The sequence below is a fragment of the Panthera pardus genome, unplaced genomic scaffold (assembly GCF_024362965.1).
Source record: "Panthera pardus isolate Hobbes unplaced genomic scaffold, ASM2436296v1 HiC_scaffold_1, whole genome shotgun sequence".
Taxonomy (NCBI): domain Eukaryota; kingdom Metazoa; phylum Chordata; class Mammalia; order Carnivora; family Felidae; genus Panthera; species Panthera pardus.
Window position 1 is genome coordinate 70,569,355 of NW_026526654.1, and position 72,089 is coordinate 70,641,443.

Below are 72,089 nucleotides of genomic sequence, written 5' to 3' on the forward strand. Positions count from 1 at the left end.
AGATGGCTGACTCTCCTCTTCTTCATGGACACAGCATGTTAGAAAATGTATTGATCTTTGCCAATCTGAGATGAAATGTAATATTATTTTTGTTTTTTTTTTTTTAAAGTAAACTCTTGTGGTGGTGTCTGGGTGGCTCAGTCAGTTAAGTGTCTGACTTCAGCTCAGGTCATGATCTTACAGTTCACGAGTTTGAGCCCTGCATCAGGCTCTGTGCTGATGGCTCAGAGCCGGGAGCCTGCTTTGGATTCTGTGTCTCCCTCTCTCTCTGCCCCTCCCCCATTCATGCACGCGCACATGCTCTCTGTCTCTCTCTCTCAAAAATAAACATTAAAAAATTTTTTTTAATTAAAAGCAAAAAATAAAGTAAACCGTTATGCCCAATGTGGGGCTCAAACATACAACCTGAGATTAAGAGTTGCATGCTCTACTGACATAGCCAGCCAGATGCCCCTGGAATATTATTTTCTTACAGTATTTTAACTTGGAATTCTCTAATTTTTAGCAAATTAATAATGTTTTGGGGCACCTGGGTGGCTCAGTTGGTTAAGCAGCCAATTCTTAGTTTTGGCTCAGGTCATGATCTCCTTGTTGGTTTCATGAGTTCTAGCCCTGCATCGGGTTCTGCAACGTCAGCATGGAACCTGCTTGGGATTCTCTCTCCCTCTCTCTCTGCCCCTCCCCCACTCACACTGTTTCTGTCTCTCTCAAATAAAATTTAAAAAATTAAAAAAATATTAATAATGTTTTGTCCTTTTTTGTTAGATTTTCTTACAGATTTATGAGAACTCTATGCTAAGATATTCTATGATAAGGAGATTAACTCATTAAAGTGTCAAATATGATCACCAACTGCTACATGTTGCTGTTGAGCACCTGACCAGTGGCTTATCCATATTGTGATGAACAATAAGTTATAAAATATACAGCAGGTATATTACTACAAAAATAAAAAGATTGGAAACATCTCATTTATAGTATTTTCTTATTGATTACCTGTTGAAATGAAAATACTTTGGATATGTCAAGTTAAATATAATAAATCATTTAAATTGATTTTGTCCATTTCTTTTTACTTTTTTGATGTCACTAGAAAATTTAGACTTGCAAATGTATTTTGCATTATATCTTGATTGGATGGTGCTAGTTATGAGCTGCAAAGTTTTGCCCCGTTATATTTTTATGTGGTCAGATGTATTAGTCTTTTTTTTTTTTTTTATGACTTCTGAGTTTTGTGATATTCCATTTCCCCTGGAAAGTCCTAGTAATTTTATATTTTTATTCTTTACATAAAAATCTTTGATTCTTCAGAAAATTATTTTGATGGAGGGTGTGAGGTAAGAATCCAATATTACTTTGTCCAGGAGGCAACCCAATAGAATAACTGAGTCAGAATAAGCAACATTTATTGTTTAATCTCAACGTTTTTTCCCACTGATTTGAAATGTCACGCTTATTACATCCTATATATGGTAATGTGTGGTAGGGCTATAGTACTACATTCTTTCTCCTTTTTGCTGAATTTTTCTGGTTATTCTTGCTTGTTTATTTTTCTGTATGAGCTTTAGAATCATATATAGATCCAGAATTCCATTGTTATAGTAACTATATTAATGTTTACATTAATTTGGAGAGAAATGAAAGCTGCACGATATTGAGTTTCCCTTGCCAAGAACATCATATATCTTTACATTTATGCTAGTGCTTTTTTGTGTCCATGAGTAGCATTGTAAAAATTTCTTCATACAGCTCTTCCACAGCCGATAAATTTATTTCTAAATATTTTCTAGTCAAATTGTTATTAAAAATGAAGTCTTGGGGCGCCTGGGTGGCTCAGTCGGTTGGGCGTCCGACTTCAGCTCAGGTCACGATCTCACAGTCCGTGAGTTCGAGCCCCGCGTTGGGCTCTGGGCTGATGGCTCAGAGCCTGGAGCCTGCTTCCGATTCTGTCTCCCTCTCTCTCTGCCCCTCCCCCGTTCATGCTCTGTCTCTCTCTGTCTCAAAAATAAATTTAAAAAATGTTAAAAAAAATTTTTTTAAAAAAAGTGAAGTCTTTTCTTCTATTAATCCTTCTTTTTTTAATATATGAAGGATGATGACTTTATATATTAATTTTGGAACCAAGGGCCTAACTACATTTCACTTTGTTTTTAAAGTTTATTTATTTATTGGGAGAGAGACAGAGACGGTGTGAGCAGGGGAGGGTCAGAGAAAGAGGGAGAATCTCAAGCAGGCTCTACACTGTCAGCGCGGAGCTCATGTGGGGCTCGAACTCATGAAACCATGAGATCATGACTTGAGCAGAAATCAAGAGTTGGACGCTTACCCAACTCAACCACCCAGGCCCCCCTATTTTGTTAATATGTTTTTAGTTGGATTACTTTTTATTGTAATTCAATATTAAATCATATGATCTATGAACAAGGATGATTTGTCTTCTTCTTTTCTAAATTGTATACATTTTATTTCCTTATTTTATGTAGTTGAATTGGCCAGGATCTCCAGGTCAGTGTTTATTAGTAGTAATAATAGATATCCTTGCCTTGTTCCTGATTTTAAGATGAATAGTTCTGAGGTTCCCCACTCAGCATGATGCTAGGTTTTAGATTGAGATAAATGCATTTAATTATATTAAGGCAGTGTCAATTGCCATTTTATTGATAGGAATTTTTTCAATTAAATTAAAAATTTAAATCTTAATTCCAGTAGAGTTAACATACAGTGTAATATTAGTTTCAGGTATACAATGGAGTGATTTAACACTTCTGTCCAACACCCAGTGCTCACGGGGACTAGTGCACTCCTTAATCCCCATCACCTATTTAACTCGTCCCCCGCCCCGCACACGCACCACGCCTCTAATAACCATCACTTTGTTCTCTATAGTTAAGAGTCTGTTTCTTGATTTGTCTCCCTCCGTCTCTCTTCTTCCTTTGTTCAATTGTTTGGTTTCTTAAATTCCACATAGGTATAAAATCATACGTCATTTGGCTTTCTCTGAGGGATTTACCTCACTTGGTATTAGATAGGGTTTTTAAAAAAAAGACCAGACGTTGGGTTTTATCAAATGCCTCTCAACATATAGGCAAATGACTTTTAATCCATTAGTGTGGTGAAAAGAACAGATTTCCTAAATTGAACCACCCTTGCATCCCTGGACTAAATCACACTTGGTCATGGTGTATTAGTTTTCTAATGTGCTACTGGGTTTTGTTTAACGATGTTTTGTATTGATTATTTTTGTGTAATATTTCTCAGATTGGTGTCTGTTATTGCAGTTTGCTTCTTTAGGGACACCAATTATGTATGCATTTAATTTATTTTGTATGTATTCCATATCTATAACATCATCCCTTTAACGTCTTGTGTGTTGATTCTTTATATTCCCTTTTTCCATTCCTGTCTTCCACATCCCCAGCTGTGCTTTCATCAGTACCCAGTCTTTATGCAGCTTCCAAGCTGCATTTGACCTTCATTTCTGTGATTTTTTTTTTTTCAGATCTTCCCTTAATCCTGTCAGCATATGTGCAGTCTACTTCTGTTGCTTTGTCATTGTTTCCTGTGAAATTGCATATAGGTGATTACTCATTTATTTTTAAAAATTCAGGAATATATTTAGCCACAATTTTCATCTACCTCATTGAACATTTTTCCAGTAAATGTTTTCCTTTTTTTCCTGCTTTTTTTTCTTCCCTTAATATATTTTTATAGATCCTGAGTTGATTCCTTTTTGATTAATCACCCTGGAATAAGGCAAGTTTTTCTGAATCAGCTCTTTTCAAAAGACTTCTGTGAAAGAGAGGTGTGGGCCATATTCTAGCTAGCAAGAGTTGTTCTACTGAAAAAGTGGGTTATTTCAGCCTTTAACTTTGTCCAGCCAATTGATTATCAGCAGATTTGGGCCATTCCATAAGGCAAAGTAACTTTCTTCCTCACCGGCAAACCAACAGATTGTTTCCAGCAAGTATGGCTTTTTTGTACAACTTTTCATTCAACTCCATCTCTTCTCCTTTTTCTAGAAACCTCACCAGCTTGAGATCCAAACCAGAGCAGCTCACACTCAAGCTGGTATACTTTTATTAGTATAAAACAAGGGTCAGCAAACTGCAGCCCACGGACAGCTGCCTGTTTTTATCAATAAAGTTTTGTTGAAACACAGCCATGCCCATGTGTTTGTCTATGGCTGCTCGGGCTCTACAGTGGCAGGGCTGAGTAGTTGAGACAGAGACCATATGTCTACAAAGCCTAAAATATTTACTATTTGGCTGTTTAAGAAAAAGTTCACTGGCCTCTGTTGTAAAAAGCTGGGTTTACATTTCAATATGTATCACTTATAACTCTTAAGACTTTTTCTGAATTCAGCATCCATGGACACCTTCACTCTGGAGCTTGCTATGTTTCAGTTTGACCTTCACTGATTTTGCAAGTCTTTTATTTTATTTTTTGTTTTGGGGTCTCTGTTGTTTCCTAGATTTATAAAGGGTAGGCTTTGCATTACTGTTTTTCTTGTTTTCCTTTCTGCTTTTGGGTGGTTTTTCTGAGATGTGAATGAGGAATTGCTGAGTTTACTCTGTATATTAAAATTAGAAATTCTCAGGGTGCCTGGGTGGCTCGGTTAAGCCTCTGACTTCAGCTCAGGTCATGATCTCACAGCTTGTGAGTTTGAGCCCTGTGTCAGGCTCTGTGCTGACAGCCAGTATCCCTCTCTCTCTGCCCCTCTCATCCCTCTCTCTCAAAAATAAACATTTTTAAAAAATTAGAAATTCTCAAATGATATTCCAAAGAATTGGTTTTTTGTTTGCTTCTTTGGTTGGTTGGTATTTGGTCATTGAAGAGAGATCCCAGCATACGAAATGTCTTTGTCCTAGATACATGTAGATTTTTTTCTCTTTAATTTATCATGACACATATTATGATATAAGCATTTTCTCTTTAAATACATACATTTATATGAGGTCAGGGGTTAGTCCATGAAAGGTGAGCATATTTCTGGAAGAAATGTACCTGAATGTAGTTGCTATAAGAACAGGGATCCACATCTGTCTTGTCCGTGACTTTATCTCCAGTACTGAAAGCAGAGTCTGGCACATAGTAGGCACCCAGTATGCATGTGCAGAGTGAAGGGGTGGAAAGGAAACCCTCTGGCTACAAGGTCTTGCTGTTGAGTAGGCAGGGATGCCTAAAGATAAGATAAGAACTCCAGAAGAGGAGTCAGTCTGGGATGGGTAGAAGTGAAGAGGAGGATTGGTTTACAAACTGGGTTTGGGAGTCAAAAATTAAGCTCTAGCAACTAGGAATAACATAAGGTATTCTAATGAGAAACTGTTGATATTCTTGCAAACTGAGTTTCTTTTAATCAAATCGCGAAATTAAATTCTTTCTTCATCTCAAAACAAAACAAAACAAAAATTAGAAAAGTCAATAGGAATAACAAGGGAAGTAAAAAAAAAAAACACAAAAAGAAACTACTATGGTGTCTTTGAGGTGTATTTCAAATTAGAAGGCACTTAAGCGAAATGTCTTTTCTGTGAGGACATTTTTAAAAATAAGATCAATTTCCAGTTTCCCAGGCAATTCCACATGTCAGGAAGCTTATCTACCTATTTGACTGACTCAAGTATGAAAATGATAGTAACAACTTGATGGACAGTCAGATAAAGCTTGGTAACTTTTCCTCACCAACCACTGGCCCCATAGGAGATATTAATCACTCCGGTTTTTATTTTGTATCTGATGTTTTAAAAGTAAAACCTAAGAAATTCATTTCCATGTGTTTAGGTTGAAAGAGAGAGAGAGAGAGAGAGGTTTCACTCAATCTATTTCAGAAAATATAGGCACCTTGAGACCGAACATTTCTTTCAGTCTTGGCCCAAAGGCAATCACATTAGGGACATTGCATGCATTTGGGGTGATAAAAATTGAGCTGTGGTCTATCCTATTGCATAATTTTCATTCTAAAATTACTTGCACTGGACATAATGACCCCATCAGTCAACCTATCATCTGGTTAGTTAAATGAAGTAAAATAATCTCAGCTGGTCTCGGAGGAGTGGGGCTGAGATTTCCTGTGGGTTTGTTCTAGATCTCTGTCAGCCAGCCAGCATTGGCTCTTACCTTCCGTCTCTACGGCAAAGACTACTCAGGCCAAAGGAGAAGCCGCTTTAGATGAGGTCTGTAACCCAAGATGGAAGCACTTAACTAAGCCAAGTTTTTTTTTTTTTTGTCCCCATCCCCCCCCCCCCCTTCTGGTAGATCTAATGCACAGTGATTGTTCCTAATTAGGCGGTCTTACTTGAAAAGTACCCCCCCACCACCACCACCAAATGCCAAGAGGGAGCTCTCTTTAAGTGTCTTTGAAACAAAGATACATTGGGGGTAGAAAGTCAGTTTTCACTTAAGAAATCACAGCTGCATAAACAATGTTTGTTCACTACAAGAAGAAAATTTATAGTATTTGTCAGGAAAAAATAAACACATTGGGACTGTTTGTGACAGTGTCACACTTTGTGATCCTTTGAGCCAGGCAACACAAGAAACAGATCAACAATGGAGGCAACTTTCTCATAATGTTTTGGAGCAGCTTTTTGTTTCCTTACCCATTTTCTATTTCACTTTTCAAGAGGACCTATATTTCTATGAATGTTGGGGAAAAAAGAATAGAGTAGTAATGGATCCTTTACTATCCTCATTGTCTATGTTTTCCGGAAGAGAAGTTCTCCTTAAAAACAAAACAAAACAAAACAAAACAAAACGCAAAACAAAAAAATAAAAAGATAAATTCTCTTATGAATTTTAGCGGTTGTAGGCATTCATTCCTGGTCTTGGGATTTGACCCAGCCTTAGAGCAATGTTTTCCAGACTAAATTTCATGGAGAGTTAAAATTGGTTTTAAAACCAATACAGAGTTTTCATCTTTTAATTTTATAAAGAAAGGTCATTTAAACAAAACAGAATATTTCTATCATCTACTATAACCCTCATTTTTTATAAGAAATGAATATTTTGAGGCACCTGGGTGGCTCAGTTTGTTGAGCGACCGACTTCGGCTCAGGTCATGATCTCATAGCTCGTGGGTTCGAGCCCCACATCGGGCTCTGTGCTGGCAGCTTGGAGCCTGGAGCCTGCTTCGGATTCTGTGTCTCCTTCTCCCTCTGCCCCTAACCCACTCACTTTCCATCTCTGTCTGTCTCAAAAAAAAGTAAACATTGAAAAAAATTTTAAAAAAAGAAATGAATATTTTAATACCAGAAGAGAAAGGACAGAAAAGCAAGTGTAAAAACCTCAAAACAAAAGACAGAGCCTTTCACGGAATACATTTAACTCTACGAGACAACTGAATCTATTTTCCCGAATTTCTCATTCCACTCCTGAAAGTTGAAGACCATGTCAACAGCTGGCCCCGAGGCACGACTGGCATTTGGAATTCACTAGATTAGGGCAAGGCCACAGAGAACTTCTGGTGCCAAGGGCTATAGAAAGGGGAGGCGTTTTGTTGAGTGCTGCCCATCCCCTTTCGTGGTCATCCATCATTACCCCATAGCTCAGCAATCTGTAAGTGTTTTTAAGGGACCTTGGGGGAATTCAACTGTTGTGGATTTTTCAGTTTATTTAAAGGTTTGGCAAAATTTTCATTAAACACCCCAAAAGTTTTAAATCTTTAAGCCTCAGTGGAATTTCAAAGAGCTTAATGATATATTTTTTTTAATGACTGGACCCTAGAAAATTATTTTTAAAAGTAGGGTTACTATAAAAAGGGTTCTGAACGTTTTTAGGACAGCTTATGGTACCAGTGAAAGCACATAGACTTCTTGGTGGTTTCATGCAGGAAGGTGTGCGTATGCATGTGTGTGCGTGCACATGTGTGTCTGTGTGCACGTATGTGTGGCACGTATGTGTGGCACCAAGGAGTGCCCTGCTTTTATTTGTCAAGGCCACAGAAACTTGTTGCCATGACCCTAATAGATAAACTCCATGCTTTGGAGCCTTTATAGGGGGCGCGTAAACAGAAAAGGAAAGGCAGATCAGAAGAGCGTAGGCAGAAAGTAAATGTTGAGGACCCAGAGAAAGCAGTGAGAAGGGGACGTATCCAGAGATGCACAAGAAGGAAAGATACCAAGGAGAAGTAGGGCCCATATCAGACTTCATACAATGAGTCCTCGGGTCTCCATGGATATATGGCTATACCGAGTGGAGCCTCATGAGTTTGGTCCTTTACATAGAACTCCTATCTGTTTAACAGAAATGCTGATAATTGGCTGGAACCTTCTGTCCCTAAAAAGATTGTAACGATTGGCATTTCTGAGAGGGAAATCTGCTCATCTACAAAAATTACCCAGCGGGGACTTCTGTGGTTAGGCCCAGGGAGAAAATGGACCCATTCAACAGGTTTAGCATTAATGCTCCCTTCTGCCTATCACCAGCCAAGCTGAGTAGGCAAAGACTAGCTATACCGGCAGCTTGATGTGTTTGAGTTTTGGGGTCTACCAGAGGGAAGCCTGAATCAGAAGTCAGAAGAACTGAATTGGTCTCTATAATCTTAAATATATTTAATTTTGTTTTGAATGTTTATTTTTGAGAGAGAGAGAGAGACAGACAGAGAACGAGTGGGAAAGGAGCAGAGAGAGAGAGAGGGAGACACAGAAGCAGGTTCCAGGCTCTGAGCCGTCAGCACAGAGCCTGACGTGGGGCTTGAACTCATGACCTGTAAGATCATGACCTGAGCCAAAGTTGGACGCTCAACCGACTGAGCCACCCAGGCGCCCCGGTCTCTATAATCTTGAAAAAGTTACCTAAATTTTCTAGCCTTATACTTAAAAATCTAGAAGAAAAAGAAGGTTGGTGTTTGTCAGTTTTTGGGTTTTGTTTTTATTACAGTATTTACTTTGTGCTTTTTTTTCAGTAGCAGAATCCTGTTTTCACAAGAAATGCTATTTGAAATTGATATAAATAAATAACCATGAAGCCAACCTGATATTGTGGAAAATACCATGGGGATGGGTTCTGGAAGCCAGACCTGAGGCACCCCTGTGGGCTTGGCCCATCTTATCTTTTCTGAGACACTTTTGGTGAAATTGTGGGGTAGATGGGATTTGACATCCTTCCAGCCCCCACAGCAGCTGACTCTATGCTCCAGCTACAGAAAATCTATTTGGGTGTGTATGTGTGTGGTTAACGTTTCAAAGATGAGTGTTAGTCTGTACCTGGAGATATAGGGTAAAGGGCAAGAAAGACCATGGCAAGATAAACAGCTTACTCCTAAATACACCCAAGAAAAATAGCTATGAAGGTCCTGAGGTCTAGCACAGGGCAATACCATAAGTTACATCAGCAGAAAGGCATAAACTTTCATCTACTGAATAAAAACAAGTGTCTTTCAATCAACCGCAGTTGGGATTCAGGGCTAACTTGTTGATATATGCGAAGTTATATATAGTTTTACGTGCATAAATCTACTTCGTAGATAAATATATTTAAAACAATGGAGAAAATCTTGATATGAATGTAGCAAAAGCTATGGAATTAATGCAAAAACAGTATGTCTTAAAATTAAGACTTCTTTTCCAAGTTTAATATGACTTGTTGCCTATGAAAAACAAATGCTCTGAAGGGATAAAAATGAAATAAATTATTCCTTTCCCAGAGTAATCTACAGATACAAGAACTCTTCAGTACGGTGGTATGTGTCTGGCGAAAAACACACTTAAATTTATGCATCTGAGGGGCGCCTGGGTAGCTCAGTCGGTTAAGCGTCTGACTTCAGCTCAGGTCACGATCTCACAATTTGTGAGTTCTAGCCCCGAGTCGGGCTCTGTGCTGATAGCTCAGAGCCTGGAGCCTGCTTCAGATTCTGTGTCTCCCCCTCTTTATGTCCCTCCCATGCTCATGCTCTGTCTCTCTCTATCTCTCAATAATAAAAACGTTAAAAAAATTTTTTTTAAAAATAAACAAATTTATGCATCTGAGTTTTACCAAAAGTGTTGTTAACCTTGAGAAGAAGGATTTAAAGAAGAGTTTAAATATTCTTTCTTGATTAACTAAAAAGTCTCCATAATTTCTTTGAAATTTTTGATATCAAATACATAAACACTTTAAGGTAAATAATAGAGATCTTTGGGTTAAATATTAAAGTGATGATTCTGGAATAATATGGTAAAATAAACCAGTGCTATGTTTTATGACTCGCCATCTGAGGAGACAAAATGCATTATTTATAAATCTAGTATTTATAAATAAGTTCTATTTACTCTCCATGATACACTTACCTTATATAAATTATACCAAATCTCCCACTGATTAGATTGAAAAAAATTTTTTTTTCTCATTTGTGTTTTTATTTATTTTTTTAATATAATTTTTGTGAAGTTGGCTAACATACAGTGTGTAAAGTGTGCCCTTGGTTTTTGGGGTAGATTCCCGTGGTTCATCGCTTACATACAACACCCAGTGCTCATCCCAGCAGGTGCCCTCCTCCATGCCCATCACCCACTTTCCCCTCTCCTCCACCCCTCCATCCACCCTCAGATTGTTCTCTGTATTTAAGAGTCTCTTGTGGTTTGCCTCCCTCCCTCTCTGACTGCGGGTGAAATAGATTTTTTAAGAGATATTTCTGTCCATAAAGGCATTCTTATTATCTATTTTACAATGAAATAGTAAATGCCATATTTTGATCTTTGAAATAACCAATTTATATTAAAGAGATTGAGCTTTTCTATTTCATGGCTAGAATAACAAAAAAAAAAAAACACAAAAGATGGCATTTTAAGTAATGTGTGTTTTTAAATTGAATTGAGCTTCAGCATGGAAAGTGTTTAAATTAGCAAAGTATTATCAGCCATACCTGGTAAGATCAAACAGGCAGTTTTTTACAATCTAATTTAAACTCCAGAAAAATGTATTAGAAATGTAAAAGGCTGGCTCTTCACCTATTTGAACAAGGTCATTGTCACCACTATAATATTTTAAGAGGCCTCTTGTGAAGTGAAAATATGGGAAATCACTTAAAAGGAAGAGTCACACTTGGAAATATTTAGTTCATAATATGTGTTATATGGGTTGGGAGAGAGTAATACACATATGGAAATTCATTCTACCAGCCCAAGAAAAGAAAATACTTTCACTCTAATGATTTTGATGAGGATTGTGATGGCAGTCATTTTCATTAACTAGAATTTACCAACTTAGCAGAATTTCCAGTTATGAACATTGTATAAATTTTACAAAACTCCTTCATTTAGGAAATGAATTTTGAAAACAAGAAAGTGGAACAAATAGAAGCTGACTTCATGAGTCCTTAGCTCTCTTCTTCAACCCAACTTAGTCTCAGTCTAGAAAAAAACAGGCCCAACATTGATAGAACGCCAAATAACACAGGCTGTCCATCCACGCAACCACCCATCCATCCATCTATCCAACCAACTATCCAGCCATCCAGCCAGCCATCCAACCATTCAGTCATCCACTCATACTTTTGAGAGAACTAATTTCGTGACTGAATTGAGTTTTAAATTATGTGGTTTATTCATTAATACTCAATGAATGAGTATTTATTGATATGTTGTTTATTCCCATAAATTATGTTGTTTCTACAACAAACTAATAATAAACAATTATACCTAACATATGTAAATAAATCACAACTCTTCCTTTTGTCCTGGTCATCTCAGCTAATCCATGCTTCGTAACAGTGGGATCTAGAATGGAGTAATTATCATTCCCTTACAAGATTGAAAAGCCAGAAGCTAAGGGACATACAGAGCAGTCACTCTATAAGTTAGCCCTAGAGCCAGAGCTAGAACTCACATTTTCTGACACATGAAGCTGTCTACTTTTTATTTTGATTCTCTGGTTCCATCTTTACTTCAGGGAGACAAAAGAAGCCATACTATCTCTCCCATGTCCCCTTGTGAAGAGGGGAGAAAAACCAGCCATGAGCCACAATGAGCAAAACAATGTGACATTGGGGAAGACCACAAGCATTGGAATCAGGCAGAAACAGCTTTATATCTTGGTGTCCACACTGCTTTCTGCAGGAGTTTGGGCAGGTTCCTATACCTCTCTGAGCCTCAGTTTTCCCAGCTTTATGTTTTTTAATATAATTTATTGTCAAATTGGTTCACATACAGTGTGTACAGCGTGCTCTTGGTTTTGGGGGTAGATTCCCGTGGTTCATCGGTTACATAAAACACCCAGTGCTCATCCCAACAAGTGCTCTCCTCAATGCCCTTCGCTCATTTTCCCCTCTTCCCACTCCTCCCCATCTACCCTCAGCTTGTTCTCTATATTTAAGAGTCTCTTATGTTTTGCCTCTTCCCTCTCTGTTTGTAACTATTTTTTTCCATTCCCTTCCCCCATGGTCTTCTGTTAAATTTCTCAGGTTCCACATATGAGTGGAAACATGATATCTGTCTTTCTCTGACTTACTTATTTCACTTAGCGTAATACCTTCCAGTTCCATCCACATTGCTGCAAATGGCAAGATTTCATTCTTTCTTGTTGCCAAGTAGTATTCCATTGTCTATATAAACCACATCTTTATCCATTCATCAGTTGATGGACATTTAGGCTCTTTCCATAATTTGGCTATTGTTGAAAGCACTGCTATAAACATTGGGGTACATGTACCCCTATGAATCAGCACTCCCGTATCCTTTAGATAAATTTCCAGTAGTGTTATTGCTGGGTCATAGGGTAGTTCTATTTTTAATTTTTTTGAGGAACCTCCACACTTTTCCAGAGTGGCTGCACCAGTTTGCATTCCCACCAACAGTGCAAGAGGGTTCCCATTTCTTCACATCGTCGCCAGCATCTGTTGTTTCCTGAGTTGTTAATTTTAGCCACTCTGACCGGTGTGAGGTGATATCTCAGTGTGGCTTTGATTTGTATTTCCCTGATGATGAGTGATGTTGAACATCTTTTCATGTGTCTGTTGGCCATCTGGATGTCTTCTTTGGAAAAGTATCTGTTCATGTCTTCTGCCCATTTCTTCACTGGATTATTTGATTGTTAAAATTATTTGATTATTAAAATGAAGATAATAATGCTATTTTTGCAGGCTTTAAAATAATAATTAAACTGTGTTTATAACATATACATAGCTTCTGGCACATGGTAAATAACAAGTGAATAAGTGGGAGATATTTTTTATTAATAAAGGGGAAGACTATGCCTGCTTAAATTAGATAATAAACATTTTATTATCAACACTTTTGTAGAGTAGCTCACTGGTCTCTATAGATTTCTTCTGCAAATCCCAGCCTTGTGGTCACCAGACCCCTTGAGTGACACACAGTTAAGGCCAAACAATAGCCACTCTGCCAACCCAACTAAAGGCCCACAGCATACAGTGCCCATAACATGATCCCAGGAACATAAGATGAACACTTATCACTGTCTAGACCAGAAGTTGCAAGCTTGGGAGCCAGCCTCATAAATTAAATGAAAGAAGCAGGCTGAGGCTTGACCGTGGGAAAGTTGAAAGCATGCATCCTCTCAGGAGGGAGCAGCCCTGAATTCCAGGAGACTGGAAGCCTCATTTAAGGGGGGTGGAGCAGGGATAGCAGAATGGGGATAGCAGTGTTTCCACCTCAGTGTTTCAGGAGAAACTGGAAGTCCTGATTATATGAAATCTCCCAGTGTCTGGATGTGGCTGACAAAATCACTCTCTCTGGGTCCCATAAAAGATATTCACAGCCCAGCTGGGCCCACAGACTATTATTTGGGACTCTATTCTGCACCTCCAGGTAAGGGGAAAACTCACTGGACTTCAAAGGAAAGCATAATAGCTTTTCAGTTCATATTTGTCTGCCCTTCTGTTCACATCCAATCACATGAATGACTTTTTCTGAACACAGACCAGAATATCTACATCCCTATTGCCCTAAGATACTAGAGTGAGAAAGTTGGATGATCAGAATCTTGAATTGTGCAAGAAAATTCCTTGTGCTGTTAACACGCATCCTTTGATAGAGTCTTGTCTTATTTCCGAGTGAGGTGTCCTCTGGCCATAGTCTCCTGAGCCTGGGAAAGAATCTTCCCTCCAGCTGGAGTGCCAGAAGTGGCTGAGCTGCCCCTGGGAAACTGGTTTGCCTACAACTTTAGACTATGAGAAGCCTCACCGGCTGTTTTTCTCTTGTGGTAACTGCCAGGAAGCTGAAAGCCAAATTTTCTAGCAACTGTTTACCTGTGTTTCATGTGCTTATCTTCGTCCTGACTTCATTTTAATTTTCCGTTTTAAATTTTAAATTTATCATTGAAGTATAATTGGCATACAATGTTATGTTCGTTTCCGGTGTGCGACATATTGATTTAACAATTCTGGGCATTACTCAGTGTTCACCACGACACTCGGATAAGTATAATCACCATCTGTCACCATTGAAAATTATTACAATATTATTGACTATATTCCCTATGCTGTACGTTTCATCTCCATGACTTATTTTATAACTGGAAGTTTGTATCTCTTAATACCCTTTATTTATTTCACCCCCTACCAACCTCCATCTGGCAACCACCGGCTGGTTCTTTGTATTTAAGTGTCTGTTTATTTGTTTGTATGTTCATTTGTTTTGTTTTTTATATTTCACATATAAGTGCAATCCTCTGGTATTTGTCTTTCTCTGACCGACTTATTTCACTTGGTATAACACTCTCTAGGTCCATTTATGTTGTCACAAATGGCAAGATTTCTTTTTTTATGGTGAAGTAACATCCCACTGCATATATATATATATATATATATATATATATATATATATACACATACAACATTTTCTTTATCCATTCATCTATGGATAGACACTTGGGTTACTACCACATCTTGGCTATTATAAATAATGCCGCAATAAACACAGAGGTGCATATATGTTTTTGAATTAATTTTCACTTTCTTCGAGTAAATACCCAGTAGTGGCCTTACTGGATTATACGGTATTTCTATTTTTAATTCTTTGAGGAATCTCCATACTGTTTTCCACAGTAGTTGTAACAATTTACATTCCTACCAACAGTGCATGAGGGTTCTCTTCTCTCCACGTCCTCACCAACACTTGCTATTTCTTATACTTTTGATACTAGCCATTCTGATAGGTGTGAGGTGATACCTCACGGTGGTTTTGATTTGCATTTCCCTGATGATGAGTAATGTTGAGTATCTTTCTCTCGTGTCTGTTGGCCACGTGTATGTCTTCTCGGGAAAAAGAAATGTCTATTCAAGGTTCTCTTCTCACTTTTTTATAAAAGTTGATTTATTTCTTTTGAGAGAGAGCGAGAGAGTGGGGAAGCAGCAGAGGGACAGAGAGAGAGAGAGAGAGAGAAAATCCCAGGCAGGCTCTGTGCTGGTGAGCCAGACGCGGGGCTCCAACACACGAACCATGAGATCATGACCTGAGCCAAAACCAGGAAGGAGTTGGATGTTTAACCTACTGAGCCACCCAGGGGCCCCTCTCTTCTTACTTTTTACTCAGATTTTTTTTTTGGTGTTGAGTTAGATATGTTCTTTATATATATATATATTGGATATTAACCCCTTAACAGGTATATCATTTGCAAATATCTTCTCCCATTCAGTAGGTTGCCTTTTTGTTTTGCTGATGGTTTCCTGTTCAGTACAAAAAACTTTTTATTTTGGTATAGTCCCCAAAATTTATTTTTGCTTATGTTTCCACTGCCTGAGGAGACATATTTCTAAATATGTTGCTAAGGCCAATGTCAAAGATTGCTGCCTATGTTTTCTTTTATGAGTTTTGTGGTTTCAGGTCTCATGCTTAGGTTTTTAATCCATTTTGAATTTATTTCTTGTGCGTAAAGTATAAGAAAGTGGTCCAGTTTCATTCTTTTGCATGTAGCTGTCTAGTTTTCCCAACACCATTTATTGGAAATTCTGTCTTTTCCCCATTGTATATTGTTGCCTCAAAACCCATGTACTATTTTGCAACTTCTCGTGAATCTATAGTCTCTGCATAATCTGTGAATATAATCTATAGGCCTATAACTATTTTAAAGTAAAATATTAAGAAATAAGTAGATGCATAAAGACTTACCTGGATGCCTATAAAAGGGCCCAAGTTATTTATTTGGCAAATTCTTTTCTTCCCTAGTGATACCGATTTGCTAAGGGCCACCCTCACTTTCCAAGGAACTCACTTTATTCGTAATGAACAGTTTTAAAACCTGTAGCCACAGGACCTCTGGGAAATTATGATGTAATCATTAGTCAGTGCTCAAAAAACCCACTTGGGAACACGTTAGATATGTAACGATTGCTTAGAACTGAATGTCCCTCAGAAGTTTTCATTTTTACCCGTTGCTAATAGAGAAATCTCTCCACTCAAAGACCTCTTTAGCCTACTGAAACGAGTAAAGGAAAATGAGAGGGGATACCTAGAAAGTATGTGTTTATTAATATAGAAAATTATGCATATGCACATGCATACACACTCCTACTGAATTGATGGGATTTGCTATCAATTATTTTCCAGTTATTGCCATACTAACCAGATCAACTGTTGATCAGATTGATCAGCTTCAGTCATCAAAACGCCTGGAAACAATGGAACGGCTGCAGTTTGCATCTAGAATAGATGGTGTTTTGTACAGAGTTAGATCCAACTTAATGAGTACATTTGAAGTGAACTGTCCCACGGGCCCACTTAGGCTGCAGCGAGTTGTGAATGTTTTGTGACTTAATGTTGAAGCAGGCCCCGAGAACAGGAGCAAAACTGTATTCAGTGCAGCTTCCTGGCGGTAATTCCAGCCCCATTAACTTTATAGCTCCTGATACTACTAAATAGCAAAAGTTCCTACCTTTTTAATAAAAAATTCAAAAATTTGGTTTTGAGAACAGAAAATATTATTAAAGTGCCTACGAAAATGCAGAATTCCAGAACATTGAGGAATATAGGTAATGAGGTAACCATTTAAATTTGATTGAGCAGAAGTACGAGGGACATTTCATCGAGTACGATAATTCTGAGCACCGATTCCACTGTGTGTGTATGTTTGCAGGGGAGTGGTTCCCCACGCCACTGAGAAATTCTCTGACACCAGCGGTGTGTCCCACAATTCAACTGAATTCTGACACTATCTACTAGAGGGAATATCAAGTTAACCCACAGGTCAAGGGCTCAGTCCCACAAAATGCCTTCCCCACTTCCGATGCCAATCACAAGCCCCAGGTGATACCTGTGCTTCAGACCCACCTTATAAATCAGATGTTCCCATCACTCCCTCCTTGAGTTCTATAAATCTGTTAGTGTGGCTCACAGAACTCAGGATACTAACACTCACTAGATTATCAGTTTATTACGAAGGATACGAAAGGATATGAATTAATAGCCCAGTGAAGAGATCCACAGGGCAAGGTCCCAAGCAAAGGAACTCTGCCCTCATGGAATCTTGGACACCCTCTCATTTGCCAACCTGGAAGCTCTCAGAACACTGTCCTTTTGGGTTTTATGGAGGCTTCCTTACATAGGCATGATTGGTTATATCACTGACCACCTGCTATTGATTCAACCTCCAGCCGCTCTCTCCTCCCAGAAGGTTGGGGTGGGACTGAAAGTTCCAACTCTCTAAACACATGGTTGGTTCCACTGGCAATCAGCCCCCATCCTTTGGTGCCATTCAAAAGTCACCTCATTAACATAAGACACCTGTATAGTCTCAACAGTTTGGAAATTCCAAGGTTTTCAAACCTACAAGGCTTATCTCATTCTGCCATTTTTTTTTTTTTTTTGTCTTTTAATCAACATTGCCTCAGGACAGGCAGGAAAATGGACAGAAAAGTTTTATTCATATTCCTCTAGGAAGAACTATTCATCCGATGTGAGTGTAAATAGTGTTCCTGCTATATACACTTACAGTTTAATTCTGAGTTACACAGGAAATAGATGACTGACAAATGTCCTAAAGTCTGAAACCAGAAGAGAGGCAAGAGAATATATGAAAAATGGAAAGGACCAGAACCAGCATCCATTTGTTTTTGCATAAAATAATGTTTAGATATAAAAGCCAGAATGCAATTAACAGTCTTATGAATGCCTTTGCCCTCAAACTCTAGGAAAGATGGTCCAAGACGTGGAGAAGGTCGAGACTGAGAGAGGAGAAGGTACTGAAGACAGACTAAGGATTGAGTGAAATTGTGTATAAAATACCTTTCACGTCGAGTATACAGGTGGCATGAACAACTTCATGTGAGAGAAGTTCTATATTTTTCATTTGGGCAAATCAGCAAACCAAACAAACTCATTGGATATACTCTTCAAGGTGAGTCTGGATGTCCCCAAGGACGTTAACATTCCCAAATTATTCCACAGCTTTCTTCATGGGTGAGATTGCAGCACCTTAGGTGTACTTCTTTGCCTTCCTTCTAGTCCCTCCACCCCCACACACTCCAGATTGTTCCAAGAATATCCTGTACTCGTAAGCTACACTCAGAGATACAGTGACACATGCAGGGAAGAGAAGGGGATTTCGTAGAACCTCTTTTCTCCTCTTTGCTCCAAATTTAAGTCAACACACTTTTCTGTGACTTGTTTCTGTGATCACTGTGAATGTATCTCTCTGCCAGATACCTTTTACACTCCACAGACATTTCATAATGCTTGTTTAAGGAAAAAGAAAATGAAGCCATGGTTATCAAAGACTTCATCAAAGCAAGGGAAACAATCACTGTTACTTCTGTGCTGGAGAAATTTCTGCCAGTCTTGAAAGTGTCTCCTGACTTATGACTGTAAACACAGATATAAACTTGTCTACCAGAGGAGAAATTTATAAACTATGGGTCAGCTTTAAATATCACTTCTATTGAGCATAGCAGTAAACAAGTCACATCAGACAAAGGTAAGCTCTCTGGTAACACATGCCAGGGCTACAATAGCCCAGACCTTTGCTTCTGTTGTATATTTAAGTGCAACCAGGACTGTGGTAAATTTGTTTGGCTGTAAAAGAGAACACTAGGATCCCTGATGAGGATACCCAGATTATATGGAACACTTCGTGTTTGAAGTTCTGCTGAATTAAATGTGTCTTAAAACTCATGAATCCCAAGAATTTATACTCCTCTCAGATAGATTTACTACATAAGTATCTGGCACTGGAGCATGAAGAACAATGGAAATGGTGCTGACTGTTGGAGAGAATTTTTAGACGTGAAAGACACATCTTTCTGGCAATCCTCTGGTCTATAGGAAATAAGTATCTTACAGTTTTCTACTCTCCGAAGGCCTTCATCTAAACCAAGAAAACTAATCTACTTTGGGGAGTAACTGCCAGTTAGAAGAGTAAGAGAGCATTTATATGGGGAAAGGGGACCAATTCTGAAGAGGCAAAAGAAAATGGAACACAGCCAAAGGGACCTGAAGATAGTTACTATGTCAGCATAAGGCATGCAGTCAAAAGGATGTAGGATCAAGCTGATCTGGAAGCTCGTGGAACTTCCAGAGAAGTAGAGAAGGCAGTGAGGAGACCATCTAAGGAAAAGAGGTGTGTAGGTACCATGTTGTCATTGCTTGTCTACCTCTGCTTAAAAATTCCCAGCATGGCCCCTATTTTTATTCCATAAGCAAATGTGTTTCCACCGTCCAGAAACCTATTGTTGTGGAGCATTGAAACAGAAGAGTCCAAAGGAATGGGAGCATGAAGTATCCAAGGAAATCCAAGAGAGAAAATATCAGATGGCTCAAGTTTTTCTCAGCATTATGAAGAGACATCCAGAACCTCTCCTTAAACAAGTATCACGTACTGCCCAAGGCACTATATAGTCTTAAACAAAAGCCACCGCCTGACTCTGAGATGATCAAATCTCTCCAAACATTGCTGGAGCCACAAAAATGTGGGAATTTTATTAAGATTGTTGTCGTTGATGATGATGATGATGATTATAGAGCTATGGAAGAAAGTAGCCCACAATCATAAGGTTTAAAGTGTGCCTTTTTAAACATACATTTATGTAGCATTTGGGGTAAAGGGAAGAGGAAAGGGACTGCATGGGAAATCTGAGGAGAAAAAGACTACTCTTCAGAGTGACTTAGACTGGCCCCATCATGGTTACAATGAATATTATGATTATTAACCGTTTATTGAGTAGTAGCTACATGACTTTTTAACCCAATACTTAACCAAAATGTTCTGGATAAATTAATCCTTAAAATTGCCCTTTTAACTTTCCTCTTGGTGTTTAGATATTTGCTGAAAGATAGAAGGCTTCTAAGAATACTGGAGGGATCAAATCCCTCAGTAAAGTGCCACTTCTGATGGCATTTAGGGTCCACTCAGATGACCTTAAAGAATCTAATCTCATTATCTGTAATGTAATCACCTCTGTTACTATCCAAGGTCATATTCGCTTTTTTGGGAATATATAGTAACAGACACATATTCTACTGACTAAGACATGGACATACTCTTCGGGGACCACCATTCAATCCACTACACTGGTCAATAAACACATAAATTTAGGCATTAGAAGATGGCTTTATGAAGAAAACAGAGCAGGGAGAAGGGATAAGAGAGTGACAGGGGATACTATTTTTGATAAGGGTTAGAGAGAGCATCTGTAATGAGGCGCATTGTAGTGGAGACTTACTTGAAGTAGATGGGAGAGAAGTCTTTCAGGCAGAGGAAAGAGTAACACAAAGGCCCTAAAACTAGTTGTGTTAGAAGTGAGAACAGCAAAGAGACTGGTATTATGAGAATAGAAGTGTAGTAGGAGACGGGTCAGAGGCAGAATTTGAACTTTATTCTGAGTAAAAGGGGAAGCCATTGGTGTATTAAGCATAGAGGAATAATCAGTCTGACTTTTACTACTGTGCCTGATATACAATGTGGAGAGGGCAGCAAAGTAGTGTGACCATTTAGGAAGATACGGTGATATTCCAGGCAGGAATAGGGCTAGGGTAGTAGCCATGGAAGCGGTGAGAAGTGATTTGATTTGGGATATATTCTGAAGGCTGAGCCATTAAGATTTGCTGATTGAGGGGCTATATGTGAGAGTGATAAAAAGAGTCAAGGATGATTTCAATGTTCTTTTTGCGCACGTGGCTGGATGGATATAAGCCAGCACCAAGTGAGACTTAGAAGATGGGGAAGAAGCAGATTTGGGAGCGAGAATCCTGTTTTGGATTTGGAAATTCCTTTTAAACATTCAAAGAGAGATACTCTTTTGTGAGTTGGCTATAGGAATCTGGAGTTCAGGGCGAAAGCTATATATCTTGGCATCATTGGTGGATAGCTGGTATTTAAAATCATTGTAGAGTAAGTGTAATATAGAAAAAGGACTAAGACTGAAGAACTCTAAAATCAAGAAGTCAGCGTGATGTGGAGGAATTAAGAACCAGATCCGTGAAGTGAGTTAGTGATGTAAAACCATGAAAGTCTGCTGATCTGGAAACCAAAATAAGAAAGTGATTCAAGGAGGAAGTAGTCAACTGTGTCAAAAGCTGCTGATAGATACAATAAGATGAGGATTGAGGATTTGCCATGGAATTTATCCATGGCCAATCATTGTGAGTCATGAGAAGAACATTTTTGGTGGAGTGTGGACACAAAACCCATTTAGAGCGAGTTCAAAAGGGAACTGGGAAAAAGAATCGTAGACGACTAATTTGGGCAATTGCAATGATTGTTGCTTTTAAGGGGAGGAGAGAAATCGAGTAATAGCTGGGGGAATTGTTTTTTTAAGATTGGAGGAGACACTATAATACCATGCTGATGAAAATGCTCCTGTTGAGAAGCAAAAAATGATAATGCAGGAAAAGGAATGAGTGCAAGAGGGATGTCCTCAAATAAGTGAGAAGAGACAGGGTCCAGCGCCTGAGTGGTCAGTCAGCTTTGGAAAGGACCAGGGCATGTCTTTCTTATAACAAAAAAGGAACTCAGAGTATATAGTTGATCTATTAGTGTGAAGATGTGCCTTCTAAGGGCTTTTATTTTCCCTGTGCAATAAAAAGCAAGGCCATCAGCTAAGAATGAGGAGAATGGAAAAGGATCAAGTGTGAAAAGGTGTGGAACAGCCTTCCTAAGGGAGTAAATTGTCAAGCACAGCACTGAATTGTCTAGTGAATTTTCTAGGACACCACTATCCTATAGATACACGATGTAAGCCAAGAATGGAATTTCAAACTTTCCAGTAGCCACCTTAAAAGGGCAAAATAAAACTGGTACAATTAATGTTAATAATATATTGTATATAACCAAATATATTCGAAATGTTATTTCAGCATGTATCAATATAAAAAATTGAGAAGATTTTAAAAGCCAAAAAGTGTGCATTTTACGGTTTCAGCATGCCTCAATTCAGACTAGCCATATTCAAGTGCTTAATAGCCACATGTAGCCAGTGGCTACCGTATTAGATATGGCAGTTCTAGGGCATGAAATAGTACTAACTATTTGGATAGTGGATAACATGAGGGCCCCTTGAGATCAGTAGCCATGAACTGAAGTGAAATTTGCATGACTGTGTGTTGTTCTTAAGTCACATTCAGAACTCACATAGAGATGGGGAGTAAGCAGAGTCGGTCTTGACCAGGGATGGAGTTTTGTGAGCAGAATTCAACCAAAGGAAAATGGGAGAAGGGAATTGGTGGCATGTACAACCAAATGATTATACAAATTAAGCAAAGAACATAAGCCACAGAAGTAAGGGAGGGGGGCAGTGTGAAAAGGTGATAGAGACAATGGGAGTTCTAGTAGGGTCAAAGAACTTTCAGAATTGTAGCTGCTATGCAATATACAAATCTGTCCAAGCACAACATGTGTTTTATGTGAGTTCAGAGGAAGAAGAGACCATGCCCTACCAGGATGATCCAGGAGAGTTCAAGGAGGAGTTGATGGGTAAATCAGGGCTTGAAGGATGAAATAGGGTTTTTATTGCTCTATGCGAAACATTGCAAAATGAAGAAAAAACACAAGAACTGATACAAAGAAGCAAAGATATTCAATATTTCTTGGGGATGAGAGTTTAAAAAGCCTTAATATTTATTGAGATAGCTATTGATTACAATGCGCAAAGTGGCCTATAATGATGGGTCTTTAGAGAAAGAGTCCTGGGGTAATTTCACTGAGGAAGGAAAGACTTGACTATATAATATGGTGATAGTCCCAGAATACAATGTTTCTTAGGAATTGGAGAACCAAGGGCTAATGATTGTTTCCAAGAAATACATGCTCTTCTTTTCTGGCCCACCTCACCCTTATACACACACACACACACACACACACACGCACACACACACACACTCACGCACAAACACACACCTTTCATCTTCCATTTAGAATTCAGTCTCATTAATGTAATTCTCTTCTATGGAATAGTCAGTTACATCCAAAGAGAATCTATATATATACCTTTCATCATTATATCCTGGAATAAATTTTGGAACCAACTAGGATTAGAACATGTGGGATTAAAAAGGCTTTGATTACTACTAATACTTTATTTTTTACTAGCAGATCAACTCTCACCATACAGACCTAGTTTTTCATTCCTTCAGAAAACAAGGTGCACTGTTTACAATATACATTGTACTCTTTTTTTTTTCTAAATCCAATGCCATTTCTATTAAAATTTTAAGGGTAAGGCATCACTTTAATTTACTTTGGTTCTCAATACAGTCATTAAAAGATACAATCATTAAGCAATAGGAAATTTAGTTTTTCCTAGCATGTTCAGATCATTGTTGCAAAAAAAGTTAGCCTCTCTTTTCCCAGCTCTAAGTATTTAGGGAAACCTGCCAGTATATCCACTCCCTCCTTTTTTTCACAAGAATTTCCTACTTCAATTGGAATATTTAGAAACAGTAAGAAGAGCTACATGGTTCCACATGAGACTTTAATAATACTGTACTTTGTATTTACATATCATATATCCTTGGTACTTCATAGCTCATTATCATTATAAATTTACAAATCAGTACATGAAAGCACAAGGCTTAGAAGCAATTCTTTTCCTGTCCAACAGTAAGTTATTAATGCCAGGATTGGAACTCATAATTATTGACACATGTGGTCCTACAACATCTAAAGATCATTTTCATAACATGAAATGAAGTGCTCAGTAAGTAGAACATATCAATTATCAAATATCCTATTTATTCAAGATAATTTTAAGAACCATGAAGCTTTAACCACATAACCATATATAAATAACCATATTAAATAACCATATTAAACCTCATAGGCCTACATTAATATAAGTATAGATTAATGTATCATTTGATCAAAACTAATCCTTCTATGGATTAGTAAATATAAACATATATGATACAATCAGCTCTACCAAGTGGAATACATTTCAATCAAACAGTAAGCAAATATATCAACATACTTAAAAATGTGAACTACTGCTTTAAAAACCTGTCACCAACATGCTGTGATTCTGAAGGGTATAGATGCCACTGGTCAGACTGCTATATATGTCATCACCTCTCTCCTTCCTGGGAGTAAAAGCACCCACTGTCTGCTGATTCAATTAGGAATGTCAGGTACCCAGTCCTCTTAGCAGTACTGGCTGTGGTTCTAATTCTGGTGTCTTGAGCATCCATGTGTCTGGGAGATTCTGTAAGATCTGTCTCAAAGAAGCACAGGCTACCAGGTGGACATCTGAAGGAAGATTAGCAAGTGACTGAATCAGCTTCATGACTATTGTCTTCAAACACCGGTGGGCAGTACCCAGATCTCTGTCAAACTGTTGTCCTTGAATTTGTAGAGCCAAATGACTGCAGATGTGTCTAAACTCAACACTATCCTGAAATAAACAGCAAACACGTACAATTAGATAGGTTATGGGACATTTGTGATGTTTTGTGTACCTAGCTTCCATTCCCATCTCTTCTCATCACAGGACCTCATTGTTTCTCTCAGAGAACCTCTCCCCTCCATGTTCAGCCTACGTGGTTTGACTAAAGCTGACCCCAATTCTACAGCTCCAGGGACCAGACCAATCGGAGACCACCCCCCTTCGGCCACTTGGAGTGGTCAGGAATGGACAGGTCGAACACAGACCAATAAGCCACAGTTCCAGAATGTCTGTTAGATGGCGAGAGAGAAGCTCTCTTTAACTGGGGCTTTTAGAAAGCATCTTGTCACTCTAAGGGGAGAATCCAAATGAGAATGAAGACAGCACAGAAGAAAGTAGAACAAAGGGATTAAAAGCGATTGATTCTAATTACATTGTCTGAGCATATTGACCCAGCAATACTTGAACAATAAACCCCAGGATTTTGGGGGTATCTGAGTCAATAAATATGCCTTTTTACTTAAGCCATTTGGAGTTGAGTTTCTGTTATTTGTTCCTAGCAGAGTTTTGAAGAATACACAAATAGCCTTTGTTGCTATTATTCCATATTTGCTGTCTTCAAAATTCCAATACAGGATTTGTATTTGATACCATCATCTCAAGAAGTTTCCAATGCAAATTTAGAAAGAACAGTTCCCAGGTAGTTAAAAATAATGAAGTAACTAAACATATTTTTGATCCCCAAATGGTTCACATTCTAAAATCCATTATATAGACATGGTATGCTAAAATTATTCCAATAAATAATCAAAATTATTCCATCTCAGCGATAATGTTAAATAGATAACTTATTTTAAATACATGTAAATGACTCTCCACAGGCTTCCGGCTCTGGTAACATGGCACACTTAGTTTCCCCGAAACCTTTTGCTAACTGAATTCTAAATAAAATAGAACAAACATCCTTACTGATATTGCAAGAAAGCAATGGAAATTCCTAACAGCCAAAGATAAAGGAAGAGTAGATTATTTTAGCTGTGCATCAATACTCATCAAAAAAAGAAAGTCGGTCTCGAGCTGGGTTTGGGATAGAGGATAAAGTTGCCCTGAGGATGCATAACTTTTGACCTTTACTACACAGCCGCTTAAGTTTGGAGCTGCCCTCTACACTCCATACCATATATACGTTACGGAAACACTCACGCTAAGAAATTAACTTAAAAAATTGGAACTGGGCTGAAATATCCACAGACACGTTGGTAAAAGCAAACAAGAGCCTAATCCATGGGGACACATCCACAGCCCATGCCCCACAGTAGTATTCTCATAAAGCTTTGTCCAAGACAAACTCAGAATATGAAATTTAAAACATAGTCCACCATGATACAGCAGATACCAATGCAGGGCAGGATTAAACTCCGAGTATTTCAGCTAGAAACTATACAATCTGTTTAAAGTGATTAAAAATATAAAAAGGAATCAAAACTATTTTAAGTGAAAACGGGCTTGAAAAAGAACCAAACGCCATTTCTAGCATGACAACTATCATGACAAATTAGAAACTCAACAGACAATTTATACACCTGAATAAACCTCTGAAGTGAGGAATGGTAAACTGGATGGTTAATATGAGAAAATTACTCAGAATTCAAGATGAAAAGTCAGGCACGGGAAATATGAACGAGATGTTAAGCAACATGCATGACAGAATGATGAAACCCACCAGATGTACTTCCAGGAGAGACGAGAGAGGCTGGGGGAGAGATGGGGAAGCAATATTCAAAGAGAAAAATGGATAAGAATTATTTGAAATTGATCCAAAACATGAATCCAAGTTCATGAACAGAGATTCAGGAAGTAAAATAATCCGGGAACAGAATAAGTTAAATGAGATTAAAATCTAAACTTATTAAAGCAAAAGTACTTTAAAAATTTTTTTTTCAATGTTTTTTTTTTTTATTTTTGAGAGACACAGAGTGAGTAGGGAAGGGCAGAGAGAGAGGGAGACACAGAATTCAAAGCAGGCTCCAGGCTCTGAGCTGTCAGCACAGAGCCTGATGCGGGGCTCGAACCCAGGTACCATGAGATCATGACCTGAGCCGGAGTTGGACGCCCAACTGACTGAACCACCCAGGGGCCCCAAGGCAAAACTACTCTTAAAGGCAACCAGAGAGAAAATGGCTGATGGCTTCAGGAGATGACAAGTCAGACAGCCAACTACCGAGCTACAACCACTGAAGACAGAAAGGAATGAGATAATTTTTCAAATAATTGTCAACATAGAGTGGTTTTTTTTAGTCCAAATAAACTATTATTTAAACATCAGGGCAAAATAAATATACCTTCATTTAATAGCACAACAAGAGTTACCCCACTGTCATATTTTTCTAGAGCTCTAATTCAGAAAGAGGAAATTTAATTCAAAAGGAAAGAATGAGATATAAGAAGCAACAGTGAACAAAGGAACTTAAACATATGACGCGAATCTAAAGAACTGATGAGACAATTAGCTAACAATGAACTTGGGGCTTACAAAAGCAAGATGCTTCTAAGACGCTGAATAGGAGTAGCATGTAGGATGGACTGGCATTCTGAGGCTTTGTACATATTCAGAGAAAGGTGGCAAAATTGATAAACATCAGACTTGTTAAGTATGCGTGTGGGAAATGTCAGTGCTATCATTAAAGCACAGAAATAATACGTAAAGTTAAAACTCAGCAGACTTAAGAGGTATATTAAAACTTAATTGATCCTATCATTCGTCAGTAAAAATGAAGAAATATAAATCGAGGCAAAAAGAAAACATCAAATAAGCCACCTTTTGAAATATAGTGTTCACCAGATCGGATTTTTAAAAAAAATCTATTGGTATGTTCTTTATGAGAAACACATTTAAAACTAAAAACACCTAAAAACTTAAAACAAATGGATGCTAAAATATATACAAAGCAAACAGAAGCCAAAACAAAGCCAGAAAATTCATTATTGGGGATAAAATAAACAACAATTAATAAAAGAAATTATACCCCAAGATGTGATAACAGTTTTGTACCTGTGTGTGCCTAATATGATAATGTCAATTTATATTCAATCCACAAACATAAAAGCTGATTTTTACCCGGCTTCCTCAGGAACTAGTCAGTCAAACAACAAAACAATCAACCTTGAGAGAAAAGATGGAAACACTAATCACAAGATGGAAACGCTAATCACAAGCTTGGTCCAATAAAGATAAGCAGATACACTTATTCTCAAAGACATACAGAGAAATTATGAAAGCTGATTATGTTATAATAGGCCGAAAGCAAATTCTCAATGAATATCTAGAAGTCTATATCATACAAATCACAATGCAAATAAATGAGAAATCAGTAACATAATCTTCCCAGTACATATATGACTTAAAAGTCGACTTCTAAATGATTCATAGATCAGTGAAAGAATAACTGAAATTTTAAAATGCTTTATACTGAACAATTATGGAAACAGTAGATCACGAATTTGTGGGATCCAGCTGCATTGAGAAATACATACACTTACTGCTATAGATAAGTAAAGAATAGTCACTGGAAAGTCATGAGCTAAGAATTCAACTCAATAATTTAGGAAAAGGAAAAAAAAAAAACAGATAATCCCAAAGAAAATGAGAGAACTGAAAGCTGAAATTAGAGTTTGGAACTAGAGTTTTCTTCCTAATTCTGTACAGAAAGAGAAGGTATTCTTCTCCCTAACAAAAAATGCTGTCACTTGGGTTAGAAGGACTTGGGCTTCCGGCAAAGTGTTTATTACAGTTTCTTCTGGGAAACAAAACAAACATTCATCTATTCAATTCAGCAAACCATGCAAACCATGGCAGCAGGACCCAGGTGACTTAGGTGCTGGGATAAAGATAAACACAAGACACCGCAGTTCCCTTACTCAACTATTCACAGACTCCCACGCTTCTTGTTTTGAATTCCTCTTTAAAGCATTCTCGCGCCCCTGCCTTTGTGTGTTGCTTCTTTCTGCTCAGAAGGTATCAAGGGGCTACTTAGATAATCTGTCCCCTACTTTATGGAGCAACCTATATTCCTGGAGCATATTGCTTGGGAATGGGAAAGTAGAGGGGGAAAAAATGCCTCTGGACTACTTCCCCTAGATCCACATCAAGGGAAATTGTCCGCTTGCTTTATAGAAGTAATACAACTCTAAGTACAAAGTGGAAGGATCAAAGACAACATGCAAAGGGAAATTCAAAATTGAAGGAACCACCGAAATGTGTGCTGACGTGCGCCTATTAGCCAGTCTGCAAAGGCATTCATCACCCAAATAAGATTAAAATGCCTTTAAAAATATGTTTGTGGGCCTAAAATCTGAAGTCAATTTCACATTGACTGTAAAGAATCAAAGAAGGCATCGTTTGAGGAAAGTATACATATAATAAAATTCCACTGCTGGGCTGTACTGGTCCCTGAGGCCCTCGGTAAACTTCAAATCCCTGGCAAGCTCTGCAAAGTCTCTTTATTTTACTCTTTTAGTACAGTATTTCTTTTTAATCCTTTCTCAAATATATTCACAGTCAAAGAAAACAAATTAATAGGCATAGGCTTTCCATGGGACTCTTAAGCCAGGGGATGGAAAAATAGAACAGGTGGTTGCTTCTCTTCCTTTCTGAAGGACCTGAAGGCCAACTGTGGATCCAATAATCATGGCCTCCAACTAAACCTCTACTGATTCTGTTGCACAGGCGGGGGCCAAAAATTCAAAGCATAGAGGCAACGGAATATTGAATGGCTCATGGGCTTTCAGTAGAAAATCACATCATCAATATTCGTGATGATTTCCTGTATGGTGCTTTCCGTTCAATGACAGAGCACATCCTCCCGGCAGCCTTTATTTGACAAGTCCCAGATGCTTCCAGAGATGATGTAATATCCTACGTGGGGTTTTGAGCACATTGTCAGCATTAGCACTATGAGCAATCTAAAAGCAGGTTTTGTAGCTTCCAAAGCCTTGTGTAATTTCAGACTCTGGATATGAAATGTATTGATTGCTACAGTGGTCCAAACTGATAGCCAGCATCTACATTTTATACGGACTCAACTAATCTACTGGGGTAATGGCCTCAGCCTGTTTGGCTCAGTTAATTTAAGTTAATAATTACATTTATTTCAAACGTGTAAAATTTCCACTACATGATTGCCCTCACTGGGTAAAAAGCATTAAGACATGAGTGCCTACTTTCTAAGGAGCTTCTAACCTAATAGGAGGATTGAGACACATAGAGCATATATCCAAATGTCTAGGGAAATGGGATGGGGGCTATGGTAAAAACACGGAAACCCAATCCTACAGAAGACAAACATTTATAGACTCGTAATCCAAGCACTGCAGAGGGTTCATACGAAGCTCATTCCGATGTGTGAATCCTTTCTATGGCATACCTGGTGTCCCACTGCTTGCCACACTGGAGGCAACCCGTGGCTCTAGTCTTCAGAACATTTTTTCTTAATTCCTAGCCAAAATCTGCCCTATAGTAGACAGAAGAGTGGCCTCCCGAAGATGTCTATGTCCTAATCCTCAAAACCTGTGAGCATGTTACCCTGTGCGGCAAAAGGGACTTCATAGGTGTTAGTTAGGATGGGACAGCCCTCCAGGTATCTACAAAGACACCTGGAATGTGGGGTTGATTCCTTCATGAGCACTGGATTTGCCACCAGAGCCCTGGTTCTGCCCCTCTAATCGGCCATCTGCAGACAAGACATTTTATCTATGGAATAGTCAGTATTCTAATCTGTAAAATGAAAACAGCGACCACGTGGAGAGACCGTGAAGGTCAAATAAGCTTACGGTCCCACAAACTCTGCATTTATAAGGCACTCCATCGACCTAAGCTTGTGCATAGGGTACTCCGCTAGATGGTGATATCAGCAAGAAGGACAGAAGGGGAAGGAAGGACAGCAAAGCAAAGAAAAATATGTCCCATAGGAGTTGGGAATCTAATTGGTGAGATGAAACTATTTAAACTGTTCAGTAGAGATGTCACACAGGATAAGATTAAGGCTCAAAAAGAGTGGTCGAGCTCACCTCATATCCATTAGGATGACCACCGTCAGAAAAACCTGAACACAACAAGTGTTGGTGAGGATGTGGAGAAGCTGGCACCTGTGGGCACCGCTGGTGGGAAGGGAAAGTCACCGAGCCACTCTGGAAAGCAGTATGGAGGCTCCCCCCAAAAATGAAACAAGGAATTACCGTACGATTCAGCAATTCCACTTCTGGAACATACAAGTACAGCCAAAAGACGGAGTCAGGGTCTCAAAGAGATACCTGCACATCCACATCCACAGCGGCACCCTCCACCACAGCCAAGAGGGGGAAGCAGCCCAAGTGCCCGTTGACAAATCGATGGATAAACAAACTGTGGTATATACATAGGAGGAAATACTATTTAGCCTTTAAAAGGTGCTATGACGTGAATGAACCTGGAGGACATTATGCTAACTGAAATAAACCAGACACAAGACGATAAATACCGTACGATGCCACTTATGTGTGGTACTTAGAGTCAAAGTCACTGAAACAGAAAGAATGGTGGATGCCAGAGCCGGGGGGGAGGAGAAATGGGGATTTGGGTTTTTTTTGTTTTTTTTTTTTCATTTTTTAAAAACGTTTATTTTTTTTTTCATAGTAGAAGCCTTTATTTTTTTTTTAATTTTTTTAACGTTTATTTGTTTTTGAGACAGAGAGAGACAGAGCATGAACAGGGGAGGGTCAGAGAGAGAGGGAGACACAGAATCCGAAGCAGGCCCCAGGCTCTGAGCTGTCAGCACAGAGCCCGACGCGGGGCTCGAACTCACGGACCGTGAGATCATGACCTGAACCGAAGTCAGACGCTTAACCGACTGAGCCGCCCAGGCGCCCCATAAGCCTTTATTTTTTTAATGTATTTTTGGGAGAGAGAGGAGAGAGAGCGTGAACGGGGGAGGGGCAGAGAGAGAGAGGGAGACACAGAACCTGAAGCAGGCTCCAGGCTCTGAGCTGTCAGCACAGAGCAGACATGGAGCTCGAACCCACCAACTGTGGGATCGTGACCTGAGCTGAAGCCAGAGGCTTAACCCACTGAGCCACCCAGGTGCCCCTGGGGATTTGTTGTTTAACGTGTACAGAGTTTCGGATGTTCAAGATGAAAAAATTATGGAGATTAGTTGCACAACAATGTGAACGCTCTCTATACTGCTGAACCATACACTTAAAATAGTAAACTTTATGTTATGCCCTTTTTTTTTTTTTTACCACAATAATCTTCTTTTCTAAGTGGTCAAGACCATCAGAGTTCTGTCCTGCCAGCCCTTGCAGAAGAAATGAGGCATCAGAGAAAAGGTGGGAAGAGTGTACCGATATTACGAGACAGGTGATTCTAGGGAAAGCAGCATCGGCCTCCCAGGGAAAAGACGGCCCCCGCAATCAGAATGAATAACATGAGCTACGGCCTGAAGTCAAGGAGGGGTTGGGACTGGGAAGGGGCCAGTCTGAAAGATCTTTCTGCTCCGAACCAGGACAGAAATTAGTGTGTGAGCCTTGAGCGCCACAGTAAGGTCCCTGGACTCTTCCAAGCGTGGGGATAACAGGGCGAGCCAGAGTTTTAAGAACGCTGGTCTGGCCTAACCCACTAGATGCAGGATCCAAAGCCAGGCTCCTGACACACCCTGTCTCACTCAGTCCTTACAAGAGTCCGTGAATGACAGTGGTTTAGAGAGATCAGGCAATGTACCCGCCTCGCACAGCAAATGAGTGGCAGGGTTTGAGTTATCCTCTCTTCCCAAACTCAGATGTTCATCAAAGACCCACCCCCAGATCAGAAACCGGGCTGGTACAGCAGTGATTCGCAAAGCAGAGCTCACTCTCCAGGGCAGGCGGCAGAAGGGGGTGGGGGCCTGGATCCCCCCCACCATAGACGCCACAGAGGGGTGAGCAGGGATACCATGAAAGCACTCAGGAGAGGCACCGCACTAGCTTCGGGATGGAACAACAATGTCTGCAAGTGAATGTTTCTTCTTTGGCCACAGTCACTCTCTTTTTCTTAAGGCTGAGTGTTACGAACCTCAAACTGGCATTGGTCACATACAAATTGAAAATTGGTCCATTGGCCCATCCCTCCTCCCTGCAACATAATTGAGAGGGTTTGGCTGTCTGGAAGATGTTCAAGGTGTGGAACCTTCTACACCCCATGCAAAGCCAACCCGTAGCTAACCTCCTAGCTGGAGCTCACTCTTCTGCCACTTGGACCTCTCCTACCTGGGAGAAGGGGAGGTCTCTTACAAAAACTGCCCACTTGCCCTCTGCTGCATTCTGCATTGTATTTATTAGGAATGCGTACACCTGGAACCCTGGAGCAACCGTAAATGCACCTGCAAAATCCAAAAGGGAAGAAAAGCTAAGCCTTTTTTTAGCTTCTTACTGAAAATAAACACTCCCATCGAAACTGAAGGCTTGAAGGCAAAAAGAATCTGGCAGCGGCAGTTTCAAGGCTTGTTTTCTGAAACCAACACCAACGGATAGTAAAGTCAAAAACACAATATGACTTTATAGGCTCTACAATTCAGATAACTTTAAGCAATCCATGAGGGAGATTTTTGGCTTTTTCCCTACCTCATCACCTTCAAAATCACTTCTAGATCTACAAAAACTAAAAACCAGTTCATATAGGCTTAACCTCCGGCTTTAAAATAAGTCCATTCTTTTGGAAACAGCAACATTTTAAGCTATATTCTCTTATAAGGGCCTCCGCAACCTTGTTTCTTTTCACATTTTCCTTTCTTGCTCCCCATGAACCTAATGCCCTCAACAGAGAGGATTGAAGAAAGAGCTTTTTCCCAGCTTTCTGGGATGAAGCCTGACCTTAATGAACTTCAGCTTGGCCAGCAGGCCGCTCTCCACTAAAGGGACACAAACCCCCTCCCCCAGACCCATCACAACCTTCTGCACTGGATGTGTACGTAAAATGGGAACGCCATTTCTTTATTTAGAGGCGTGTTGTGAAAACCACGCTATCAGAAACAGTATACTACAAATTGCCCCTTGGCTCATCAGCATCTGGCTTTGAACTACAAGTTCACGGGGCCCAGAGCAGCCTCCAGTTGCCTGGACCCCAGGTCAATCTCAAATAGATACGCAACTGTGTTAATAAAACACTCAGTGAAGAACCAAAGAATCTGCCAGTCACCATAAAAAGTCTATCGTCCACAGGAAATTAAACATTTTTACGTGTGGGGTACCCAGTTTCAACACTCAAAAGTAACTAGGGTTCCTTATCATTTGCTTTGGGTATGGTACCTTTTTCATTAGAAAAGTCCAGTTAAAAGCACTTTGCGATGGATACAAGCACGTGATTCAGGTACGTTCACAAGGCAAACCCCAAAACTGTAAAATAAAGCACGGCAGCACTTCCAGCAAGATGTTATATATAAGTAGTTTTGTTTTAGGGCCTTCCTGCCCTATCTTTCCCCAAAGTTTCATTTTGGAAGCATAAATGCCCCGATTTTCTTATCATTCACATTATGAGCAATAACAAAGCTAGAGTTAAGCTACTTGAAGAGCAGTCACTGGGCCTTTTTGTCACAGAAAAACATGAGTCTATCCCCAGTGAAGGGCAATTCTGTGGCTATGCTACTAACCCTATAACCCTGAGCATTTATTTCTTCAATAGTATGTGAGTAATTTTTAGAGGCACAGTTCCCACATTTGCAGACATTGGCTTCACAACTCATGTTAATGAGGAAAAAAGCAGTCGTCATCAATGTCTTCCTCTGAGTGACCCAACATTCACACTTGCAGTTTGCAAAGAACATTAGCAGGGACTGTGAAGCCAAAGCCAATGGTTTTATAACCACCGCTCTCGGTATGTAGAATGAGAAAACCAGCAAAGACTACTGAACATGAAGGAATGACTGCTAGTGAAATTAGCTCATTGAAATGAGTGAACCCACAGGCAGGTTTTTTTTTAAGCTTTATTTATTTTGAGAGAGAGAGAGAGAGAGAGAGAGAGAGAGAGAGAGAGTCCCAAGCAGGCTTCACAGTGTCAGTGCAGAGCCCGATGTGGGTCTCGAATTCAGGAACAGTGAGATCATGACCTGAGCAGAAATCAAGAGTCTGACACTTAACCGACTGAGTCATGCAGGTGCCCCTCCACAGGCAAGTTTAATCTGTAACAGCAGGAATGTTCTCTTGCCTCCGAAAGTTGGCATCAGCCATAGTTTCCATGAAACTATGCTCCAGAGCAGAACTCTTGGAAACTGTAAATGGTTTTAATTCCTCAAAGGAAGACAGACAAACTCAATCAGAGTGACTTCATAATTGGCTTGGTTAATGGTGTCTATGTGAGTTGGTCATTTTCAGCAGCTCTTAAAATCCTAGACTGTGTGTTTCTATGTTCCCTTTGAGTGGTGAGTGCCTAAAGCATCCTTGATAGTTATTACCAGTTTGATAATGATTTCCTACATTTGTCTGGTGCTTTTTGTCACTATGTAAAGTGGCCATCACATAAAGAGACACGCAAATGACCCAATATAATGAACTAAATTGTGTCCCCCCACAAAAAAACTCATATGTTGAAACGTAACCTCTAGCGTGACTGTATTGGAAAAAGGACATTTAGGGAGGTAATAAAGGTTATATAAGCTCGTAAGGGTGAAGTCCTAATCTGATAGGATTGATGTCCTTGTAAGAAGAGGAAGAGACATCCAAGATCGATCTCTCTCTCTCTCTTTCTGCATGTACAGAGGAAGAGCCATTCATGACATAGCAGGCAGCCTACAAGCCAGGAAGAAAGCCCTTAACAAAACCCAAATTTGCTTGCACCTTGATCTTCAACTTTCCGGCCTTCAGGACAATGAGGAAATAAATGCCCGTGGTTTAAGCCACCCAGTCTATGGCATTTTGTTACAACAGCCCACGCTGACGAAGATACCCAGTCTACAAGGTGACTGTTGTAGTCCAAGCAGTGTGCAGTGCACGGCACATACGACCGTACCCCGTCAGCTGTACACACTCATGTACTTGATTTCAGCATGATATTCATAGCCCCTCTCTAACTGATTTGGTAGAAAAAGTCGGCTAAAACCATGTTTGGATCATGGGCCATGACTTCCCGGCTATGGGATCTTTAGCAAAATCCTAAATTCCTCTGAACCTCAGTTTCCTCTTGTAACAGATGTTTGTCAAGCTGATTAACTCTAGCCTCTCCAACAAATTTAACAAGACTCAGTACCGTGAAGCATTTTTTATCCACTACAAAGAATCTCACTTCATGTATGTTTGGCGTGTGTTTGATAATCTCTAAATATTCAAAAAGAATATTGTGTTGGTTTCTTTAAGAAAAGACTAAAATACTATTAAAAAAATATCCATTAGTATTGTGCTGAGAGTTTCTCTGCCTTCGAGCCTAAAAATTTAACTTCCTTAATTAATCCTCAGTGGTTTGATCAGGAAGTCATTCAGTGATAACGTCTCTATGCTAGTCATAAGAGACATGGGCTAAAGCTGACCTCTGGAGAGCGGAGGCTTCTTAAAAGTCTCCTTGGGTCATCCTGACTCTGCTTCTGTAAACTCAGAAAATTAAATAGAGTCCATGGGTCAGATCCATCAATATCAAGAATGCAACACAATAATAACAGTTGACAAGAACATGAGGCATCGACTTATTAATAATAATAATAATAACAGCTCAAAGGTATTGGGACTTTATATGGGCAGCCACTAGCTAAGACTTCATGTGCATTATCTTAATAACCCAGTAAGGTTAGATCCCTTTACCCCCACTTTACAAGCTAGGGGATTGAGGCACAAGAAGGATACTCTGTCCAAGGGCCTACAGCAGGCAGTGGCATAGTAGGTTTGAAATAGTCTGGAGGACCCGATCACCGAGCTATGCTGCACTGTGTCTGCTTTGGGTCCCTGCTGCCTATCATCTGGGCTGTGGGCTTCAGGCCAAGTGAGTCCTCCTCTCTGTGGCAAGTAACACTGTGAAAGAGACCTGATGTTGGAGACATTTCCACACACTTGCAAGTGACACACAAGTGTTATTTCCATTAGTACAAGTCCTCCTGAAATCATTCTGTGTAGAAAATCAATCTGCGTGTCCTTAATTTGAAAATATAGAAAACATGAAAGGAATTGGAGAAGACGCACATAAATGGAAATATATTCCGTATTTAGGGATTGAAGGAATTAGTACTGTTAAAATAGCCATACGAACCAAAGCAATCTACAGGCTCAGTGCAGTCCCTATCAAAATTCATGGCATACTTCGAAGAACTAGAGCAAATAATTCTAAAATTTGTGTGGAGTCATAAATATAAATATAAAACCCCAAATAGCCAAAGCACGATTAAAAAAGAACAAAGCTGTAAGGATCATGCTCCCTGATTTCAAGACATACTACAAAGCTATACCACAATACTGGTGCAAAAACAGACACACAGATCAATGGAACAGAACTGAGAGCTAGAAATAAATCCATACATATATGGGCAATTAATCTATGACAAAGGAGCCAATAACAATGAAGACAGGACAGTCTCTTCCATAAATGGTAATGAGGACCTTGGAGAGCCACAGGCAAAAGAATGAGACAGGGGGACAAAACATAGGCAGTAAGCTCCCTTGACATCAGTCTTAGGGACACATCTTTGTGGATCTGACTCCAACAGCAATAGAAACAAAAGCAAAAATAAACAAATGTGACTACAGCAAACTAATGAGATTCTCCTCCACAAAGGAAGCCATCACCAGAATAAACGAGCAACCTATTGAATAGGAGAAGATATTTGTAAACCAAACATCTGAGAAGGGGTTAATATCTAAATATATATAAAGAACTCATACAACTCAACAACGAAAAAGTAAACTACTGGCTAAAAAACGTGCAGAGCACGTGAATAGACATTTCTCCAAGAAAGCATACAGGTGGCCAGCAGGCACAGGAAAAGATGCTCAACATCATTAATTATTAGGGAAACGCACATCAAAACCACAGTACCTCCTAACACCTGTTACAATGGCTAGTATCAAAAAGACAAGAAATAGCAAGTGTTTGTGAGAGCGTGGGGAAAAGGGAACCTTTGTGCACTGTTAGTGGGAATGTAAATTGGTGCAGCCACTTTGGAAAACGGTATGAGGATCCCTCAAAAAATAAAGAACACAACTGCCACAGGAGTCAGCTCTTCCACTTCTGGGTATTTATCCAAAATAGATGAAAACACGAATGTGAAAAGATATACGCACCCCTGTGTTCACTGCAGCATTATTTTTAATAGCCACGATATGAAAACAACCTAAGTGTCCATTGATACATAAATGGATAAAGAGGTGGCTCCACACATACACACACACACACACACATAGCCATAAAAAATAATAAAATCTTGCCATTTGCGACAGCATGGATGGATTCAAGGGTACTATGCTAAGTGACATAAGTCAGAGAAAGACAAATATTGTATGATTTCACTCAGATGTGAAGTCTAAAAAACAAAACCAAAGGACAAACAAAATAAGGCAAAGACAAAAATCAGAGATACAGAGAACAGACTAGTGGTTCCCAGAGGGGAAGGGGGTGGAGGGGTGGGTGAAATGGGTGAAGGTGGTCAACCGTGTGGTGATGGGTTGTAACAAGACTTATGGTGGTGATCACTTTGTAGTATATACAGATGTCAAATGATAAAGCTGTGCACCTAAAACTTACGTCACAAAAAATATATAGAAAGACAATTCTCCCGACTTTTTCGAGTTAACACCAGTGATAATGAAGCCAACTCTGCATAACCAGCCCCCTGGAAAGACAAACTACTGTGTCCTTAAGTCTGAGTTCTTTATAATCATTACTCCACAACCAAATGGAGATACTACCTTCTCTCCAAATAGAAAACCAAGAAAAATCCCAAGATGTTAGTTAGCGAGGAGGCAAATCATCCAGAGAAACCTCTGCCTGTTTCTCTCCCTTCTGAAAGTACTCGCTACTCTCAGGAGCTCTAAGAACTCACCCTTGCAGGTGAGCAGCAGACTCCGGGAGTAAGAAAGTTGACAGCTCTGTTCCTAATGAACACTCTGGACACTTCTAGAAAGTGGAAGCAACACATGCAGATGTCTACTTGTTTTCTCGGAAGGTGAATAAAGGACTGGGACTCAAGGTGCAGGGAGGTAAGGGAAGCTTGAGCAAGTTTATGGACTGAGGAACCGGCAGAGTGCAGGCAGCAGAGACTATATGGATGGGAAGGGAATTGATAGAACGAGGTCCAGGGCAGATGAAGGATTTGCTCTAGCAGCTAAGAGGAAGGCTACTTTGGTTGGGGGTCAGGGGGACCAAACAGCATTTCTTTATTAGCGACGAGAAGGAGGATGAGTGGAGATGAGATTTTTCAGGTCGAGAGGAAGCTATTTGTGTCTGTTGGCCTCCATTTTCTCGGAAAAGGAGTGAGGGGGTTGAGGTTTGGATAAAGAAACCTTGAGGACGGTGGAACATGTTGAGGGCAAAAGTCAAGTCGAAAGCGTTAAGAGGGTCACCAAGTAGAAGTGACAGCTGGGTGAAGTTCTGGAGGTGGGATTTGTAGGCCAGAGCAGAGAGCTCAGTGCGTCTGAGCTGGGTCAGGCCCTCGGACCACGGTCTCTGACCTGACCCCCAAACTGCGACCTCCCCGGCTGTGATTTATCCAGGGTCAGGTCCTCGCCTCAGTCATTTCAACAGTTGCCTTTGCCTGCAAGACGATTCAACGTCCTCTGCGTGACACACAGGCCTTTCGCCACCTGACCCCACTTACGTCTCCAGCATCCTTTTATACCTTCTGCCATAGCGAGCTCATTTCAGTTCCCCCAAAGGCCCAGGCCCTTTCCTTGCTTCCGGGCCTTGGATCACACAGCTCCCCTGAAATGTTTTTTCCCTTTCATGTCTGCGAGGCAAGCATTCATTTTGTTTCTTAAAGATCACTTCCTCTGAGAAACCTTCCGAGATCACCTAAGGTGGAACTCATCACTCGGTCTCTCCTCTTGCCAACCTACCTGTGCCCCAGATAGGTTCCCGACATCACACAGCGCTTCCTATTTGGTCAGTTCTAAGATGCATCTCTTTTCACGAAGTTTCAAAAATCTCGGAAGTGGCGATACATCTTAGAAACGGCGCATCATAGTTTAATTGGCAGGGGTTTTTATTTCTTTGTGGTACCAAATACAAGGTGCATTTCACACGAGAGAGCATTAGTGAAATGCAACTGCTTTTTTAACTTTCTAACATGAGTGGAGCAGCACCTCCCCTTTTCCCCCCAAACCCTGGCTTGTAGAGCAAGAAAAGCAACTCTTGAGGACAGCTCTAGGCTTTCTTCAACATCCCTCCCTCATTTCCTTCTGCTAGCCGCCTGGGAGGCAGCAATGAAACAAAACTGGAAAGCCAGAAGATCTCAAGATCCGTGACCTTCAACCAATTAAGGTTAGTTAATGACAAAGCGGAGACTGGATCCCAAGCCCCCCCAGGTTTCCACAGCCCCACTCGGGCTGAGAGGCGGCCTCTACGTTCCCCCGCTCCACTGACTTAACAGTTTGGTACCGTAAGAGGAAACGTGCCCTACAGATATGAGCTGCGTGACTTAGCAGGAGTTTAGCATTAGTATTCACGCTTCAACACCCGAAACCCACCCCGCTCTCACCCCACTTTATGAGAATTTAGGTTGACTCTGTAAGGCCTCTGAACTCTGCGGGGAGTTGGATTTATGCAAAAATAATCGTGAGTCTTAAGTGTGAAGGAACTTTAAATAAATCTAGGTGATTTTGTCATGCAAAAGACAGAGGGGACCTCATACGTGTATGCAAGGCTCTGGAGAAAGGGCTATTAATTTAGAAGGGGGGCCAGGGGGAGCGGTCCTCCATCCACAGACGGCTGCACATGTGGAAAGGGCCTTCAGCTGGAGCAGGAAGCTGATTTATGTGAGAGACAGAAAGGAGTTCCAGAGGCAGGTTTTGGCAAGGCTTCCCTGCGTCTCGGCTCCGCAGTCAGGTGGGCTCCAGGTGGGCCCGAGTTCCTGGACTCAAGTCCCCGGGGGTGTCGCCTCCCGCGTTCTCTCTCGCCCCGGCGGAAGGTCTGTGGCCAGCGCGGCCTCGCAGTGGGCGGCCCCGCCCTGCCCGGGGATCCTGCGCCCCACGCGGGTTCGGGAGGCCAGACTCGCCTTCGGATGGTTGGGGAAGAACCTCTCTTGCAGAAGGGGGCCCAGCAGCGTCTGCTCCACGCTGACCAGCTCCGAGGTCGAGGCCACCACGCGGGCCAGCGCGCTGCGCATGCCCATCTGGGCCAGGGTGCAGCTCCGCGCCCCCCTCCGCGCCTCGCACCGCTTCCGCTTCTGGGGAGCTGACCCGCGCCCCAGAACCCCCCATTCCTGCCCTCCCCCCATCCTGCCGCCCCAGGACAGGCCCGGCGGCCGAGGGCCTGCCTATGCGACGCGCTGGGGCGGCGGACACGTGGTCTGGATCGCGCGGGCTCCCGGGGTCGCTCGGACCGTCCCCTCAGCCCCACTCCTGCTGCAGCAGCTGCAGAATCTGCAGAGCCACCATTTGGTGGCTGATGGAGGCCACTAAGGGCGCGGGGCTAAGCCGGCTTCTCTGTCGGCGGCTCGGCGCGCTCCGCGGGCAGGTGCAGCAGCGAGCGAGAGGGGCGGGGGCGTTTGGGGTCGCCAGGGTCACATTTCCTAACCCGCGGCCTCGCGGCCGCCTGGCCTCTCCCGGGTGGGGCCGGCCCCGCCCCCGCCCCCGGCCCGCAGTGGGTGACCCGGGCTGGCCGCTGAATTCGCTCCGTCCGAATGGGCGTGTGCAGACCCAAGGCTGCCCGAAGCGCTGCCTCTGTGCGCTCGAAAATCAGCCAAATGCTAAGCGCTGGGTTTTCATCGACTCCAGGACTTTGCTGGGGGAAAAAGCTTGCCGCTTTGAGCGGATGCATCTACCTGCAGGGATGGCCCGCCCCCATCTCCTTTGAAAGAGGCCTGTCAGTGACCATTCGTGCCGCGGGTGCTGGAGGTGGCCCGTGAAAGACCCGCCCCGATCAAAAGTGCGAAGAGCCAGAGAAAGCTCGCGAAAGGAAGACTGTGCCTGATCATGCCCCCCCCCCCACCCGCTTTCCCAACCCTGAGAATTTTCAGGAACTTCGTCAAGGCCTTGTGTTCCCCCAAACCAAACAAGGGGACTCGGGTATGGGAAGTCCTGCCCCTCTCTGCCTTGCCCCATGCCACGTGAGCTCAGAGGATCTGACCCCTAAAGTAGCATCAGGGCACAGCATGGGGGGCGGGGGGGACGCTCCTGAAGTGACTGGGGAAGCGCGGGTCTGGTAACTGCCCAGATGAGGGGCCTAAATGGCTTTGTGTGAAAGTCCCAGAGGACAGGGGCAGGGAGGTTTGAAGCTAAATCCTTTTACCAGCCATGAACCCCGAGACAGCTGTACAAATAGTTGCTGCTTTTAATTAAACTTAACTTCGCCGCGTCCTTGACTTAGGAGAGAAGACTGGGACATTTAAGCTTTGATAGATTGGAAACTATTGGTGTGTGGTTACATGTTAGGAGGGGGGAGAAAAGCAACACACGCTAGAGGAGAATGGTTGGAAGAGTGTTACAGAGCAGCATGGTCTCTGCTTTCTTCCTGCATGGGAAACTGTTTGCATAACTTAGCAGGTAAGGAGGGTACAAGCCCAGGGACAGACACATAGACCCTAGCCCGGCGGAAGGGGGGGTGATGGAAAATGGGATTTCATTCTTCCTTTAGAAGGGAGAGTCCACTCTTGGTGCCGTCCAGCAAGAGCTGGAGAGACCTTTGTGTGGGAAGGCTGCTCCAATGAGTCTGTTAGTCTAAAGGGGAGTCCTCAGAGCTATGGGGTGAGATTCAGGGTCCTTTAAGGTTTCTTCAACTCTGGGATAACATGACCCCATATAATCCTCCCAATTCTCCAGCGAAGGTTCCTTCTAGTTCTCAGTGTTTTCTTCGCCTATGAAAACAAATCTGAATGCCAAGGTAAAGAAAACCTTTCTTAAACAAAAACGAGCATGTTCACACTAATTATAACTAAGTAAAAATGCATGTCTGTGCATTGACAGAAAGGAAATTACTTTGGAAGGAAGTAAATAGCTTAACATTGATGAGATTCTCTTGATGAAGTTACTTAAGTTCATGACAAAAAATTAAAAAAAAAATCTTTGAGTTTGTGTGTGTTTTAGTCCTCAAACATTGAAATACATTAGGTTTAGCGGAGACTGACCAGGAATAGCAAAAACTAAGCCCTAATTTGCACAGAGCACGTCAGATCTCCAGGCGTGCTCCTCTTTCTAGATAGGCAGGAAATCCAGCTTCGTGGGCTCACTCTTCCGCTATCAAATGGCTGACTGCAAAACCTTCTTGACAGATGAAATTCCAGCCAACAGCAAAATTGAAATGGCTAGACACAGCCTGACCTGAGGCCCCACTGTTCTACAGAGCAGGCTGATTCTGAGACCCAGGAGACCAGCTGAACTTCAGGGACTATGAGAGAAGGGGCCACAGAACCGTGGGGTCCAGGGGCTGGTACATACTCTTTATACTGTCTGGGTTTCCTCGTATCTTTTAGAGAGCCCTGGATCGCCCGGCAACTCAAGGCCATCTCCGGCATCTGTCTTAGCCATGGACCACATTTTTCTTTGCTATGACCTTCTAATGGCTGATGTCCCAAAGCTGGAGATATGAGGCCCTAAGTGAGGAAAAGTATCCATAGGCTTATTGAGATGGGTCAGCGGCACAGCAGATCTACCTTTGGTTTAAACACCCCCAACGTTACACATGCTAGGCTACCAGACCAAGCAACTAATTACACACTCCCAGCTCACTATGGTGACAGTTTGAGGCCACTGTGTAACAGAAGGCACACTCAAATTGGATGAGGTACTGGACACCAGATATTGTTGCTTCACAGCATCTATTTCACTCTTTAATGGAAACAACACCCTCATCCCCCAGTAGCTATCCATCCTCCTCCATGCTCAGTCCATGTAGTCAAGTAGGATGAAGCTGTCCCACTGCACAAGTGGACAGGGGCATCTTAGGCTGGGGCCACGTACACATCACATTCTCATTGTGAATGATCAGGAGTGGGCACACAACCCAACTGGAGCAAGTATGACAATAATATTTAGGATGCCTTCAGCTGAATGTACTATATCAAATAAAATGATGGAACTAGAAGAAAGTGTGGACCAAAAGATGAAATAGCAAAAAAAGGTGAATTCCTCTTTTAACAAGAAACCAATATAAAGGCATTTAATCAATCAGAATAAGCTATTGTCTCGGATCACACACCTTAAGGTAGGATGGCTCCAGGGTTGGTTAATCTCTAGGGGTGTCGCATCTCCAGGCATGCTCCTCTTTCCAGATACCCTGGAAATCCAGTTTCGTGCAGCTAATCCTTCTTCTATCAAATGGCTGACTGCAATGATCCCTTGTGGATGTGGAACTAAGAAGACGTAAGCTCCGGAGCTTCTGCAGCCATCTTGTGAGTCTGAGGGATGAGCCTGTCCAGGAAGGAGCCAACACTCCAGAGAGAAGAGCAATGAGTCCATAGAGAGAAGCCAGTGGCCTTACAACACACGTGAGCCCTACATTTGGCAGCATAACAAGATGACCCCACCTCTGAGCTCTTCAGTTATATAGGCCACTAAAATCTCTTTTTGTTTGAGCCCCTTTATGTTGAGTTTATGGCCTCTTGCCACAGAAAGTCACAATGAAAGCAAATTGCTTGACATAGCTTATAGGGTGGATACGATGTTACAATGTTAACAGGAGTGATCCTGTAACCCAGTGCCCCTCAGGCAAAACACTGCTAAAAGGTCCTTCCAACCAGTTCCAGCAACACCTCTGTCATTCACCTCAACTTTCTATTATTTCGGCACTCGTGGGGAAAACTCTTGGAGCAAGTCCGGTATTCCGGACAATTGATAGGAGCATTATGAAATGAGCAGTGGAAACACTCATGACCCTGGGTGATGTGGGGTGAAAAGGAGAAGAGGATAGAAAACTCGGTGAAATGAGAAGCAATATTCTCTCTGTTAAGAAACGTGATAGAGTGTGGTTAGAGGAATACGTATTCCGGCGCCTCTGTTCATCCGAAGGTTCTTTTCCACATGAGCAAAAGATACGAACTTCTTTCTTCTTTTCTCTCTCTCTCTCTTCATCGTTTCTTCTATTGGCATACAGTCAATGCACAATGTTACACTTGTTTCTGATGTACGGCGAGTGTTAGACATCTCTACACGTTCCACGGCGCTCACCAAGAGTGCAGCAAGATACGAACTTGGATGTGGAATCTTGAAGAAGCCTGGCACAGTGAGGGGAAGGGAGGTGCAGCTACATGAAGCCTTCCTCAAAGGACTTGGTAGAGCCCAGATACATTTGAGCTCTCCTTATATACTTTGGCACTTTTCTCCAAAAGGGATCCAAGAGCATTCCAGAAATGGAGCTGGTAACCTTCAACACACCCTGGCAAAGTTCATAGGCGGGAGCAAAACAAAACATGTCCAAAGAGACCAAAGAGTTATTATTTTTGAATGAAAATTATGGTTGAGGAGAAACAGATGCTGAAGAGATATCCCAAGATAGGAAAATGTAGCGTAAAAGAGAAAACAATGGCACTAGAAAGGATGGAAACCTGAAGAAGAAAGAGCAAAAAAGATCAAATTCCCTTTTTAAACATACAATTGTAATGTTTGAATATGCCAGGTCATAAAAATGCACGTGCAACTCCAAGTTTGGCCTAAACATTTGATTTTCAGAAAAAAAAAAAAAAGAAAAATGCAGTCCTGCCACGAAACCTCTGAACTGCCAAAAACAATTGTTTACATAGGGCAAAGTGTTTTCAGGACATCATATACGCACTGGCTGCCCAGACCCTATTAAACTGGTGAAGCTAAGTGAAGTTTAGTAAAACTGAGTGGAGAAAAAAAAGGGAAGTGTAGTAAAGGGAGGGGGAGAAAGAAGAAGTTTAAAATGCTGGATCTCACCTGACGGTGCCGACATAATCTGATGTGCAAGTCACATCCTCACCAGAAAATGCAATTCTTTCTGGACATGTAAATCATTTTACTTGGTTCTGTCTTTCTGATAAATTTACCTCCAGGAGGAATTCTTGATGTTGGCAGAAAAAAAAAAAAAAATCAAAAGTGGATTTTAAAACGCACAGATAGGATTTTTCCTAATTCTTGTAGCTTTGGTGGATGATTTTATGTTGAAGAGTGACAGAGTTGTTTTGGATTTCATGCTGCCTACACACAATTTCAACAAGACAACCTGGCTGGGTTTCCCCTTCAATTTCTGATTACAGAATGTAACCCTTGAAGAATAACCTTTCCCTTGGAGGAAAAAAGTTAAAAGCTGCTTACTTCCCTGAACTATTTGCAGGTTCTTTAACGTTAGGGGCGGGGGGCTCGTGAGGATGTGACCACCCTCATCACTTCCCATGACCATCCTGTATTTCCAGTAGGTACTCTCTTAATACAATCTAAAGAAATATACTACTCCTTTCCTTATATTTATCCTCACTCCCCGCTGCATTTTTTTTTTCTCTAAGGAATTTTCTGTTCTTGTTCCCCAATTCCTCTTCTGTCAGGCTTTATGGTGGAGCAGGCGTTGGTGTTTTTATCTACGTTCTCATTTCCTCCTCTCTCCCTTCTATTTTTCCGGAGCTCTCTTTCCTAAGAGAAATAAAAGAAAGGGGGGACAGGGAGGAGGGATTTGGGGAGGTACCCAGTTCTGTACAGCGTTCGCTGCAAGATCACTATGCTTATGTTTCTGCGAAGTCAGAACTTCTTACTGGAAGCTTCAATCCGGTTTCCAACTCTTAAACCCTGCTTGAGGGGAGGGGGAACTCGAGCAGTTTTGAGAACTGGATTAGTGCCTTCCCACATTGGCAATCTGTGTTAGGAAAACAAGAGAGGCTGACAGATCTGCTTGTTTTATTTGTTTGGTCATTTCAAACCTTTGTTTCAAAATATTATTGAGAATAGTCAGAAGAGTTGAAATAAGGTAAAAGACATTTTAAAAATAAAGATTTGTTGAATATGACTGGAAGCAATCCATTTTCCCCCCCTTGGAGGAAAAAAATATAAACTATTTTAAAACTTCTGTTTACAGAAAAACATGACATTGCGTATTTTGGCATTACGAATGTCTATATTTTAATCCTCATCATCTGTTTCTTTGTTTTTGTTTTTTTTACTGTTCACTGTTAATTAGCAAGTGGGGTCTTACAGATGCTAATCTGACCATAAAACACAAATGGTCCATAGAAGTGATCAAATTTCAAGCATTTGTTGAAAAAACCCATATATAAATTTTATTTGGTCTGTACTTCCCATTTGAAAATTGAAACCACATCCAGTAGGATCTATAATGCTTCTGTTCCAATATCTAAGCTTACTCATAAGCTTAAATTGTAGTCTTTAATGGATCATTCATAGATAATGGTAGATAATTTGTTAAAGAAGCATTGAAGGAATTCTTAACATCTCCTTCATTTCAGCTAAGAATGAAATTTAATGCTTTCTGGGTAAATGTTAATTTTAATACATGATTCTATTTTACAAAGGCTTCGTTTTCTTTTTCTTAATTTTTTTTAACACTTATTTATTTTTGAGAGGTAGAGTGTGAGCGGGAGAGGGACAGAGAGGGAGGGAGACACAGAATCCAAAGTAGGCTCCAGGCTCCCAGCTGTCAACACAGAGCCCGACGCGGGGCTTGAACCCACGAACCGTGAGATCATGACCTGAGCTGAAGTTGGACGCTCAACCGACTGAGCCACCCAGGTGCCCCAACAAAGGCTTCGTTTTTAAAAAAAAATTTAAGTAAATATTATTCCAAAGTCAGCATAAAATATAAAATGCGTGTGACGGGATGCCTGGGTGGTTCAGTCGATAGAACGTGTAACTCTTGATCTCGAGGGCATAAGTTTAAGGCCCATGTTGGGCATAAAGCATACTTAAAATAAAATAAATGCATATGATGAGCAAAAATATATACCTTAAAAACTCTTATTTATCACAATTTACACTATGCTTCAAAATAAAACCTTTTTTCACTTTCTTAAATTTCCATGTTAATATTTTAAGTTCCCAAATTTAACATTCATGGAAGCTAACAGATTGGGGTATTGTGGATGATAGAAACACCTGCCTGTGGAATCCAAGAAAATCACCTTAAAACTGTAAGAACAAGTGAAATTTATTTCAGATATATATAGAGTCAACATACAAAAACTGATTAGCTTTCCTATTTACCACAATAACTGATTAGAAATGTCAGGGGGAAAATGGTCCATTTCATAATAACAACAAACCTAGAAAATAGCTGGAAATACAGTAAACATGAACATTTTCAAGACTTACGACAAAAATTATATGTAAAACAAAATTACTAAAAAACTGTAAAAGAAGATCTAAATTACTAAACTGTAAGAGAAGATCTAAAAAGAGAAAAACACTCCCTTACAGATTGAACAGTCCAAATTTATAAAGTTATAAATTTTCTCTAAATTAATCTAATAACTCAATGCAATCCCAATAAAACCTCAATAGGATTTTTATGAAACTCAGCCAACTCATTTGCAAGTTCATCTAGAAGAGAAAACATCAAAATAGCTTAAGAAAATTTTATTTAAAAAATTTTTTAATGTTTATTTATTTTTGAGAGACAGACAGAGCGTGAGCAGGGAGAGAGAGGGAGACCCAGAGTCTGAAGCAGGCTCCAGGCTCCAAGCTGTCAGCACAGAACCTGACACGGGGCTTGAACTCACAAATCGCGCGATCATGACCTGAGCCGAAGTCAGATGCTTAACCGACTGAGCCGCTCAGGCACCCCAAGAAAATTTTTAAATGAGAAAAGTTAGGAGGGACTTTCTATCCTGTGTATGAAAATGTGCTGTAAGCTATACTAACTTTAAAAGTGTGATAATGGTACTAAAATGGACAAATGGATCAACAGAGTCAGAGCCAGGTATGTGTATATATACTAGAAGCTGCACATATGGTAAGGGCTTTCAACAGGAGCAGGGAGCTGATTTATGTGAGAGAGGAAAGCGTTCCAGAGGAAGCTTTTGGCACGGACTTCCTGCATCTCTGTTCTACAGTCAGGTGGGCCCCACGTGGGCCCCAAGTTCCCTGCCTATACTGAGTTCCCATAAATGTATACAAGGTACAGTATATATACACCACAAAGGAAAAACTGGATAGATTTTATTACATAAAATTGTAAAACTTTTATTTGATGAAGACCATAAATAACATTTGAAAACTAGTGAAGTCTGAGAAAATATATTTGCAGCATAAAAAACAGGCAAAGGATTAATATATGGACACACAAAAAGAAACTGTACAATATTTTAATGAGACAGATTTTAATAAAATATAGGCACAAGAGGGGCACCTGGGTGCTCAGGTGCTCAGTTGGTTACGTGCCTGACTTCTTGATTTCAGCTCAGGTCATGATCTCACGGTTTATAAGTTTGAGCCCTATGTCGGGCTCTGACTAACAGTGCAGAGGCTGCTTGGGATTCTCTCTCTCTCTCTGTCTCCCTCTCTCTCTGTCTCTCAAAGTAAATAAATAAACTTTAAAAAATATATATATACATAGGCAAAAGAGATAGAATCAATGGCCTAATAAATATATGAAAAGATAGCCTCACTAGTTCTTAGGAAAATGCAGGTGAAATCAACATTGAGATATGGCCTTCTACTCCTCAGCCCCTCAAACTGGCAGAAATAAAAGCTGATTAAAATACATGTGGCCAACAATGTAGGGTAATGCCTACTTTCATATACCATTAGTAGAAGTATACTAAGTCAATTGTTTTGGAGCCTTTTATCCTCCAGAAAGAGTCACATGCGAGGACAGTTGTACATACACTGTGTGCAATAAAGGAGGAAAATGCAAATAAAGGAAATGCTTCTCTGTAGGGGAATGGGTAAAGAAAATCATGGGACACTGAGAGTATATATCTCTGTTACAAAGAATGCTGATACAAAACATAAGTAGAGGGGCGCCTGGGTGGCTCAGTCAGTTAAGTGTCCGACTTCGGCTCAGGTCACGATCTCGCCGTCTGCGGGTTCGAGCCCCGCGTCGGGCTCTGGGCTGATGGCTCAGAGCCCGGAGCCTGCTTCCGATTCTGTGTTTCCCTCTCTCTCTGCCCCTCCCCCGTTCATACTGTGTCTCTCTCTGTCTGAAAAATAAATAAACGTTAAAAAAAAAAATTAAAAAAAACACAAAACATAAGTAGAACTATAGCCCTTAACATGGAAAGAAGGAAGTCACAAGGCAATGCCCTCACCTGACAAATATTAATACTGATTGAGCTTCTCAACTGGTCAGGCACTGCCATAGACTCTGGGACACAGAAATAAGCAAAACAGGTCAAGTTCCTTCCCGGAGCAGCTTACACTCTAATGCAAGTTTGAAAATAAACAAATCAACAAATAAATGTCACCAATCGTGTTCAATAAGTGCTGTGAAGAAAAAGCAAGCATTGTGTGTCATTTTACTGCATTCAGCTGTAGCAGAGAAACCCAAGCAGCCAAGGCTTGAATAAATAAGGATTATTTATCTATCAACGTGTAACGGAAATTCAGGCTAGGGAGAGGGAAGCTGAGGGTAGCTTACCAAAGAACGACGTTCCTTCCAGCTTTCTGCTCTACCATCCTCACTTGTGGCTTTTGTCCTCTTGCCTACAAGAAGCATACTGGCTGTGTGATTCGTCAGCATTCCAGGCGGGGACTATTCTTTTTTCAGTAAGCTCTACACCCAGCATGGGACTTGAACTCACGACCCTGAGATCAAGAGTCACGTGCTCTACCCACTGAGCCAGCCAGGTACCCCTCATGGGGCCTGTGTTAGATATGGCAGTCAAGGCGGTGACATCTGAGTAGAGACCTAGGTGAGGTGGAGGGAGTGAGCCTTGAGATGTTGGGCCTGAGGGAAAGGCTAGCAGTGAGGCCCATGGCGGGAGCAGGCCCATGTGTTTGAGAGCAGCAGGTTTTGTGGCCGGAGCAGAGTGAGGGCTGGGGTCAGAACACACAGGGTGTTCTGCATGGACCTTGGAGGTTTTTTTCTAAAGTTTTTATTTTGGAAAATATTCAACAGAAAAGTTCTAAGAATAATGAAAAGGACTCACGTACTCCTCATCTAGAATCCGGATCAGTGGTTGGCATTTTTGCCCCATTTGATTTATCTCTCACTCAAATCTCTCTTTCACTAAACGTATTTTGTATAACCCATTCAAGAGTAAGTTGCAGACATCAGGACTCTTAATCCCTACGCACTTTTCATGAGTCCATTAAAACAAGGACGTGTTCTTATATAATCATGGTGTGATTGTCAAATTCAGGAAATTGAACATTGATTAAACACCACTGTCTAATACATCCAAATTTCACCAATTGCCCCAGTAATGTCCTTTTCTTTCTGAATCAGGATTCAATCCTGGATCACACATTACCTGTAATCGTCATGTGTGTTTAGTGTGTAAACTGGAACCATTCCTCAACTGCTTTGTCTTTCATGACATCAATCTTTTTTAAGAGTACAGGCAAGTTTTTGGGAGCTTTTCCCTCAATTTGGGTGTATAAACGTTCTCTCATGATTACATTCAAGGCCTGTGCTTTAGACAGTGATGCTGCACAAACCACGTGTCCTCCTCGGTGTGTCGTATCAGGAGGCACGCAATGCCAGTTTGTCCCGTTGCTGGTGGTTTATGCTTCCGATCGCTCATTGAAGACGGTCTCCTCTGCATAGACACCTTTTCCTCTTGGTAAGTAATAAATCATTTGTGGGGAGATATTTGAGACTCTGTAAATATCCAGTTCCCCCCTCCCTCACCACCACCACCAATAAACTTTGACCCAATGGCCCCAAGGACTTCAGACTTTATATTGTGGGAAGCCACTAGAGGGTAATAGTGTGATTCCAATATTTTAAAAAATTACATCTGTATGTAAGTGCTCAGTGCTAAAGGCTGGGAACATTGTTAAGCAAGTGATTAACTGTAGACTTCTACATTATTTAGGTATTTGAGAAGAATAACATGTCCTTGAACTACCTGGGTAATTTTTTTTAAAAATGTGTATTTTTTTTCATTGAAGTGTAGTTGACACACAATGTTTCAGTCGTTTCGGGGATACAACAGACTGATTTGACAAGTCTATACATTATGTAGTGCTGCAAGTGTCGCTCCCACCTGCACCATAGAATGCTACTAAAATACCACCGACTATATTCCCTACCCTGTACTTTTTATCCCCATGAATTAGTCATCCCCTGACCTGAAGCCTCTATCTCCCACTCCCCTTCACCCACTTTGCCTATCCCCTTACTCACTTCCCCTCTGGCAACCATCGATGCCTTCTTTGTATTTATGGGTCTGGGTCTGCTTTTTTTGTTTGTTTGTTTCTCTGTTTGTTTTGTTTTTAATATTTCACATGTAAGCGAAATCATGTGGCATTTGTCTTTCTGTACCTGACTTATTTCACTTAGCGTAATGCTCTCTAGGTACATCCACGTTGTTATAAATGGCAAAATCTCATCTCTTTATGGTTGAGTCATATTCCATTGTATATATACCATGTCTTCTGTATTCATTCATCTATAGATGGGCACTTGGGTTGCTTCCATATCTTAGCTGTTTGTAAATAATGTTACAGGAAACACTCAGGTGCACATATCTTTTCAAGTTAGTGTTTGCATTTTCTTTGGGTAAATACCCAGTAGTGGAATTGCTGGATCGTATGGTATTGCTTTTTTTTAAATGAAATTAATTTAAAATTTAAATTCCAGTATAGTTAACATACAGTATTATATTACTTTCAGGTGTACCATGTAGTAATTCAACACTTCCATACATCACCCGGTGTCCCTCACAAGTGCACTCCTTAATCCCCATCACCTATTTAACATATCCCTCCACCCACCTCCCCTCTGGTAACTATCAGTTTGTTCTCTAGTTAAGAGTCTGTTTCTTGGTTTGTGTCCCTCTCCTTTTTCTTTCTTTGGTCTTTTTTTCTCTAATTACTGTACCCGAGTGAAATCATATGGTATTTCTCTGAGTTATTTTGCTTAGCATTATACTCTCTAGCTCCATCCATATCATGGCAAATGGCAAGATTTCATTTTTTATGGCTGAATAATATTCCGTGTGTGTGTGTGTGTGTGTGTGTGTGTGTGTAATCCATTCATTTTCTTTATCCATTCATCTATCAATCAATGGACACTGGCTGCTTCCATAACTTGGCTATTGTAAATAATGAGGTATAATAAACGCAGAGGTGCATGTATCCCTTTGAATTGGTGTTTTTACATTTTGGGGGAGTACATCCCAGTAATGTGATTACTAGATAATAAGGTAGTTCTACTTTTAACTTTTTGAGAAACCTCCATACTGTTTTCCATAATGATTGCATCAGTTTGCATTCCCACCAACAGTACAAGAGGGTTCATTTTTCTCCACATCCTTGACAATACTTGCTCTTTCTTGTGTTTTTGATTTTAGCCATTCTGACTGGTGTGAGGTGATATCTCAAGGTAGTTTTTTTTTTTTCCTCTCATTTCCCTGATGATGAGTGATGTTGAGCACCTTTTCATGTGCCTGTTAGCCATCTGGATGTCTTCTTTAGAGAAATGTCTATACATTTCTTCTGTGCATTTTTAAATTGGATTATTTGAGGTCTTTTGGTGTTGGGTTGTATAAGTCCTTTATATATTTTGGATGCTAACCCTTTATTGGATATGTCATTTGCAAATATCTTCCCCCATTCTGTAGGTTACTGTTTAGTCTTGTTGATCATTTCCTTTCCTGTGCAGAAGCTTTTTATTTTGATATAGTCCCAACAGTTTATTTTGCCTTAGGTGATTGATCTAGAAAAATGTTGCTATGGCCAATGCCAGATAAGTTACTGCCTGTGCTCTCTTCTGGGATTTTTATAGTTTCAGGTCTCATATTTGGGTTCTTAATCCATTTTGAGTTTCTTTTTTGTTTTTCTTTTGTGTTGGTGTAAGAAAGTGTTCCAGTTTCATTATTTTGCACGTAGCTGTTCAGTTTTCCAAACACCATTTGTTGAAGAGACTGTTTTTTCCCATTGAATATTCTTTCCTACTTTGTTGAAGATTAACTGACCATATAATTGTGGGTTTATTTATGGGTTTTCTATTCTCTTCTATTGATCTATGTTTCTATTTTTGTGTCAGTATCATACTGTTTTGATTACTAAGACTTTGTAATATAACTTGAAATCTGTAATCCTGATACCTCCATCTTTGCTTTTCTTTTTCACAATTGCTTTGGCTATTCGGGCCTTTTGTGACTCCATATAAATTCTAGGATCATTTGTTCTAGTTCTGTTGAAAAATGCTGTTGGTATTTTGACAGGGATTGCATTAAATGTGTAGACGCTCTGGATAGTATGGACTTTTTAACAATATGTGTTCTTTCAGTCTCTGAGCAAGGAATGTCCTTTATGTGTCATTTCTTGGTGTCATCTTCAATTTCTTTCATCAGTGTTTTATAGTTTTCAGAGTACAGGCCTTTCTCCTCTTTGGTTAGGTTTATTCCTAAGCATCTTATTATTTTCGGTGTATTGTAAATGGGATTTTCTTTTCTTTTTTTTTTAATGTTTCTCATTTGTTTATTTATTTGTTTGTTTAGAAAGTGCAAGGTGGGGGAGGGGCAGAGAGAGAGAGAGAGAGAGAGAGAGAGAGAGGAGAGAGGAGAGAATCCCAAGCAGGCTCCACACTGTCAGCACAGAGCCTGACACAGGGCTCGAACTTACAAATCGTGAGATCAAGACCTGAGCCGAAATCAAGATTCAGATGCTTAACCTGCTGAGCCAGCCAGGTGCCTGGGACTGTTTTCTTAATTTCTCCTTCTGCTGATTCATTGTTAGTATATATAATGTAACAGATTTCTTCATATTGCTTTTGTATCCTTTGACTTTACTGAATTCATTCATCAATTCTAGTAGTTTTTTGGCAGAGTCTTTAGGGTTCTCCCTATATAGCATCGTATCATCTGCAAATTGTGAAACTTTTACTCCTTTCTTACCGATATGGATACCTTGGTACTTCTATTTTTAATTTTTTGAGGAAACTCCATACTATGAAAATAATTCTTCCAAAACATGAACAAAGTCTGGAGTCAGGCCGATATGGAGTTAGGCCCAAAACATCTATCACTAGCTGCATAAATTGAGGAATTTATTTACTCTCTGTGATTCAAGTTCCTCATCTGTAAACTAAGAGTAATATTAGTTTTGTATGAATTAAATAAGAAAAAAATAGGTAAAACACTTAGTACACAAAGCAATCTCTGAATTCTTTTTTATTGTTTTTTCCCCTCATAAATTTCCAATTGCACTCTTTATAGTGGCTTCTTTCCATCAGATATGCTTGTTATTTTTCACATCTTAAAAATTCCATCTTCCCTCAGTCCAGTTTCTTTTCTTCCTTCACCTCTTGAAAGACCTGCCTATTCTCTGTGTGCTCACGTCCTCACTTCTAACTCTGTTCCCATGCTGCAGGGATTTGCCTGCCAAACTTCCTCCGCTCCAGAAACAGGCCCTTCCCCAGGTCCCGTCAGCCTCCTGTTGTCAGTTCAGTGGTCACTTGTCAGTCTCTTAACCTTTCCATTCTTGGAAAGCTCTCTTCTCGTGGCTTCTGCTACCTTTGTGTATGGATGCTCTCCCAGATCTCAGGTTGGGCCTTCCCAGTCGTCCTTGTGGGATTCTGTCTCTTTGGCCTTTAAAAGCCAGTCTTCCTCTGGCTTCAGTCCTTGGCCCTCTTATCTCATGGCTCCAATAATACAACACCTCCTCAGAGAATTCCTTCCCTAAACACCTGATCTGAAACACAGAGTCATTCACTGTCATATTTTTAGCACTAGGACTAATTGAAAATCTTATTTATTGATGTGTTTACATGTTTATTTTCTGTCCCCAGAGGTTCCCCCTCTGGATTGTAACTTCAGTGAGAAACAGATCTTGCTTCTTCAGTGCTTTTTCCTAAATGCTGACAGTGAGTGACCAGTTTGATGAATGAATGAACTCTACACATTCTTTTTGAGCCATTTCTTTACTTCAGGCATTACCGACTACCTTTATGATAATGACATCCCAAAATAAGACTCACTTAGCTCTCTCTAGAGTTCTGTGGATGAATATCAACTTGCCATGAGACATCTCTCCCTGGATATATCATGATCACTTCAAACTCAACTTATTCAGGACTGACCTAATTTTCTTCACTCTTTGTAGCTACTCTTCCTGCTGTGTTTCCAGCTCCTCTTCCAGTGTCCCAGACAAAAAACTAGATGTCATTCTTTACTCTTCCCTGTCCTTCACCTTCTCCATAAACTCAAGCCTTGTGATTTGTCCATCTGCCTCTGAAATATCTCTGCAACCAACCCACTTCTCTCCACCCACCACCTACACCCTACTCTTACCCATCATCATCATCTGACATCTGGGTGGCTACAACTTTGTCCTGTTTTCTCAGCTTCTGTTGTTACTACCAGCTAACTCATCTTCCATATGGCACTCAGAATAGTTTCTCTAAAATACAATCCAACATTTAGAAAAACAAATGTTCACTAGCTTCTCGTTACCCTGAAGATAAAGTATGAACACAGTAATACAGCTTATATGGTCTTCATGAACTTGACCATGTCCCAGCATGTGTCAGTTTCCAGCATCATGTCTCTTTCTTCCTCTTTCTCACATTACACTTTGCCCACTTAGTGTCACATTCACACTCAGCTCTTCGGATTCAGTATACTTTCTCTGGCCATTGGAGCTTTTTCGTATGCCGTTCTTTTTGTCAGGAGCAGGGAGCCATTCTCTTCCTAGTCTAACTTCTATTTCATCGATGCTTAACTTAAGTATCACTGCTTCCAGGACACCCTCTCTCACCTTCTAAGGATGGCTAATTGTCTCTTCTATATACTCTCAAAAACCCCTATCTTACATTATATTAATTAAAAGCTAAAACAAGTAAATTTCAAAAATTCAGTAGTTTACCACAATAGCAGTTTGCTTCTTCCTTCATTGACTGTCCAGTGAAGATGCTCCTGGTTAATGGGGACAAGAAAGAAGGGCACTCACTCTGCACTTTAGGTGCCAGTGAAGATGAGAGCCGTGGAGATTTTTAGCACCCTCAGTAACTTTGAAAGCTTCACAAGAATATAGCGCAGATTTCCATCTCAGGGATGCCATCGTTGCATTTTGGTCCTACAGGAGTCTGAGGACTTTCAGTTATGAAATTTTAGCTCCAACCTAAAACTTTAGTCTGTGTTGTGGTTTCATGGCTAAATATTTTGCGTAAGAGAGGATGTTGAGCATTATATGGCTTAAAGAAGTATCAGTCAGATAAAAGTAATAGCCCTCACAAAGGAAAGACAAGTGTATGTGGCAGAGTGGGGCAGGATGTTTTCTTTATCCTCATCAATATCACCTCTAACTTGCTAGTACCCTGGGTTCTCACAAGGCCCGAGGTCTAGCTATGTCTCTGTAACTCATCATATGTGAGATCTTGAGCAGCGAGTTAACTCTTTGGTCTTCGTCTTTCCGATTTGCAGCCTTTACATGTGTGATTTCCAAATATCCCTGCTGGTTCTGATTTATATTTTGTTCATTTTTTCATTCTTTCATTCATTCACTCAACAACTATTACTGAATGTCTGTTATGTATAAGGCATTGTTCTGGATATAGCAGTGAACAAAACCAGACAAAATCCATACCTCTTGGAATTTATGTTCTATAAATCTGCTTCCTTACCATTAATGCAGTACAAATTATAAGTGGTCAGAATGCAAATTTTTTGATGCCTTAGTTGATTGTGACTTACATTTCTTGATTTTTCTGATTCTAAAATGAACCCTCAATTGATAATATCCTGGATTAGTGAGGATGTAGAAAACGGAATGAGCAGTCTCTGAGCCTGTAGGTACAATGTAAATTAAGTCAGCCATTTTAGAGGATGGTTTGGAGGTATTATTAAGTTGTCAACCAAAATTTTAAATGCACATATTTTGATCCAGCAATTCCCCTCTGTGGAATATTTCTTATGGACACACCATGTTACCATTCTAAAAAAGGAAAACTATATGATTGTATCAACAGATACAGTAAAGGTATTTGACAGAATCTCACATCCATTCCTGATAAAACTTGCAGCAAACTAAGAGTGGAAAGGAATTTCCTTAATCTGAAAAAGTACATCCTTGAAAAACTTACTGCTACACCATAAGAATGGTAAAAGACTGAAAGTTTTCTCACTAAGATTTGAGATGAGGAAAGGATATTATTCACTGTTACCACTTCTATTCAATATTGTTCTAAGAGATTCTAGCCAGTGTAATAAGGCAAGAAAAATAAATTATGCATCTAGTTTGGAAAAGAAAAAGTAAAACTATTTTTCTGTTTGCATTCAACATGATCATCTATGTAGAAAATCCAATGGGAACCTATTAAAAAATCACTAGAACTAACATGAATATAGCTTATTTACAGGACAGAGGTCAATATTCAAAACTCAATTGTATTTCTATACATTAACAACAAATCATTAGAAATTGAAGCTTTAAAAGAAGTGTCATTTATAATACATCAAAAAGGAAGAAATAACTAGGGATACATTTAACAAAACATGTACAACACTTGTGTGCTGAAAATGATAAAACATTGATCAGGGAAATTAAAGAAGATCCAAATAAATGGAGAGATATGCCATGCTCACTGATCGGAAACATTAAATATTATTAAGATGTCAACTCATTGTAAATGGATATACAGATTCAACACAATCTCATTCAAAATTTTAGTATTTATTTGTATAAATTTACAAACTGACACTAAAATTTATATGGAAATGCAAAGGCCTAAAATAGCCATAGTATCTTTGAAGAAGAATAAGGTTGATTTCACAACTTTCTGTAAGCTACAGTAATCAAGACAATGTGGTATTAGAATAAGCTAGGCAAAGAGATCAATGAAATAGAATAGAGTCCAGAAATGGACCCACACATATCATCAATTGATTTTTTGACAAAATTGCTAACGTAATTATGTGGGGGAAAATCATTTTAACAAATGGTGTTGGAATACTTGCAAAGGATTTATAATAGTGAGAATTAATTCTGAAAAAAGAAGAATGAAACTATAGAACTTCTATACAGACATTTCAGATAATTTTTTTGACAAAACATCTATCCATGGGGGGAAAGGAAAGTCTTTTTACTAAAATAAAGTGCTAGAAAAAAATTGGATATCTATATTTTAAAAACAAACTTCAACCCCCATGTCATTATAAAGAAGAAAATTAATTTAAGATGCACCACGGCCTTAAATGTAAACAATATGTACTTATACAGCTTCTAGAAAAAGAAATGTTCTTAGAGAGGGCTCCAAAAACACTAACCATAGTTGCAAAACTATTGATAAAACGGACTTCATGAAAATTAACTTTTCTGCTATTTAAGAGCTATTGTTGAGAAAGTAAATAGGCGAATCGCAGACTGGAGAAAATATTTAAAATTAATATATGACAAAGGACTTGTATTCTGATACATACATGTTAATAATTGAGAAAATCCTATTTTTAAAATAGGCACAAAATTTGAACAGACATTTCACAAAAGAAGCCATTAATAGCCCACAGGCACAAGAAAAGTAGCTGAACATCGTTAGTCATCTGGAAAAGACAAATTAAAACCACAACGTGCTACAATTTCACACTCACTAGAATGGCTTCAAAAAAAAAAGAAAGAAAGACTGGCAATAACAAATGTAGAGAGCATATGGCACAGTTGAAACTCTCATACATTGCTAGTGGGAGTGTAAAAAAAATTGTACGAGCAACTTGGAGAACTGTTTGGCAGCTTCTTATAAAATTAAACATACATGTCCCCTATGACTCAGCAGTTACATTCCTAGGTACTTACCCGGAGAAATGCAAACATATGTTAACTAAAGGACTTATAAAATTATATTCACGGCATTCTTATTCACAATAGCCAAAAATTGAAAAAACACACATGTCAATCACAGGAGAGTAGATAAACAAACTATGGTATATTCGTGGAACAAAATACTTCTCAAGAAAAAAAAAAACAGTTTAAAACTATTTACGATCGCAAAATATGCCTAAATCTTACAGGTAGTAATCTGATTGCAGCAAATGAACCAAAAAAGAGGACTCACCACAGGTGACGGAATTTTGTCCCCATGACCTTGGTCATATGGTTATAAGCTTGTGAATATGTTACATAACTTGGCAAAGGGACTTTACAGATGCAATTGAGGAAACTCATCAGTTGACTTTGAAATAGGCAGACGATTCAGGATTATCCTGGGAGGCCTAATTAAGCATATGAGCCCTTAAAAGCAGAGGCTGAAGGGAAAGTCGGAGAGGTTCAAAGCTTGAGAGGAACTCCGACTGGTTTCAAGGTGGACGAATCCGCGAGGAAACTGTGCGAAGGAATTGGATTCTGCCAACAACCAGCGCTGGGAAGATGACCCTGAGCCCCAGACGAGAACTCCCCTCAGCCAACACCTGGATTTTGGCCTTGTGAGCCCCTGAGCAGAGAATTGAGCCATGCGGTGACAGATTTCTTACCTACAGAAACTGTGAGGTGATAAATGTCTGCCGTTTTAAGCTGCTCAGTTTGTGGCCAAGTTTTATGCAGAAATAGGTAACTAGCACGCTATGTGATTTCATCTATTTTAATTACTAGAACAGCAAAATGGATCTATGATAATAAAAATCAGAAAATGGTTGCCTGTTAAAGGAGAGAGCTAACTAAAAGGGGCACGAGGCAAATTTCTGGGGTAATAGAAATAAGTGTTCTATATCTTATTTTACACAGTGACTGCATGGTTTAGAAAACCTTCAAAATTCAATAAACTTTATATGTCCATCAAAAACAAAGAAACACAATGAATGCCCACCAGAGTGCCTAAAAACAAAACAAAACGAAACCGAAACCAACCAAACCAAATACTGACAATAAGCGTTGGCAAGAATGTGGAACAATTAGAACTCTCCAGCATTGCTGGCCAGAGTATAAAATGGTACAACCAATCTGGAGAATGTTTGGAGGTTTCTTAAAAAGTTAAATACACATTTTCCCCATAACCCAGCAATTCCACTCATAGGAATTTACCTAAAAAAATTAAAACTCTGTCCACAAAAAGACTTGTGCAGGAATGCCTGGGTGACTCAGTCGGTTAAGCATCCGACTTCAGCGCAGGTCATGATCTCGTGGCTCATGGGTTCCAGTCCCAGGTCAGGCTCTGTGGTGACAGCTCGGAGCCTGGAGCCTGCTTCAGATCCTGTGTCTCCCTCTGTCTCTGACCCTCCCCTGCTCACACTGTCTCTCTCAAAAATAAACACTAAAAAAAATGTTTAAAAAATATATTTGTGCATCAATATTCAAAGCAGTCTTATTCGTAATAGCCACAAATTGAAAAATAACCTAACATTCACCAGTGGGAGAATGGGAAGACAAATTGTGGTATATCCATACCATGAATACACTGTATACTAAGTGGCAAAGAATGATACGGCCACATGGATGAGTCTTCAAAATGGCATATTGAGGGGTGCCTGGGTGGCTTAGTTAAGCATCTGACTTCCTTCCGCTCAAGTCACGATCTCGTGGTTTGTGCGTTCGAGCCCTGCGTCGGCTCTGTGCCGTGGGTGGAAGCCTCCTTGGGATTCTCTCTCCTTCTCTTTCTGCCCCTTCCACGCTCTTTCTCTCTGTCTCAAAAATAAATAAATCAACTTTAAAAATTTTAATAATAAAGTGGCATAGTAAGTAAAATAATTTCGGCACAAAAGAATGCATACTGTTGATTCAATTTATGTGAAAGTCCGTGAACAGGAAAAACTAACTATGGTGATAAAAATCAGAAAATGGTTGCCTCTAGGTTAGGGGGATGGGTAATGAATTGGAAAGGGCCAGTAAGAAACTTCTGGGGTGATGGGAGTATTCTATATTTTGTTTTGGGTGATGATGACACAGGAGTAAGTAATTATTAACAATTGTTAGACTGATAGCATAATGTAGAAACTTGTCAAATCACTAAATTGTACACCTGAAACTAATGTAACATTGTGTGTTAACTATACTCACATTAACAACAAAATTATTGGACTGAGTACCTGAGTTCTGTGTATTATATGTCAACTGTATTTCACTAAAAACGAAAAAAAAAATCCTAAGGAGGCAGGGATAGTATTTATTTAGTCAGGATTTACTCTCTTACATAGTTAATTGAGTCCCTCCTATCTGCCCAGCCCTGTGTGAGCTTTGCATCGGAAGACCATTTTGTTTTGACATTCTCTGTCCTGTTTTCCAGACAGATGTGCCTCACACCAGACATATTCCCTTCCTTAATGACAATTTCATAATTTCAAACAGATCTCTATCACATCCATAGTGGAAAGCTACACATTATAAATACACTACTAACATGTAACATTTGTATTTTGCAACAACTATGGTATGAAACAGGACGTAGCTTATTTTCCTAGGAAATGGAAATTGTGTATCTGCGAAATGATTTGATTTAGAATTCTGGGTCCAAGCAAACGTTATGGGTTTGAAAGTTTTGAGATTTACGTGAAGGAAGACAGTGAGATTTATATTCCTTTTTCACCTATTTTTATGCTGGCAGGTGTCTACTAGGATTATTTATTTACTGCTTCCAACTTGGCTGATACCATCCAAGATGTTTTTAATATTATATTGCAGTGATTATAAAGATTTGAAAATTTGCTGCACAGTAGAGGGATTATTACAGAGATAGAAAGTTTACTTAAAAAGTCCACTCAGCCTTTGCAGAGCATTTTGCTTCAAAATTTAAAGCAGTTCAGGAAAGGAGAAATACAAACGATTAATAAACCTAGGACAGATGTTAAGGTCTTCTAACAATAAAAGAAAACTAAATTACCAATTAGATACTATTTTTTTGCCTCTCAAATTATCAACAATTTTTAAAAGTGACATTATTCAGGTTTGGCTGGGATGGACCATAGGTTGCATCCTATGGTACCACTTTGGAAAAGCAATCTGGCATTTGTGTCTGTAGCCATCCGAAGGCAGGTGGCCCTCTCTTTTGCACACTGTTGTGTGACACTGAAACTCAATCGTATAAGAACCATACAAAGTGAGGAGTGTCTTCACGGCTTTAGACACAAAAACCTCCACCCCTGTGTCGAGGTATTAAATAGGGATGCCTGAAAAGATTAACTATAGTTATTGAGGCATTGTTTATAATAAAAAATGGGAAGTAATCCACATGTCCAACAATAAGGAACTGGTTAAATAAGTTCTGATGCTTCCATACAGTGGAACAGCACACTTCCATAAAAATCATGTTTTCAAACAACAGCTAAAGACATTTGGAAATGCTTATGATACAGTATTCAATAAGAAAGCAGGATGCAAAAAATTACATACAGAATGATCTCAATTTTATGTGCATCCGTGCAATCGTGCTCCCAAGGAATATACACACATGATACTATTTTAAATTGAACCAAAATGTTAAGAAAGCTCTTTCTGAGTGATGAGATTATGGGTAATCTGTAATTTTTCTTATAAGTTTCTGTACTCCCTGAATCTTTGTTATGAAACCGTACCTTTTATAGTACGTTTTAAAAATCTGGACCTATACAGAGTAAAAAGTTCAAATTTCCAGCCTACCTCCCTGTACAGAGGTGATGGTCCAAACCATTTTCTGTGCTCTTGCATATGTCTGAAGTTGTATATCCATATTAAAAAATGGCTTCATTGAGGTATAAGTTACATATAATAAACTGCAACTTTTTTTAGTTAATTTATTAACAGAGAGAGACAGCATGAAGGGGAAGAGCAGAGAGACGGTGAGGAGAGAATCCCAAACAGGCTCTGCTCTGTGCTGTGAGCACACAGCCTGAAGCCAGGCTCGATCCCAGGAACCATGAGATCACAACTTGAACCAAAACCAAGAGTCGGACGTTTAACCAACTGAGTCACCCAGGAGCACTCTAAACTACATCTATTTAAATTGTACAGTTTCATAAATTTGACAGATGTGCATCCCTGTTCAACTGGCACCATAATTAAAACATAAAACATTCCTATCACCCCCCCCACAAATTTTTTCACGCCCCTTGGCAATCCAATGTTCCCTCCACTAATCAATTTTTTGTTACCATGGATCAATTTTTTTCTAGAACTTTATAGAAACGAAATTGTACAGTAATTAGCCCTTTGCATTTAGCTTATTTTACTCATCATTATGGTTTTGAGAGTCATCTATGTGGTTGTAAATAGAAGTAGTTGTTTTCTATTGTTGAGTAGTATCTCAATGCATAGATATACTACATTCTGTTTATGTATTCACCTGCCGAAATACTGGGGTTGTTTCTAGTTTTTGACTAATATGAGAGCTCTGCTTTATCATTTAGTGCAGAAGTTTTTTATCTTGATGAAGTCCCAAGAGTTTATTTTTGCTTTTCTTTTCCTTGTCTCAGGAGACCTATCTAGTAATATGTTGCCATAACCAATGTCAAAGGAGTTACTGCCTGTGTTCTCCTCTAGGATTTTGATGGTTTCCTGCCTCACATTTAGGTCTTTAACCCATTTGAAATTTATTTATGTGTATGATATAAAAAAAATAGTCTAGTTTCATTTTTTGCATGTTGCTGTTCAGTTTTCCCAACACTATTTGTGGGAGAGGCTGTCTTTTTTCCACTGGATATCCGTTCCTGCTTTGTCGAATATTAGTTGACTATATGGTTGTAGGTCCATTTCTGGGTTTCATATTCTGTTCCATTGATTCATGTGTCTGTTTTTATGCCAGTACCATGCTTTCTTGATTACTACAGCTTTGTAATATACCTAGAAGTCCGTAATTGTGATGCTTCCAGCTTTGCTTTCCTTTTTCAAGATTGCTTTGGCTATTCGGGGTCTTTTGTGGTTCCATACAGATTTTTGGATTGTTTGTTCTAGGTCTGTGAAAAACACTGGTTGTGTATTGATGGGAATTACATTAAATGTGCAGATTGCTTTGGGTAGTATGGACATTCTAACAATATTTTTCTCCCAGTCCATGGGCATAGAAGGTCTTTCCATTTCGTGGTGTCATGTTCCATTTCTTTCATCAGTGTTTTATAGTTTTCAGAGGACAGATCTTTCTCCTCTTTGATTAGGTTTATTCCTAGGCATCTTATTACATTTGATGCAACTGTAAATGGGATTGCTTTCTCAATTTCTCCTTTGCTGCTTCAATATTAGTGTATAAAAATACAACGGATTCCTGCACATTGACTTTGTGTCTTGTGACCTTACTGAACTCATTCATCAGTTTTAGCAGCTTTTGGGTAGAGTCTTTGGTGTTTTGCTTTGGGTAGTATGGACATTTTAACAATACTCATTCTTCCAATCCAGGAGTGTGGGATGTTTTTCCATTTCTTTGTCTCATCTTTGATTTATTTCATAGGTGTTTTATACTTTCCAGAGTACAGATCTTCTATCCCCTTGGTTAGGTTTATTCCTGGGTATCTGATGGGTTTTGGTGCAACTGTAGATGGGATCGGTGCCTTGATTCCTCTTTCTGCTGCTTCGTAATTGTTAATTACATGTATATTGGATGATTTGCTATTTTCCCACAGGTGTTTTAAAACAAACTTTCTTAAAGGAATAGTTTTAGATGACAAAAAAAGTGCAAAGATAACATAGTTCCCATATACCCCATATCCGATTTCCTCTGTTGTTAACATTTGGGCCATCTGTGGATCTGCTTCTAATAACATTATTTGTATCTTGACTTTGTGTCACATTGTCCTATTACTGTCAGTAGCTCATGATATTGTTGTTTTATACTGGCCATGGGGTCTAATAGAGCAACAAGGATGGAGGTAAATAATATTTACTCCTACTGTGCAGCATGGATCCTGCTCTCTGTGTTTGAGGGGCTGGTCAACCTGATCTTTAGTTGGGCGGGTTCCAAGCTTTGTTGCAAGTTTTTGGATTCAGTTTATGACTGGTTTCATGAGCTTTAAGAGTGGGATCAGGACTTTCCTTTTGGTATGTCTTGAAACCCTAGAGCCTGCAAGACTCTGGAAATTTCCTCAAGCTTCACAGGCCAGCTCAAGCTCTTCACAGGCCAAACTATGGAAACCTGTTTGTGCTTTATAACACAGCCACCAAATTTTGGAGGTTGTTGTAGCATTTTCTTTGCCCCCCCCCACCCCCACTCTGCCTCTTCATCATAGAAGTTTGGGATATCTATTTCCAGTCTTTTGCCCTCCCCCAGCTTTCAGTAGGCAGCTGCAATGTGTTGAGTAAGGGCCTGCTGTGCCTCCAGTAGGGGGCATTCCTGTCAGTTCTCCTGCTTTGCCTCAGTTTCTGCAGGCTGCTTCCTGGCCCCGGGTGAGAGCCCGTGCTCTGAGGAGAGAACTCCTCTCAGCTTTGCTGGCTACACCCAAGCTTTGCAAGCCAATGCCTAACAATCAATGAAATTCATGTACCTAAGAGAATCTCTCTTCCCGCTCCCGGTAGGCTTCCACCTCCAGCAGGCTGCTTTCCTGTACTGGGGAAGCCTTGATGTACCTCTGGGGGATATTTTTTGGCACCCCTGCCCTGGCATGAACTTTCAGTGTACTCAGCCCATGCACTCAGCACAGGTATCATGCCTCCCCACATACGATCATTGCAAGTGTGTTTACAGATAGGCTGGTCTCTCCCTTCCTTTGCTATATCCCGTCCAGACTGCCCTAGGGGTGAAAGCAGTGTGGGACTCCTCTTCTAGAAAGTACCTGATTCTTTCTAACATTTAGTTAGTTTAGTTATTTTTGCCTCACGAATTCTCTGATGGGTATAAAACAAGTAAACAAGAACAGCAACAAATCCAACTATGATTTTTTAGCATTTCTGGCCTGTTCTTGTTAGGGTAAGAGTGACAGACTTGAGGGGTTCCTGAGTGGTTCCATCAGTTGAGTGTCTGACTCTTGATTTCAGCTCAAGTCATGATCCCGGGGTCATGGGATCGAGTCCCATGTGTGGCTCTGGGCTGAGCGTGGAGCCTGCTTAAGATTCTCTGTCTCTCTTTCTCTCCCTCTTCCCCTCTCCCCCACTCACTCTCTCTCTCTAAAAATAAGATAATTTGTAAAAAAAAGAGATGAGTGACAGACTTGTAACTTTCTGCATCTTATACAGAAATTAAGTCTTGTCCCCTCACTAGATGTGCATTGTCCTGAGGGGGTAGGTTGTATACCTGTCACAAGGTTACCTGAAATACACACACACACACACACACACACACACACACACACACACACACATTCCTTTCAAAAGTGGCTAAACAATGCTTTAAAGCCTCAAAGTTCAACATCCATACTAATGTAAAGGAGCTTAAACTTCCCTTTGTCTTCAAAAATGCCCTGTAGCATCTCCCATATTAGTGATGGACTTTATTCACATAATTCTTTATCCAACAAATGCTTGTTGTGTGCCTACTGTGTGCTGGGGGCCATCTCAGGGCCTGAAGGTACAGGATAAAAGTCCCATGGAGCTTACATTTTAGTGTACTTGTAGAAAAATAAAAGGATCATGATTTAGATGGGAGAACTCCCACAATGTACAAGTTCACCATGCTCTAACATTGGAAACAGCCATTTCAGGAGCCAAATTATTAAGGATAATTTATTCCAGATCTCTGCTGAAATAAACAATGCTTCTGAGTTCTGTACAAATGTGTAGCCAGCAGGGAGCCGCCTGACTCCATCAGTTTCTAGGCATCTTTCAGCAAAGTCAGAGCTCCACAAGGAAAGCCGAGTATTCAGGGCCTCTGTGCATATGCAGGCATGCCCTGGGGTCTCAGGCTAATGAGGGGATTACACTCTTCTTTGTGTGCCATTATTTCATTGGTGACAGACTTAATGTGGACAGTAATGCTCACTTAATAAGCAATGCAGTATAATTTAACAGGAGTTATGAGTATACGTTAAAGTGAATCTTCATCTGCAATTTGAAGAGCTTCATGTGTATGACAGAGCCGTGAATGAAGAACTCACCTAAAAATAGTGACATCCCGAATTATGTTACTACATTCAGTTCTTTTACTTAAACTTCTTAGACGACGAAAAGTGGAAAAATATATTTCATGATTCGGGTATAATACTAAGAGCTTAAGCCAGAAGATGGTACTATTCACCGAATGTATCACAAGACATGAAACCATGTTTACTCACACAGTTTTAGCTTACCAGCTGAATCGGGGTCATGCGTAATTTGTATTGATCCATAGCTGGCTACAGGCAGAAATCCGTGGCTGTGTGTTATGCGTAAAATATGACTCTATCATGCAGATATATATGCAGACGTACATGATGGAATTTATGAGTGAGAATCATATCGGTACATAATGACGCTGTGCCTGAAGGTAGTCAGGGAAATAGATTTTCAATAGACTCTGATGTAGTAGCTTTCCTCTGGGTGGGGAAGAATTAATTAGATTAAGGTCCCTTCAAAGTTAGAGATGTTTTCAACACCATTCCTTCGTCCGGCCGGCACTGGTGTTGTTCACATCATGCTAGGATCTGGGGATTCAAAGATAAATAGAAAACAGTATCTGCTCCCAAGGGCACACAGTCTAGTGACAGAAAGTGATGAAAAACTAAGACTTAGAGGGATCTGGTAAGTTCCATAGTAAAAGCATGAACAAGGTACTCTGATATGGAGAAATGGAATCTCTCAACTTTTCCTGAAGATATTAAGGAAGACTTTGTGACAAAGATGTCATTTATTTGGTCTTACAAGAGTCAGTATTTGCCAGGCAGACAAAGGGAGTAGATAATTTCAGACAGGCGGGCAAGTTCATGTCTCTTTCTTCACTTTTCCTTAACTCCCCGCCATTTGGCTTTTGTCTCCGTACCTTAAACTATTCTGTCCTGAAGGACACCAAGCCATTAACAGTTTCTCGGGCTGCATTCTCTCCTTGACCGTTCTGTCTCATTTCACTTTATTAACCACTATCTTCCCCACGCTTCTTTAAACAGATTCCTCCTTTTGGAAGATCACTTAACCTGAAGTATGAAAATGACTGCAGGGAGTATTGGTTAGGATTTTATTGTGTTAATCAAAGTGAGAAATGATAGGGCCTGACCCGAGACTTGGAGTGCTAATACAGAGGGGGAATAGGTTCTAGAGTGATTCGACAAACAGACCCTAGGGAGGAAGGGCAGATTGGAAGTACACTGTGGGAGGTGGGTAGGGTATGACCCCACCAGATTGGACTTAATGTCTTAGAACCTTGACAAAGCACTTAACTTCTCTCTCAGACGGGCTGTCATCCCTGGACACGTTATAAAACAGATCCAAAAAATAATGTTACTCATTTCTTTAATTATTTTTAAAACTGTCTTAAAACACACATAACAAAATTTATCACCTTCCCTATTTTTAAGCGTGCGGTTCAGTGGCAACAGTTACGTTCACATTGTTGTGCCACCATCATCACCATCCATTTCCAGAACTTTTCTCGTCTTTTACAAAACTGAAACCCTGTATTCATCAAGCAATAACTCCCCTAGCAACCACCGCTTATATTCTATCTCCATGGATTTGACTGTTCTAGGCACCACATATAGATGGGAGGTCATACAGTGTTTGTCTTCTGATGACTGACTGATTTCACCCAGCACAGTGAAGCCTCCTGGTTCATCCGTGCTGTGGCACGTGTTCAAATTTCCCGCGAAAGCTGAACAATATTCCATTGTACCTATTTAACGGATTTTGTTTACCTGTTTAATCATCGATGGATACTTGCGTTGCGTCCGCCTTTTGGTTATCTCCTTGCTTCTTAAGGCTGAAAATAACATTTGAAAGATGCTTATACTATTCCACACTGAAAATATCTGCAAAGTACCCATTCTTTAGAAAAAGCATAAATCTGTTATTTTTTTTTCTTACTAACTCACATCATGGAAAAAAGAGGAAAGCACCAAGTTTGATCTCAACCAGCACAGATTTCTCAGGATCTTCACCTTCTATTGAGTCTTTCTGTTCTTCTCTCTGCTTTGCCCTTTCTTACCTTCTATGATATCGTTAAGAAGAGATTGGCTGTTAAGTAATGGTTGGAAGAGCCGACGTGTATTATGATCATTGCTTGATGGTCGGTGCTTGTTTTGTTTTAGTTACATCTTTGCCAAACAAAGCAAAGATGCACAGCTTTTCTTGTATCTTAATTCTCTCATCTGGTTTCAATTTTCTTCTGCCAGGGGTGTATCTTTCACAGTAGTTCTTTTAGCAAGGATCTAGTAAATGTACCAGGCTTTGTTTCTCTGAAAGTCTATTTTGCCCTCGCTCTTGAATGAAAATAATAAGACCACAGCTAGACGTGTTACAGTGGAACTTCAGAACGCCAAAGACAAAGAAGTCTAGAAACTTAAGAACTTCGATATAGACATTTGAAACAGCATTACAAGTTAGTAGTCTTGAGGAAATTGTCTACTCAGACAGATGAAAAACCTAAACGTCAGAAAAGCAATATTGTAAAAGTTTGGACGAGAATAGAAAAATAATATCTTTATGGCATTAGAATAGAGACGTAATTATTATGTAAAATTCAAGACCATAAACCATGAAAAATAGAATATACTTGAATATCTTAAACTTTAAAAAAATCCTCCACCCAGTACCATACAAAAGTAAAAGAGCAAATAAAACAAAAACAAAAACAAAAACAAGACAAACAAAACAGAAGTACAAAAGCAAGATGCACACTAGGATATTTGCATAGTACACAGAAATTATTAGTATGTAAAGAATTCCAACCAATCAATAAAAAAAAAAGCCCAACAGCCCAATAGAAAATCTGGACAGAGGATGTGAGTAGGCAATTTATAGAAGAAGAAACATGAGTAATCAGTAACCAGGTGAAAAGATGGCTAGTCTCACCAGTACTCAGAGCAATTAAAACTAAAACAACATTGCAATGCCCAAGACACTCATTGGCTTGACAGAGAATACATTTTAACCTGACAACACAGAATGTTGGTGGAGATGTGGGAGAAGAAGAGCTCCTGAAAATCACTGGTTCTAGAGTAAATTGCTACACTCAGGAAACAACTTAGCACTACCGCAGGAAGTTTACTGGGGAGTGACCTCAGGATCAACACCTGTAAGGGAACGAGAGGCGCTGAACCGGCAGAGGGGCAAGTTGAATCACAGCTCAGCTGCAAAAGAGTCTGTCTTAATTCCATGAGGTGGTCTGGAGCTGCCTCTCCCTTCAGAGTTCCCCTGCATTGAGGCAAGAGACCAGGTCTTTCCATTGGCTCTCCTCCCCCATTCAGATGCTCCCAGGCAGGAGGTGTGACTTTGGGCCAGGTATCTCCCTTTGGCCAATGGAAATTTTCAGAGAGGGAATCAACCATGGTCAACACTACCAAGTAGAGGAAAAGTACCTTGCATCTGACTTCAGCTCAGGTCATGATCTCACAGTTCGTGAGTTCAAGCCCTGCGTTGGGCTCTGTGCTGACAGAGCAGAGCCTAGAGCCTGCTTGAGTTCTATGTCTCCCTCTCTCTCTCCCATTCCCCCGCCTCAAAAATAAATATATTTTAAACAACTTTAATAAATAAAAAATAAAATGAGGATAATAATAATAATACCTATTCTATTCTACATGTCTCCCAAGGTTATAATGAGGATCCAGAGAAGCATTGTGTGTAAATGGGAAACAAATATTCTGTAATAGTACAAAAAGTTTTCTATTTGTAGTCAGCAGGGCAGTATTGGTGACTTGAAATCTGTTTTATCTTTTCTGAGAATATATCATGACTATTGCAGCCTTCAGGCCTTCCCTGGCCTGGAATGGCTTCTCCTCTTTCCTCCACATAGTGAAGTCCTCAGTGCCCTTCAAGCACACTTTCCCCACTAAGGTGCCCTTCTTTTGAGCTTTTCTGAGTCTCTTTAGTGGAGTTTGTGGGATCACTATTGCATACTGTCTTTCTCTGGCCATTGCTTTAAGTCTCTTTCTCCCTTGTCGGGGACATTATTTTATACACCTTCTCCTCCCACAGTACATGACAAAAACAGTGGACTCACAGTAAGTAAATGTTTGTTGAGTAGCGTTAAAAGGTAAACTGAGACATATCAAAATTTTTAAGAGCATGAACCAAAATTAATTCGTATCAGGAGGTAGCCAGTGAGGCAATGTAGAAAGGAACTCTGAGGAGCCATACAAAATGAAAGACTTTTACAGCCAGTGTAGCAGGATCAAGGAAATGACACTAGGCAAAAAGGATGTTGGTG

The 72,089-nt window shown here is 40.2% G+C and overlaps 1 protein-coding gene across 1 annotated transcript; it reads right to left on the reverse strand.

The window, feature by feature from the left end:
- Positions 1 to 24,465: 24,465 nt before the first annotated feature.
- On the reverse strand, positions 24,466 to 43,374 carry DLEU7 (deleted in lymphocytic leukemia 7). The gene is given in 4 exon segments (XM_019447366.2): positions 24,466 to 24,745; positions 40,927 to 41,059; positions 41,061 to 41,600; positions 43,307 to 43,374. Coding segments are annotated over 4 exon segments (1,008 nt in total). The 3' UTR covers positions 24,466 to 24,478.
- Between the last annotated feature and the right edge of the window lie 28,715 nt (positions 43,375 to 72,089).